We start from the raw sequence: 67,058 nt of genomic DNA, 5'->3' as shown, positions 1-67,058 counted from the left end.
TTTCAAGACAGTGTTTCTCTGTGTAGCTTTGGTGACTGTCCTGGAACTCAGTTTGTAGACCAAGCTGTCTTCAAACTCATAGAAATCTGCCTGCCTCTGCCTCCGGACTGCTGGGATTAAAGGCGTGCACCATCACTGCCCGGCTGGAAATCAGTTTCTGTCTGTAATTTGTTTACTCAGTTGTTGAGTGTTTGGACTGTCTTCAGTTTGGAGCTGTTGTAAATATATAGGAGAAAGTCTTTGTGTGGACATACACACTTATCTTTTGAAGGTCTGATCATACAATAGGTGTACAGCTGTAAGGATTCTCTTTGTGTTCTGGGGAAGTTTTATCTTGGGTGGGTTTGTTTCTTTGATTTGAGGCGTTTGTTTTGGAGACGGTTTCACTATAACCCATGGTGACCTGGAATTTACCATATAGAACAAGCAGGACTGAAGTGACGCCCCTGCCTCTGCCTCTGGTGCTGGGGTTGCAGGTCTGGGCCACCAGGCCGCGTTTATGTGGTGCTTGAGATCACACCGGGACCTTCATCCTGTCCAGTACTCAACCAATCTTTTCCCAGCCCATCCCCCACACCTCGACCCTTGCTTTGTAGGCCAGCTGTTGGATCTGCAGGAACTTTGCCTCTAGCTCCTGAACACTAGGATTATAGGTGTGCACTTTCTTCCATTCTCTTTTCCTTCTCTGACACAGGGTCCTCTTACGTTGCCTAGGCTACGTAGGCTAGGAGTTGCCTACGAACTCCTGGGCTGTTGGTCCCCACACACACACCAGCTTCCTCCTAGCTGGCGCTGTAGGCCTGTAGCATGCCTATGCATGTGTTTAAGAAACAGCTATAGAATAAAGTGAACTGAAAGTTTAAGGTTGGCTCAGTGTGGTGATGTACACCTTGGCAGGCGGATCTCTGTGAGTTCGAGGCCAGCCTGGTCTACAAAGCGAGTTCCAGGACAGCCAGGGCTGTTACACAGAAACCTTATCTCAAAACAAACAACCAAACAAAACAACAACAACAAAAGTTTAAGGCTGGCTATAGAGTGAGTTCCAGGCTAGCCTAGGTTCCATGGAAAGGCCACCTCCCATCCCCCCTTTTTTTTCTTTTTTGTGTTTGTTTTTCAAGACAGGGTTTATTTGTATAGCTCTGGCTGTCCTGGAACTTGCTCCCAAGTTCTGGGACTAAAGGCATGTGCCGCCACCACCACCATCCCTCCTTTTCTTTTCTTTTCTTTTCTTTTCTTTTCTTTTCTTTTCTTTTCTTTTTTCTTTTCTTTTCTTTTCTTTTGTTGGAGACAGAATCACATTATTTAGCTCTGGGTGGATTCAAATTTACAATCCACCTGCCCCATCCCCCACCCCCAGTGCTAGGATTACATGGGTGCACGTGGTGGTTTGAATAGGTATGCCTCTCACAGACTCAAGTGTTTGAATGCTTAGTCCATAGGGAGTGGCTTTGTTGGAGTAGGTGTGGCCTTATTAGGAAAGGTGTGTTACAGTGAAGGCATGCTTAGAGGTCTTATATGCTTAAACTATGCCCAGTGTAGAATACAGTTCATTTCATGTTGCCTGTGGATCGAGATGTAGAACTCTCAACTACTTCTCCAGCACCACGTCTGCCTGCATGTTGCCTTGCTTCCCACCGTGACGATAATGGACTAAACCTCTGAAACTGTAAGCCAGGCCAGCCCCAATTAAATGTTTATGTTTTCCTTTATAAGAGTTGCCATGGTCTCCTGTGAGTTGAGGCCAGCCTGGCCTACAAAGCAAATTCCAGGACACCCAGGGCTGTTAGATAGAGAAGCCCTGCCTCAAACAAACAAACAAACAAACAAACAAACAAACAAAACAAAATCGTGCCTTGGTCATGGTGTCTTTTCACAGCAATGGACAGTGCATCAGTATTTCATGAAATTTTCCTGGGGAGACTAGACTCAATCCAGACAGGACAACCAACAACAATTGTTACTTTTGGTTACAGACCAAAGTAACAATTTGCCCAAAGTCTATTTTGGTGAACCAGTGAGTTTACTGGGCTTCCTTGAAGAACTCACTGTACCACTGAGTCTCCCCCCACTGTGGAGACCACTCCCTCTGATAGCTGTGAAGATGGAGCTCTCCTGGAGTTACCCTTCCATACTACATCCTCTGGCTTCTACGTGAAGCTCCAGCAGAATCACTTATAGGTGGGAGGGAGATGCAGGAAGGGGGGCTAAAATCTCAGGGGAGGCTCTAATGACCCTCCCCACCCCAGCTATGAAGAAATGTCAACAGGCCATTGAGGGACCCTTGGAAGTAGTCACAGCTGCTCTGATGAAGACATTAAGGGCTGTCAGGCTTGGCGAACTGTCTTTTAAGACAACCACCATGCCTCTTTTTAGGATCTCATGATGTAGCCTTGGCTAGCTCTGAACTCACTATGTAGATCAGGCAGTCCTGGAATGCTTGCCTCTGCCTTATGAGTGCTTCATGAAAGGTGTGGGCTACTATGCCCGGCCTTTGTCTGTTCTTTCTTTCTTTCCTCCTCCTCCTGTTTTTGTTTTGCTGTTGGTGCTGGTAGTAATGCTAGAGATTGTACCCAAGGGCTCATGCGTGCGACACAAGTGCTGAGCCTCTGAGCTAATCATTAGTTCTCTTCTTACTTTTTGAAAGCTCTAACTTCCTGTGTAGTACAGGCTGGCCTTGAACTTGTTATTCTCCTGCCTCAGCTCCCTAAGTAGCTAGGATTACAGGTCTGTGTTACAAGATCTCGGTCATGTCCAGCTTTGAGCATCTTTTGTGCTTTTGCTAACTGAATACATTTGGATTTGTAGATGATCAAGATTTGTGACTTGAAAGGAGTCAAGAATGGCTTTGAAGTCTTGCCAGTCTCTATGGATGCCTCTGCCTACCTCTCCTTTTGGTCTTTTCCTTCATCCTTCCCACCTTTCCTTTTCTTTTTCTTTTGATATGGTCTCTCCTTATCTAGTCCATGCTAGTCTTGAATTCTCTATCCTCCTGCCTTAGTCTTCCAGAGTAATGGAATTTCAGACATGCACCAGTATTCTTCAAGGAGAATTTTCTTTTTTCTTTTGGTTTTAGGGACAGGGTCTCCTTGTATCTCAGTCTGGCCTGGAACTTCCTGTGTAGTGTAGGCTGGTCTTGAACTTGGGATTCTTTTGCCTTGGCCTTCCAAGTACAAGGATTATAGACTTGTGACATGCCTTGCATAGATTTTCTAATCTTTCTCTTCCCTAGTGTTCTTTGCCATAACCTACATTGTCCCTCTTGGAAATCCCTAAATAACCCAGCTCTGAAGAGCCTAATGAGAACCAACTGGGTGAATGCACACAGCTTCAATCTACCAGCCCAATACCTATGTGATCAGTCAATTTACCGAATGGCTTTTGGTCTCAGTTTTCTTATCTTTCAAATGTGGGTTGCGGATGTAGCTTGTTTATAGGTAGAGTCATTGCTTGGCAGGCTGAAGACCCAGAGTTTGAAGCCCAGCACAAAGCAAAGCAAAAGCAAAACAAAAGTTGCTCAGGAGGTGGAAGCCGTGACTCCGGCCAGAAAGGCAGGCGATCCTATACATTGTTTGCCGTCAGTCAGTGTTTTTGTGTCCTGCCAGTTGCTGGGCCAAGCATGTCTAACAAGAAGACTTGATCTTTGTCTTCCTGACACAGGAATAACCTTGAGTTTGGAGCCCAGGGTGGGGCAGATAACTGAATGGCTGAATGACTAGAGCCTTTCCATCCCTGGAGGTCCCATCCAAGAAAGCCTCCCAGCACTGTTCAGAATGTGTGTTATCTGCCTTGAGCCTAGAGACCACTCCCAGGTGTGATGGTACCCTGGATGCTGGGAGTCCTCTCTCCAGGGGCTTGTGTTGGTGTGTTGATAACTAGAGGACATACTTGTGGAGCTCACCAGATTCCTTGTGACACTAGAGTGATTTTGCTGCTCAAATTCACAATCCTGACCTCCAGGCTCTTTAGCTCTGATGTACTGGTTAACTGTAACTGGTGCCCCAATTTCAGGTCCCAGGTGGACTCTGCATCTGCTCTCTGCCTCTTGCCTTGGGCATATATCTTATGCAAGTTTCCGGATCCAGTTTTTGCCCAAAAGGAGATTGGTAATCTACATGAGAGTGTGTGCAGCCTGCAAAGGAGCTTCTTGGACCTTACAAGACAGGTGTGATAGCAGCTGGAGTCAGAATAATAATCAGTGCTAACAGAAGGGGTCCAGGTGTTGAGAGAAAAGCATGTGGGAAGCCCCGGGTCTAACCTCAGCAACAAAATCAACCTAACAGTAATATAATACTAATTATGTGCCTTATACATATTCATGTATTTGATCCTATAACTGCCATACAGGGTAGGTATCTTTGTAGTGCATGGTTTAAAGGCTCATACCCAGCACCCCAAAAGAGACTGTAGGAGAAAATAGTTCACACTCTTTTGGCTTGCTTCGACCTGGCTGTTCTGCACAGCCTGAGGACTAGGGAATAACTTTGCAAGGCAAACCTTTAGTAAAAGAAATTTATATTAGTAAGGGAAATCTCCATTGGCCAGCGTTCCAGGACCCCGGCTGCTGCAATAGCTTTTTTTCAACTGGGAGACTTTTATCTGCATGACAAGAGCATCTCTATTTGCCATACAGTTCCTTTCCTTAGCCCCAATAACTTGTGTCACCACCACCCCGACAGAAGCCCTAGGACCCCATTCCTTTCTGTAGTTCAGGAAGCTTCAGTCATCTGAGCCTTCATATGACATCATTATTTTCTGGGACTCCCATGGATATGTAATTAATCAAATAGGAGTTTTTTTCCTTGTTATTTCCTATCCATTTAATTTGTAAACAAGCCAAAGACACTAGGGGGAAGCCACTTTTCCCTTTCCTTACTATAAACTCTAGAATTAGAGTTTGGTGAAGTCTGTGCCTCCCTCAGTTTCTCCATCTACTAACAGGTAAGACTAAGATATAGCTTTTTGGATTGCTAGGAAGATGAAATTTATGAAAATTTGTGTGTGGAATGGGTGACTAATACCAAGTAAAAAAAATATCTAAGATTTTGATAAACTTTTTGTAGATGAGGAAACTGAGGTACAAGAGGAGTTTGATCATTTGTTTGAGATGATGCACCTAGGGAGAGGAAGGGTGGGAATCAAGCCCTGGAAATGTGGCTTTGAACACACTAGCAAGAAAGAACAGATGTCCAATGTGATTTCCTTTGTGATGTGATTGGTGGGGAAAGCCTGGAACTAAGCCAGGTGGAAACTTGCAGCTCTTAAGTCTTCGTTCAGCTGTTGTAAATGAAGTTTGCAAAACTGGACTGTGTCCAGGTGGCCAGTAGTTTTTAGAAGAAGGATCTGAGGCCTGAGGTGGGCCTAAATAAAAGGTGTTTGGCTGGGGCTCTCCCAGGCTCCTGTCCTTCCAGGAAGTCCCAGTAAAGTGACACTCAGTAGTTGGTAATAAATGACAACCTAAAGTGGAAAAACCTTGACAACAGAGTTTAAGTCAACAAAAATTGAACTTAAGTCAACAAACACTGGCCTGGGGGTTCCTACACCTCCTAGGAAAGGCTGCTGGAATTCCAGGATGCTCACAGTTCAGTTAGGGAAATGCAATGTCAGCAAGCACATGGGAAGAGACCCCAGTGGTGGGAGGTGTTGGGAAATTACTAGTCCAGATAATGGCCCAAGCAAAACCTGGGACACTAAATATCCCCCGCTGGGACTGGCATGGTGATCTGGAAGACCTTTACACACTTGAATATGGAGTAGAAGAATTAACCCCGGAGAGAAGAGAGTTTAAGTTTGGTGAGAGAAATGTTAGCATTTTTAGCTGGCTCTCTCAGAGCAGCTGAAGAAGCAAGAAGACTTGCCAAGGAAAAGGGGCAAACCCAGAAAAAAAGGAGCGTGGGGGCTGGAGGGACAGTGGCTTGGACTGGAGCAGTGACAATTTGGGCGGGAAGTTTCTCCCATCTGACTCTTCCTCATTTGGTTCTTTGCTATGTGTGTTGCTCGGGGTCTAGCTAAGATCCGCACAAGGTTGGAACCCTCGCCTCATTGAGTCGCAAGGTGTGTCTTTCTGGAAGTCCTCACATCTGCCCAGCCAGGCCCGCAGGCTCTGTTCCTGCTCCAGCAGACTACTCCCTTCCCCTCCTTGGTCTCCGCCCCTCCTGTAGGCTCCTCCTTGGGCTCTGGCGCCCGGGCTCCGCCCCTCGTCTCTTGTCCACCCCGCCCCTTCCGTACGCTCCGCCCTCGCGCTCGCGCGCCAGGTCCGGGCGGCGCCGACGCACTTGGCGGGAGATAGGAAAGTGGTTCTGTGCGCTCCCGAGGCAGCTGCAGTTCCTGAGAGCGCGCGACGAGACCTGCAGACACACAGACGCCTCAGAGCGCCGCCTGGGGCCGGGAGCGGCCGGAGCAGCCCGAATCCTGACCCCGGCCCGGCTCCCGCTCCAGGCTCGGCCGGCGGGCGTGAGGGCGCGGCGCGGCCCGGGCCGGGGGGATGTCTCGGCGGACGCGCTGGTGAGTTCTGGGGTTCTCGCCCCTCTCCTTCAGTCTGCAAACAGGAGGTGGGGGCTCCCCGCGGGAAATGCACCCCGCGCGGCAGCCCTGTGCCAGGGCGCCGCCCGATGCAGGGGAGCGCGCCACGGTAAGGGGCTCTAGGGACCCCTCGCCCGGATTCCCGGGCCTTCTGGGCCCAGGAGCACGAAAGCGCGGGTTCCCTCCCCGAGACCCGGTCCCGGCCCTGGGTGAGGTCCATCATCTCCCGCCTAATTGCAGGGTGGGGAAGGAAGGCTGGTGCGCGCGGTGTCAGCTGGAGGCTCACTACTGGGCCGGGGGAATGTCTCTCCAAGTCGCAGCGAGTGGGAGGCAGAAGTCTCCGAGACACTTGTCGTCCAAGAGTGGCTCGAATTCGCTGGAGTCCCTTTCTTGTTTGCATTCCGGGAAGCACAAAGCCCCTGGGCCCTCTGCCGGGTGTGAGACCGGGGATTCATTGTCTGTCTCTTGGGGATTCGGCGGCCGGTTCGGTTTGGTTTCAGAAACCCTCTTCCTGTCCCACGCTAGTTTTGGGTAGCTGGGGCTCAGTAGAGACTGCTGATGTGTAACGAGACTGCTCTGCCAGCGGTCGCTGGGCCAAAGGCAGGAGCCGCGTTTCCCTCTTACTAAATTTCCCCAGAGGATAAGTGGCTGGGTCAAGCCTGGACCTTTCGTACACCTGTGTATCTGGGGCCCAATTGCGGGGCTTTCCAGCCTCTCTAAGGAGTGGGATAATGGGGTCCTGCCGTGTTCCCTCTGGGTCTCTGCAGTTCAGAACACTCATGTCCTCAGATGGCCGAACTGGGCTTAGGATGAGGATACAAACCGAGATGCCCAGCTTGCTCACTTTCACAGAGTTCCTCATTGCTGGAAAGTATTCGGTCCATGAGCGCTGGTCAGGGTGGGTTCCCATGCCCCCGTTTCTAAGGCAGTTCAGTGGCCAGGAAGAGCCTCTGGACATGTTAACTCCAGGAGTCCCGGGGCTCATTTGGAGGGACCCTTGTGAAGCATGGGCTCAGTGCCCCTGTATCCTCACAAGCCTCAATCCTTTTTCTGCCACGTTATAACTCTCTTGTACCCCAGTGCCCCACTTCCCTCTTGGCCTCTGACTCACCTTTCCCTGGAGCACAGCCCAGAACGTACATGGGCAAGAGAAAGGGTATGTGTACAAAAATGTGATTTTTTTTTTTTTAAACCACACACTGGCCTCTGCTTTTCAAGCTGTGATTACTAGGGAGGTAAGGGAGTAAAGGTGTGGAGCCTGACGCCGCATAACCCTGGTTGGCCTCAATGTTCACATCTGTTAAATGGAGACCTTGAGAATGTGAGAGGGGGCATCGTGTGAATGCCATCATCTGCCATCTGTTTAATAGTATTCCCATTACACAGCATGAGAGCTTCTCTACATAGATGCCTTTTGTTCGGGGACATTGACTGAGCTTCTAATAGAATCTGGGCCTCGCGCTGGGTACTGGAGAAGCAAACTAAGTTATTAATGCTTAGTAGATTTTGCCTCCTGCTTTACAGTGGTTAAGTGGTGCATGCATTGGGTCAGAAGTGACAGAACAAATCTGCAGCGTTCCAGATCCAGTGACATGTATTGTTAGGTTTGGAAACTTCTTCTCATTGTAATTGAATTTTAAAATGGGTTAGTAGGCAGCTTCTCTTTGCAGTATTCATTCATTCACAAATCCACTGGTGCCCTGGGCAAATATTTCTTAAGGTTTTTCTATGCCAAATTCCAGGTTGTGAAGGTGGAGCTGACCTTTGTGGGTAATGTCAAGACCAGAGGTTGGAGCTGAGGTCAGGGCCCTGGTTTTCCAAAGTGCTTTGGGTGTGTAGGAGTTACTGGGAAGCTCTGCTGCCTTTGGGGGAAGAAAGGGAAGGGTGTGTAGACACCATCAGAACCCATGTGGGCACAGAGCATGGCTCGTTTTGTTTGCAAATCTTTTTGCTTTTCCCAGCGACAGATGACAGACGTAGGACTATATTTGCTAGAAGCGACTCAATGCAGGTCCTGCGAATAACTGTTTTCCTTCCTTCCTTAATTAAGTACGTGTAGTTATATATATGCACTTGGGTGTAGGTGCCCACAGAGGCCAGAGCCAGGATCCTCCTAGAGCTGGGAGGTGGTGGTAAAGGGTTCTGGAAACTGAACCTGGGTCCTCATCAAGAGCATTATGTTTCTAACCAATGAACCAGCTCTGCAGTCCCTCCCTGACTAGCATTCTTGGAGGTTCATAGTGTGATCTCTCTTTCAAAGCATTAAACTAGATAGTAGGAGTTTGGTAGCAGTTAAATAAAATATTCCGTGTTACTGGCCCGTGGTGGAGCAAACCTTTAATCCCAGCAGGGAAGCAGAGGCAGGCCAGTCAAGTTCCAGGATAGCCAGAGCTACACTGAGAAACCCCTTCTTGAAAAACAACAACAACAACAAAAACTTCTTTGTTAGTTTCTTTAAAGCCTTCAGACTTCAAATGATTATATTCTGAGTTTTTTCTGTTCATCACATGTAGGCGCGAATTGGAAAGGGACAGGCAAGAATGAAGTAAGGCTGGGTATGGCAGAATATGCCTTTAATCCCAGATAAAGGGGATGGAAAAAGTTAGTGATGACATGTTTTAGATGTTTCCCCTAAGTAATTAGGTCTTTTAAATTTTTGCATGCTTGATGATCATGAAAATATCCAGTGTTAGCAACTGGAGAGATGCCTCAGTGGTTAAGAACACTTACTGCACTTGCAGAGGATCCAGGTTCAGTTCCCAGCACCCACCTGGTGGCTCACAATCATCTGGACCTCTAATTCTAGGGGATCAGGCACCCTCTTCTAACTCTGCATGCACCGGGTATAGATAGATGTGGTGCATAGACATACATGAAGGCAAAGCACTCATAAACAAAATAATCTAAACAAAACAAAAAAGCAAGTGCAGGTGTAAGTTTATTATTGAAAAGAAAAAAGTGGGAATGGGGTTTTGAATATCGTTTGTGTTTTGAGACAGGCCTCTAGCTCTCCTGGCAGCAATCCTGTCTCAGCCTCCAGAGTGTTGGGGTTAGAGGCGTATACAATCACTGGCCAGCTAAATACCATAATCATATCCCCCCCCCCCCCCCCCCCCCCCCCCCCCCGCGCGCGCCCCCAGCTGAGGACCGAATCCAGGGCCCTGCACTTGCTAGGCAAGAGCTCTACCACTGAACTAAATCCCCAACCCCCCACCCCCTCTCTTTCTTGACAGCCCTGGCTGTCCTGGAACTTGCTCTGTAGACCAGCCTGGCCTCGAACTCATAAAGATATGCCTGCCTCTCTGCCTCTCAAGTGCTGAGATTAAAGGCGTGCACCACCATTGCCCAGTTAAATATCACAATCTTTCTTTCTTTCTTTTTTTTTTTTTCATTTTTTTTTTTTTTTCGAGACAGGGTTTCTCTGTGTAGTTTTGGTGTAACTGTCCTGGATCTCACTCTGTAGACCAGGCTAGCCTTGATCACAGAGATCCACCTGGCTCTGCCTCCCGAGTGCTGGGATTACCAGTATGGGCCACCACAGCTAGCCTGTACCTACTTTTGGAAAGTAGAAGAGAAAGGCCTGCCTCCCCAAACCTCCCTATAGTTGACCTGACCCTGGCCATGCACTACCACCCCCAGGTAAAGGTATGTAAACATGCTGTCCATGACCTTTAGCTTGCTTCCACAGTGAGGAGCTGGATGAGTTACACTACCAGGACACGGACTCAGACCTCCTGGAGCCGAGAGACAACAAATGCAAGGTCAAATGGACCCATGAGGAGGTGAGCCACAGCTACTCCATGGAGCTGGGGAGAGGGTTAATGGCGGCTGGTGGCGTCTAATGACCCCGTCTGTGGACAGTGAGGAAGTTGATGGACCTTCTACTTCTCCCCTTTGTCTCCTCAGAGCATTCCAAAATCTGTGGATTGGGGCGTGGTCCTCAGGCCTCAGGACCTCCGTCTCTCCTAAGTGCTTATTGCCCTTTATCTTGGTCTGATAAATCTGCAGTTGCATCCTCATTCCAGAGAGTAGGTAGTTTATAAAGACAGCTTTAATCACCTCTCCATTCTGCTGTGCAGCTAAGGAAGTCCTTTTTCCTCGTGGGGACTCTGTTTCCAGGCAGGGTAGGGTTATGGAAGAGACAGTGCCATACTGTCTTTTATGACAGACTTAAGATACCAACCGATTGATCCATGTATTGCTAATCCATTCTGACAGCAGAGATTGGATGACTTCACCACCTCCAGTCCTCCCAAGACTGTCTCGTCATACTGCATGGTGGGGACATTTGACCCTGAGAACCTTGGGCTGCTAGGAAGCTAAATCTCTAGTTTTGTAAAAAAATGTTTGTCATTTAAAATTTTAAAACAAAATAATTTTATTATTTTGTGTGTGGGGGCATTTTGCCTGCACGTGTGTAGGTGCAGAGGCCAGAAGAGGGTGCCAGGTCCACTGGAACCAGAGTGACAGACAGTTGTGAGCAGCCATGTGGGTGCTGAGAATTGAACCCAGGTCCATGAAAGAGCAGCCAGTACTCTTAACCGCTGAGCCATCTCTCTAACCCCTTTTAATTAATCTTATGTATTGTTCTTGTGTGAGAGAGGGCTGATGTGTGCTACACCTTTTCTTTTCCTTTGTTCTATTGCGTGTGTGCGTGCGTGTGTGCGTGTGTGTGTGTGTGTGTGTGTGTGTGTGTACAACATTTGGAGGTCGGTTCTCTCCCATCTGCGTCCTAGGGAACGAAGTCGGATCGTCAGACTTAGCAAGTGCCTTTCCCCACTGAGCAGTCTCTCTGGCGCTTTTTCGTTGTCTTTTGAGAGAGGGTTTTTCACGAATGCCGGGCAGGCCTCCCAGCTTGTTGAACAGCTGAGGATGAGCTTGAATTTCTTACTTTTCCTGATGTAGGTGCCGGAGATAGAGCGCAGTGCACACTGACAGAGCACGGCAGCAGCTCAGCTGCCTTCCCAGCCCTGAGTGGGAGAGTGAATGGTTTTTTGTTTGTGGGATTTTGTTGTTTTTGATTTGATTTGAGGTGGGTTTCTTGTATCCCAGGCTGCTCTGGAATGCTAGCTACCTGTATACTTTATGATGGCCTTGAACTCCTCCTGATATTCTTTGCTTTTGTCTCAAGTACAGAGGTTAAACTAGACGTCCCCCGCCCCCCACCCCCATCTGGCTTCTGTTTTCTGAAAATTTCCCACACCGATACTTTGTAACAAGCACACTGGACCTTGATCATCCGCTGCCCAAGTGCATAAGTGCCTCTTGGTGATTGAACCCCTGAATCACTGACTCAATCCTGGGGGCCCTCACTGTCAGCCTCTCCAGCAGGACCCCTCTCCCCTCCCCCCTCCTCAGTCAAGCTCTCTCATTTTTTTTTTAAAACCTGTCTGCCCACCTGCCTGAAGAGTCAGTCACCACAGCTCCCAGCATCTCCTCCACCACAGAGTGGTGATAAGTGTGCCTGCCTGAGGCATTGATTACCCTCTCCTCCCTGTCAGGCACATCTGCTGCTGCCTGCCACTGGGACTGATAATTGACACATAGTAGGCACTCAGTTCCTGAGTGAATATGTGAATATGGCTGTATCCCGGCATCTATAAAAAAACTTCACACACACACACACACACACACACACACACACACACACACACACACACACACGAGAGCTAAATCCTGTGTCTTTCTTATGCTGGCAGGATGAGCAGCTGAGGGCCCTGGTGAGGCAGTTCGGACAGCAGGACTGGAAGTTCCTGGCCAGCCACTTTCCTGTGAGTACCGGCCCTCCCCCAGGCAAGGGCTCCGGTGGCCTGCTGTGAGCTGTTTAGAAAGCTGAAGTGAAGCCTGGGAGGCTGGGCCGCAGTGGTGGTGCATATACCTTTAATCCTGGCATGCGGCATGCGGCATGCGGTGGGTGAGGGGCAAAGGGCAGAGGCAGGAGGATCTCTGAGTTCAAGAGGCCAGCCTGGTCTACAAGGCGAGTTCCAGGACAGCCAGGGCTACACAGAGAAATCCTGTCTCAAAAAACAAAAAACAAAAAAACCAACAACAACAAAAAAACCAGCCTGGCGGTGGTGGCGCATGCCTTTAATCTACCAGCACTCGGGAGGCAGAGTCAGGCAGATCTCTGTGAGTTCGAGGCCAGCCTGGTCTACAAAATGAGTTCCAGGAAAGGGGCAAAACTACACAGAGAAACCCTGTCTCGGAAAACCAAAAAAAAAAAAAAAAAAAAACCACCCAAAAACACAAACCAGAAGGCACCCAGTGAGAAGATTCCACACAGCTGCTTTAGCGTGCCCTCTGTCCTAGGCCCAAAGGCTGTTTGTGTTTTTTCCAGCAAGTCAGGAGCAGCTGGACACTTAGCTCTGGGCCATGAGTTGAAACTGAGGGAGGCGTATTTGAGGAGACTTCAAGCTGAGGCTCCTGCCCAGGTGGCTGTGCCCTCCACCAACATTCCGAGTCCTCTGGGGTGAGAGCCTGCTTTTACACACCCTCCCAGGACTGCAGCCATCTAGACAGGCTGCCGCTTAACTGATGGGGTTCCATAGGCATCTCAGGCCGGGGCATCATACTTCTCTCTGCCTCCACCCTTTCTTCCTTGTAACCTGAACTCTTTAAAGAATAAAAATGGTGTCCAAGAAGAAAACAGGAATCACTAAGTCCCAAGAAGCTTTTATAGACTTTGAGATAGTATACCCTACATACATACTAGGTACAGAGGGTGGGAGGCTCCTTTCTACAGGGCCTGGGTTTATCCTTTGAAGCAAAAATAATACACCCATGTTCTGGTAGGTCAGCCTCTGGCGTGTGGTGGGTGAATGGCACAGGACACAGCTACCTGACACAGGCTTGCACATTGGTCCCTGAGCTCAGGGCTCCACCAGAGTTCAGTTGTATGGTCCCAGAGTTATTTCTCTTCCTGTCCCAGAACCGCACAGACCAGCAATGCCAGTACCGGTGGCTGAGGGTTTTGAATCCAGACCTCGTTAAGGGACCATGGACCAAAGAGGAAGATCAGAAGGTAAGTGCTGGTTAAAGGGCCGCGTATACCATGGGCTTCCACCACCGCCAGGCACCGGGAGGTGTCAGAACACTCCTGTAGCACTCCACTTAGTCCTGAGTATCTTTGGTGTGTGTGTGTGTGTGTGTGTGTGTGTGTGTGTGTGTGTGTGTGTGTGTGTTCTGAGAAAGACCAGCTTTATAGCCCTGGTTAGTCTCATGTTGGTTGTGTAGTCTAAGCTGGTCTTGATTCAGACCTCAGTCATCCTTTTGAGTCCTGGGCATGTAGTCACCCCACGAGTTACCCAGCTTTTAGCTGGTGACCTTACCTGTCACATATAACATGGAAAGGTAATGAGATGTCTGGTGCACATAAGGGGCTGGCTCAGCCAGTGGCAGCTGCCACTGATGCGGTGATAATTTGGTAGATGCTGTGATAATGGTTATACCACACAGCCACAAAACTCAGAGGCTTTGCTTTTTTGGTGCTTCAGATGAAACCTATTACAATGCTGGGCAAGCTCTCCACCGCTGAACTTACCCCCCCTCTAAACCCTTCTTTGGGATTTTTTTTTTTTTTTTTCTGTATTTGAGACAGGATCTCAGGTAGCCTGGGCTGACCTCAAACTTGCTATGTAGCCAAGGCTGGCCTTGAACTCCTAATCCTCCTGTCTCTATCTCCCATGTGTTAGGATTACAGGTGTTTGCCACATTTGGCATTTTAATGCTTTATTTCTGTAGCATCAGTAGTCCTGTGAGGTGGGTTATGTCCATGTTAAAGCTGGGTAAAACCAAGGCACAGAAAGAATTTGACATTCTCCAAACTATGATCACCCCGGGCTGCTTTTCTGGAGCTCCTTTATAGAGCTTTGGTTCATCTCCCTGGTGTTAGCCCATAAGATACCATTCCACCTTGGGAGACACAGCACCCAAGAAAAGCGGGGGATAAAAAAGTACCTGGACTACCAAGTGAGTTCCAGGAAAGGCACAAAGCTACGCAGAGAAACCCTGTCTCGAAAAACCAAAAAAAAAAAAAAAAAAAAAAGTACTGTCTTGTAGATGCATATGCCCATCCAAATGGGATATGATTACTAAAAACATTTAAATCACGGCAAACTGGGTGTGGTGGCACATGTCTCTAATCGCAGTCCTGGGAAGGTGGGAGCTGAAGGATCAGGTGTTCAAAGCCAACTTGGTCTACATAGTGAGACCCTGTCTCAATTTTTTTTTTAACTACACAGAAATGAAATAAAATATTACTACACAAAAATCCCCTTTTCTATGAGTATCTACTCTTCCCTGGTTGTGGCTATGTGCACAGGAGAATATGTGTGTATCAAGAATTGAGGAGGGAGCTGGGCAGGTAGTGGTCCACACCTTTAATCCCAGCACTCAGGAGGCAGAGGCATGCGAATCTCTTGAGTTCGAGGCCAATCTGATACATAGATTGAGTTCTAGGACAACCAGAGCTACACAGAGGAACCTGTCTCAGAAAAAAAACAACAACAACAAAGAACTGAGGAGGGCCTAGCTTGAGTTGCTGTGACTGTTATGGTTTGTGTCCTGAACAAAAGAGTCTTTCTCCGAGGGGTTGAAGGCTGAAGTCTAGTTCTTGGTGCCGTGAGATTTCCACAGAAGTATCAAGAAGACTTGACCTAACTCTCTAGTGTGATTGGGGCTGACCTCATAGGCTTGTACCTCTCTAAAGTCCTGCAAAGTGAGGCCCATCTGGATATGGCGATGCTTAAGTGGAGGTGATCGAGGGGCTGGTTCTTCACTGATGTTTTCTTCAAGGTCATTGAGCTGGTCAAGAAGTATGGCACAAAACAGTGGACTCTGATTGCCAAGCACCTGAAGGGCCGGCTGGGGAAGCAGTGCCGTGAGCGCTGGCACAATCACCTCAACCCTGAGGTGAAGAAGTCCTGCTGGACCGAGGAGGAAGACCGCATCATCTGTGAGGCCCATAAAGTGCTGGGCAACCGCTGGGCTGAGATAGCCAAGATGCTGCCCGGGAGGTAGGTAGGGTGCAGGCAGGGTACCGTGCCTGGTGAGTGAGGCCCATGCTTGGGATGGAGTGTCCCAGAGTACCATGAGCAGTCCCATGTTTTTTAACATTCAAATAGCCTTGCCTTCAGTCTCCAGGTCGCCCAGAGACATGCATCAGAAGGGACAGAAGTAGATCTAAAAAGACTGGAAAGTCAGGTTGTGTCCTGTTAGAGGGAATATGACGGAAACACCAGTTTCTGTCCCCATTTCCCAGTTCCTACTAAATCAGACTCATCTTTTTTTGTTTAGAGACAGGGACTTGATGTATATCCCATGCTGGTGTTGAACCCAGGCTGACTTGAAACTTGTTGAACCCAGGCTGACTTGAAACCTTGGCCTCATGACTGCTGAGGATGTGGGTGTGCACCACCACGCCTAGCCAGTATCCATATATATGTTGTTCGAGTTGCAATAAAAAACCCAGAACCAGATATTAGGGGGAAAGCTGAAAGATCAGAGAAGCAGAGCAAGCCACCTCACCAACTCCTCAACCTGAAAGAGCTCCTCCAGCCAGGAGCTTCTTGCTGAAAGGGACGCTTCTGTCAAAAAGCCTTAGTTCCTGTCTCCTCATGCCTTTTATACCTTTCTCCACCCACCATATCACTTCCTTCTTAGTGCTGGGATTAAAGGCGTGTGACTCCCGAGTGCTAGGATTAAAGGTGTGTGCCACCACTGCCTGGCTTCTATGTCTAATCTAGTGGCTTGTTCTGTTTTGTAATCTCCAGGCAAATTTTATTAGGGTACACAATATATCACCACATCCATATTTATGAATGATTCGTTGTTGTTTTTAAGAATATTATACTTGTGGGTTCTTTTTTGTTTTTATGTGTATGAGTGTTTTGCCCGCTTGTTTGTCTGCACCATGTGCATGCCTAGTGCCTGAGGAGGCCAGAAGGCATTGGTTGCCCTAGGACTAGAGTTAGAGTTGTGAGCTACCCTGTGTATGTTGGGAATCAAATCAAGGCCCTCTGGAAGAGTAGTTGGTGCTGTGAGCTGCTGGGACTCTGGCCCTCTCTCCCTCCTGATGCCCCATCCATTTATCCTATTGCTCTGCTTTCTTTCTGTTGCTGTGATAAAACACTGACCCAAAGCAAGGTGGGGGGGGGGAGGGCAGTGGTGGTGGCATTTATTTGTCTTTTACTTCCAGGTCACAGTTGAGGGAAGTAAAGCAAGAACTTGAAGCCCAGACCAGGGAGGAACGTTGCCTACTGGCTTGTTTTAGCTCACTTGCAGGCACTTGTCCCCACCCCTCTTCCTGAGACAGGGTCCTTACATAGCTATCCCGGAACTCTCTGTAGACCAGGCTGGCCTTAATCTCACAGAGATTCCCCGGCCTCTGCCTCCCAGATGCTGGGATTAAAGGCCTGTGCCACCACTGCCCTGCAGACTGCCAAGTTGTTAATTAAAAATAACGAGGTGCAGACAACTTGATGTGGTGGCGCGCGCCTTTAATACCAGTTTGGAGACAGGCAGGTGGATCTCTTAGTCCAAGGCCAGCCTGGTCTAAAAAGTGAGTTCCAGGACAACCAGGGCTATAAAGAGAGACCCTGTCTCAGGCAAAAAAAAAAAACAAACTAACTAGGATACTTATATCCCAGGACCCCAATGTTTAGTTAGGACAACAGAGCTAATGTTACTACCTGGAACATAGCGCTCAAGTACTAGTACTATCCATGAGTGTATCTCCTTATCTGGCTACCGTTCTTCCTAAGTGGTCCCCTTCACAGGTGTTTTTGTTTGTCTGTACTTTTAATCTCAAAGACAGTTTTGTTAGCATTTAGAAGAAACGTGGTACAGGTGGGTGGAAGTCCCATCAGCCACCAGGAGATGGAGAGAAAGTCATGCCTCTTCTTTTGTTTGTTTGTTTTTGGTTTCTTTTGTTTGTTTTTGAGACAGGGTCTCTCTGTGTAATGGCTCTGGCTGTCTTGGAACTCATTTTGTAGACCAGGCTGGCTTCCAACTCAGAGATCTGTCTGCCGATGTCTCCTGAGTGCTGAGACTAAAGGTATGTGTCACCCTGCCAGCCGTAAGTCATGCCTTATTAAGAAAGGTAAAAACAGCCGGGCGATGGTGATGCCTTTTAATCCCAGCACTCTGGGAGGCAGAAGCAGGAAGATCTCTGAGTTCCAGGCCAGCCTGGTCTACAGAGTGAGTTCCAGTACAGCCAGGGGTACACAGAAAAGCCTTGTCTGGGAAAACAAAAAGAAAAAAACAAAACCAACCAAACAAACAAATGTAAACAAATAGAAAAAACCAAAAGAAAGGTCGAAGCAGGACTGGGGCGATGGAGTACTTGCTGCTCTTGTGGAGGACCTGATTTCAGTTCCAGCATTCACGTGGTGGCTAACCACCCTCTGGAACTCATTTCCAGAGGATATAACGCCCTCTTCTGGCCTCTGCATGTGTATAGTCCACAGACTGCAGGTAGGAACACCCATTCCTTTGTGTTCATGACTGCTACCCTGTTGTTAGAGTGGATGTCTTTCATCCCTCATCCTGTTAGATTTCTCATGTGTTGTTTACTTTCTTGTTTTAGTGGAACACATCCTTCATTAGCATCCTGAGCTCAGTCCTTGATTTTGTCTCACATTTAATAGATGATTTAAGTAGATGTAGAGTTTGAAAATAATTTTTGTTCAGAATATTGAGAACATCCCGTGATTTCTTAATCTTTCTCCTGTTTTCTCTTTGATTTCACTTCCTGAGAAGTTTCTTGGTTTTTAACCTTCCAGTCCTTTGGAAATTATTTTAAGAAGTTTTGTTTTCTAAATTCTTACTCCTTTTCTGGACCAGGTTCTTAATATATGCTTGCAACCATTTATTTCACTCTTGATACTGTGTTTAAAAGATCAAAAGACAAAAGTACTCCTTTCCTGCTTTGTGTGTTTGCCTGATGCAGTGGTTCTCAACCTCTGGGTTGAGATCCCCTTTTATGGTCAAACATCCCTTTCACAGGGATCACCTGAGACCATTGGAAAACACACAGATACTTTATGATTCATAGCAGTAGCTAAACCACAGTTAGGAAGTAGCAACAAAAATAATTTCATGGTTGGAGTTCACCACAACATGAACCGTACTAAAGGGTCGCAGTGCTAGGGAGGTTGAGAACCACTGGCCTAGTATTTCTTGCTCTTTGTTTCGCCCAACCATTTTGATTTAATACAGGAGGTTTGCTTTGAAGGATTGCCGATCTGTGGTTGGCCCTTCGCACTTAGGAAGCAGTCAGTGAACATGGTTAGGAAATGCACTGCAAACTGCTGGTGCTTATGTGCTGATGGTCTTTACTGCCCAGTTTTGTTGTCCGCTGGCCCTCTGGGAGGACACTCCCAAGAACGGATGCTTTTCTCTGGAGTTACTTATTTCCCCAGAGGTAGATGATTCCTGTAAGGAGCTATTGCCTGGGGTGCCGTGGCAGGTAGAAGGGCATTGGGAATCTCACCTCCAGGGTGCAGATTTCCATGGAGCCCCAGAGTCTGACGTTTGCTGTGTCTGTCCATTGTGGCCACTGTTGTTTGGTTAGGTCTGCAGTCAAATGCTCTAGTGCTGAGCTATACCCCCAGCACATAAGCTGGGTTATTTTTAAAGAGGAAACATCTTTCTTCCTGCCTGGAGGTCAGGGTCAGGAGCTGGAGGTCAGACAGCCACTCTGCTTAACCTGTGCTTGTCTTGTCTGAGCTCAATCTGGTTGCTCCAATCCTGGGGCTCCTGGAGTTCTGGTAGGAGCCGTGTTAGGAGCCTTGGGGTGAGTTGATTCTAACTAGACTCTTCAGTCAGGTCAGTTTGGTTTGGACTCCAGTCTCTAGCTGTTGCTCCCCTGACGTCTTTCCATTTCTGCGAACTCCTAAATCGGATTTGCTGCCCCTTGCTTCCCTGTTTTCCTGTCCTTACTTCGCTTTTGTTTTCTTGTGTTTTGTTTTGAGTCCATCCTTTGTCATGGCAGTGGGACCCTGGGAGGAAGAACAAAGAGAGGAGGCCAGGTGATAAAGTGTCTCTGGAGTCTGAACCGCCTAGTTTCATAACTTTAGTCCCCGGGTGTTATCTTTGGGGGCCTGCCTTGTTTCTTGGCTGGGGACTCAGAGCCCCTTCCCTGTGTGGCATGGTTGGCCTTGCACATGCCAGTCGCCTCAGCCTCCATCTGCAGTCACTTTAGTTGCTTGGTCCTGAGCCACTCTTTTCCTTTCCCACAGCTGCTGGGCTCTGACACACACACACACACACACTCACTGCTCTGACCCCCCCCCCACACACACACACTCACACACACTGCTCTGACAGCCTGGCGTGCATTGCTGCCTTGCCCTGTTGTGAGGCCCACCCGCTTGCTGTCAGCTTCACGGCTCTTTCTTCAGAGAAGCTTTCCAGGTCAGTCCAGCTTGCACTCAGTCCAGCTTGCACTGCGTATTCCATGGAGATCTGCTAAGCCATGGAGGGCTACATTGTGAGGCTTCATTGTAGAGCTGAACGGTGTTCACCGTGCATTCCACCAAACCTTCACTCACAGATGTGGGTGGGGATAAGCTGCGGCAGGGCGGGAGAAGAAGCCTTCAAGCTGCTGTGTGTCAGAGGCCCCTGGGTTTCCCCACAGGACGGACAATGCTGTGAAGAATCACTGGAACTCTACCATCAAGAGGAAAGTAGACACAGGAGGCTTCCCAAGCGAGTCCAGAGACTGCAAGCCTGTCTACCTGCTTTTGGAGCTTGAGGACAAGGACCGCCACCAGAGTGCCCAGCCCGTGGAAGGCCAGGTGAGTGGTCACCTGCGGCTCAGTCTCTGGGCTCCATTCCAGGGTGGTTTGTTTGCTGTTTTCCCTGGTTATCTGACTCTGTCTCCTCAGTACCTTCCCCAGAGCCACTCACTCATTTCTGCCCTGGGGTCCAAGTGTGACCATCATGTTTCTAGGGCTTTCTTTGTGACAAGCTAGCCCTAGTTGGCCTGCAGGACAGGAAAGCAGTCGGATAACATTTTGAGAAGTGGGTTGGGGAGGAGTTCTCCGTCTCCTAGCCCTTTCAGCAACTTTTCTCTTAAAGGTCTTTCCAGTCTACAAACTGAAAGTGTGCTTGCTATGTGGTGGTGGTACATGCATGTCTTTAATTCCAGCACTCAGGAGGCAGAGGCAGGTGGATCTGATCAAGGCCAGCCTGGGCTACAGAGTGAGTTCCAGGACAGCCAGGGCTGTTACACAGAGAAACCTGTCCTCCCAAAAAACCAAACCAAACCATTTGTGTGTGTGTGTGTGTGTGTGTGTGTGTGTGTGTGTGTGTGTGTGTGTGTCCGTGTCCGTGTCCGTGTCCGTGTGTGTCCTAGAGCCCATGTGGAGATCAGAGGACAACTTATTCATGGTGTCTTTTTTATTTTCTTCCTCTCTTTCTTTTCTTGATTATTGTTCTCTTCCTCTGCTGAAGTCACCTTTTGATGAGCATTTACATGAGACACATATCTTCACACTTCACCCATTTGGAAATACCACATACTTCTTCCCCAGATGTCTTTCTTACCAGTTTTCCAGTCAGCTCTTTCCAAGTCTCTAGCCATCCAGCCAATCCATTGCATGGATGAATCAATTAAGTCGCATATCTTGTCATTTCTCCCTCTAAACAAAATGTATAACCATGTGTACTGCTTGAAGTTCTGGGAAGAATTCCTTTCGCCAGTGTCTTCAGGGTTATCCCAGAAAGGGCTTGTAATGCTGCAGCTGTCTACTTCTGGGTGGTGTCTGCATAATGTGCAGACCCATCAGTAAACCAGACTAGTTTTCTCTTTTTCAGTCAACCAATCATATAGCCCCATGAGGCTATAGGTTCATGCTTAGCAGTAAACAGTATTGGAATGGGAGTAGAAACCATAGGCATTTGGGCAACTTCTGCATGTAAACTTGCTTGTACCTTCAGGACCTGCTTGGGCCTGAATATATATGAACTTTGATTTGACAATAAATTGCTGCTGTGAGCCTCCTACTTTATGGTGTGGTGAGTCAGATAACACCCAACTTGTGATGAGCAGCACAGGTCACATGGTAACTTGGTGGCCCATTGTTAAATGTTCAGTTTCCACCAAGGCCCAACAGCAGGCCAAGAGCTATAATTGTCTGCAGATGGTGGAGCCTTACTCCCAAACCCCAAAGGCCTTTTCTGTGATTCACCTGTAGGGGCTGCAAACAGCATCCCTGTCTGCCATCGACACCTCAAGTACCATCGGGTCTGCTGGATCCTGTGGTCCAAGTGGGAGAGCAGCCTGCACAGCAGCCTGGACCTGTTGTAGAGCCTGCTCCTGTTCCAGGCTCCAGTCAAAGCTAGCAGCTTTCAGAGTAATACACCCAAATGGGGAATGTGCTGTTCCTAGACTCCAAAGAGGCCCCACTAGGCTTGTTTCTTTGGTGATGGGAGGGGCCAGGTGCAATAACTTACTCTTCATAAGGTGGTACTGATTTCTGTATGCCCCTAGATGTCTAAGAATTTCACTGAGTTAGAAGGCTCTTGAATTTTGGTTGGATTTATTTTCCATTTGATGTGTATGTGTTACCAAGTCCAAAGTGGTTGCTTCCTCCTGCTCACTTGGTCCAATCAGCATCACATCATCATTATAGTGCACCTGTGATATTTTTGTGGAAGAGACAGATGATCAAGATCCCTTTTGAGTTACGACATGGGGCTGGGGAGTTAATACATTGTTGAGGTAAAACTGTAAAGGTGTACTGCTGGCCTTGCCAACTGAAAGCAAATCAGCGGTCCTTATGGACAGGTGCAGAGAAGCCATTTGGGCCATCAGGAGCTGCATACCATGTACCCCAGGGAGATGTGTTAATCTGCTTGAGTGAGGACACCACATTGCAATTGGAGTCACTACCTGATTGAGTTTTCCATAGTCAGCTATCATTCTCCATGATCCATCTGTCTTCTGCACTGGCCAGACAGAGTTAAAGGGAGATAGGGTGGGAACGTGCTTCCCCCTCACCCCCACCCCATCTTTCAAAGTTCTTCATGGTGGCACTGATTTCTGCAGTTCCTCCAGGGATACGAGGCTGTTTTGATTCACTGTGTTCCCTGCAAAGGCAACTCTAAAAGGTTTCCATTTAGCCTTTCTAACCAGCATAGCCCTCGCTTCACAGGTCAGGAACCCAGTGTGAGAATTCCGCCACCTTGTAAGTAACTTCTGAGTATCCCAGCTTTACTTTCTAGAACTGGGAAAATAACTACAGGATGAGTTTGGGGACCTTTTGGACCTACTGTGAGTTGGACTTCATCCAAAACTCCACCTGTCCTCCCTAAGCTCCTACTTTACCTGGAGGGCCACAGTGTGTCTTGGAATCTCCTAGCGTCAATTCAGAACTGATTGTTTCCTTTCTTCCATTGTATAGTTACATAGATCCTCTGGAGAAAGATTGGAGATAGGCTAACAGTAAAACTCTTAGGTATTTTATCAAGGTCCTTCCCCAGGGGGACCCAGCAAGTTCCTTCATTTAAGGGGTCTGGGTCTGCAAACTGGCTCAGGTCTGGAAATTGGTTCATGGGCTAAGATTCTCTTTTTGCCACAATCCAATGTAGCTTTTCTTACATTTGTTTGATAATTTTTCTGCTTATGCAAATCAAACAACAAAAATACAGTAGGCTTCTTAACTACTTCATGCCTAGAAACATCATAACTGAGTAGCCAGTACCAAAGGTCCATAAGAGTCATAAAAACCCCTGTGCCTGGGCTGACCATTATGAGTCAGGCTTTGTCTATGCTGCCTGTTATAATAACTACAATCACCTTGCCCTTGGCAATTGAGTGCTATTATGTGGCCCAATTAAACCCATTGCATTTAATTCATCCAACTGAGCAGGAGCATCTCCAACTCTTAGGTGTCTGACACAGGAAAAAGGTGACAACGAAGCCCTTCAAATGTGCTGGTGCCCTCTCACCATTTTGCATCTTACAGCATTAGTGAAGGGCATGTCTTCTGGCCCTTCACATGGAGGAGGATTAGGTTTTATACTTTGTACCTGCTTGAGTATTGCAATTTCTCTGAGCCTAAAAAATCCTTTTGTCAACAGGAAGCTAGGGATGTCAGACGATTCCAACTCATTTTCAGTAGGCCATCTTTTGACAAATGCTTCAGCCAACCATTCAAACAAAATTTTGTGCCCTCCCGCTTTTATTGTGAGCTCCCATATTAAACCTAGAATCTTCATTCAGTGGGCCCATTTCAATAAACTCAGCCTGATCCAGTTTTATGTTCTTTTCACTATTATTCCACCTCTTTAAAATCCGTTCCCACACATACTCCCCAGACTTGTCCTTGAATGAAACTCTGCTTAACAAACTCATTAAGCTCTTAAGTGATATAGCATACCTTCTTGTGAACTACACTTTCTATCTCCTCTCTAGGAGCCTGCTTAGCCTGAAGTATGGATATAAGTCTAATTGGTGGGCTCTGAGGGACATCAGTGTTGTCTTTTAGGGAATCCATCTCCTTTAGGGAATGTCACTGCTGGCTTAGCAGAGAATGAAGGATTAATTTCCTCAGTCAAAGGTGGGAAGGACGATATATTTCAGGGTGTGAGTACATCTTCTGCTAAGGGTGGAGAGACTGCTTCCTCAGGTGAGATAAGCCCTTGAAAATCTGAGGGTTTGCAGGGACGGTAGTGGTGCACACCTTTAATCCCAGCACTCGGGAGGCAGAGGCAAGCGGATCTCTGTGAGTTCGAGGCCAGCCTGGGCTACCGAGTTCCAGGAAAGGCGCAAAACCCTGTCTCGAACCCCCCCCCCCCCCCCAAAAAAAAAAAGGAAAGAAAATCTGAGGGTTCAAAGTTCCCAGCCTCACTAGGGTCCTCCCACGTATCCCCTTTCCAAGTTATAGGATCCCATTCTTTACCATTTAATGACCTTACTTTAACTGGGGACACCTTCCAAGGCTGGGCCTCGAATTAAAGGGTCAAAGGTTAGGATGGTTGAGAGCCACTGGTTTAGACTGTTCATGTGCATCTGGAGTCAGTCAGTTTACCACTTAGTTCAATGTCGTCCTTTATCAGACTCTGAGATGTTAGAAGTGTAATTTTGTCATAGAACAGAGCACATTCTTTTCCTTTGTCAATTTATCTAGAGATGTTAGGAGCAACCTACCAGCACCATCATTTTCCTTATTTATAAAATCTCCAAATCCATTGTCTCTCACTATTGGTGAATCAGAATAATCAAAGTTTTTGTCTTCTTAAGTTTATAAAATAGTTCATATTATGGACTTTCAATACATTCTGCACTTCTAGGAGAGATGTCAGTGACTGGAAAGGCTTTAATAGCTGTAGGTGGGGGTTGGGGATTTAACTCAGTGGTAGAGCGCTTGCAAGGCCCTGGGTTCAGTCCTCAGCTCCAGGGGGAAAAATAACTGTAGGCAAATTAGAAAGCCTGTTCAGATACTTAAAACATTCATCTTTATACTTCTATTGTTCGAGAACCATTTCTGGTACCAAAAGCTGTATTAGGTAGGGTTCTCTAGAGGAACAAAACTTAGAGAATCTGTCTGTCTATCTATGAATATAGAAAGGGGATTTATTAGAATGGCATACAGGCTGTGGTCCAGCTAGTCCACCAGTGGCTGTCTATCAACAGAAGGCCCAAGAATCCAGTAGTTCTTCAGTTTACAAGGCTGGATATCCCAACTGGTCTTGAGAATCCTGAAGAAGTAGACTAATGCCAGTGAAGGATTGGACTTGCCAGGGAGGGTGAGAGGGAGAGCAGACAGGCAAAGAGCAAAAGTTTCCTCCTTTCCGTCCTTATATATATATAGGCCATCACTGAAGGGTGGGCCAGACTAACGTGGTTCGACCCACTTGAAATGATTTAATTAAGAAAATCCCTCACTGGTGTACCCACCTGCTTGGGTTTTAGTTAATTCTAGATGTAGTCAAGTTGACAACCAAATAGCCATTAAACTGTGTCTCCAATAATTTGTTTTTTTATACTCAATCTTAGCTAAAAGCTCAAGAAACTGGTTTATTTTCTCGTGCTGTGAGCTGAGCTGGTTACTGATGTGTATGTCTGTTTTGTACCCCTCCTACTGCTTGGAGGGAACTTGCTGGTTCCAGCTCTACGCCACCCTGCTGGAGAGTTAGAGCACATTTTTGCCTCTATTCTTGGGATTCCAACTTCCAGGAATCTGATCCCCTGATGGCAGCTGCAGCTATGTAGGGGGATATGATAGGAAATTGAAATTGTAGAGAAGGATGGAAGACAGTGGGCATCTCTAGTCCTGACTCCCTGAAGGTCCCCTCACCAAAGAAGTCTGCTGCTGGCAGTTTCCTGCATATCTAAGCAGTATGCTTTCCACCTGAGATTTCCGAGGAAAAGAAAAACCGCCCACCAGGGTAGCTGAGAGCATGAGGGGGATTGGTGCCGCTGAAGACCCGCTCGCTCTGCTGGAAGTCAGTTCATTGGCGTCCCTTTCTTCCTGTACACTGGAGTGTTGTCTGAAGGGCTGGCCATGCCGGCGGGTCTGAGCCCCACAGGGTCCAGAGCACAGGAGACCAGCTCAACCTTCGTCTGTCTCACCTCTTCCTCTCCGGGTGAATTGTTTGTCTGCATTTTTTTTAATGCTTTTTTTTTTGTTTTATGTGCATTAGTGTTTTGCCTGTATATATGTCAGTATGAGGGTGTTGGATCCTGCAGTTACAGACAGTTGTGAGTTGCCATGTGGGTGCTGAGAATTGAACCCAGGTCCTCTGGAAGAGCAGTCAGTGCTCTTAACCTCTGAGCCACCTCTCCAGCCCTGTTTTCAGTTTTTTGTTGCATTTGTTTTTCGTGTGTGTGTGTGTGTGTGTGTGTGTGTGTGTGTGTGTGTGTGTCTGTGTCTGTGTGTGTCTGTGTGTGTCTGTGTGTGTGTGTGTTGGGGAAGGGGTGTACATACACTGTGCAGGTAGAGGTGAGAGGACAGCTTGCAGATCTCTCCTGCCATGTGGGTCCCAACGAACAAACAGCAGGCTTGGGAGCAAGTGCCCTTATCCACTGAGCCATCATGCCAGCCCAGCTTTTGCTTTTTGAGCAGGTCTCATGTAGCCTAGTCTGACCTCAAATTTGTGGGAATCCTGGGCTGGGCTCATTTCCTAGGTCCTGCTTTTAGAATTATTCCTGTGAAGAATTTTCCTCAATTTCTATTTTTCTGTCACAGTGTTGGGAAAAGCATTCAGTAGAGTTGTACAAGTTTACATTACTATTCCTGATAGTGCTAGGAGTTCTATATATACTTGGGGTTAGTTCCAATCCCATCCCATTCCCAAAGGGCCTTGCCTATGCTAGGTAAGCACCCTCCCACACCCGCAGCTCCAAGCCTTCGCTCATTTTTCCCATTTGCCTCATTTACATTAACTTGCTGTATTATTCTGTGTGTCCATTTGGGATTTACTTCATCTAGGCCTGGGTGCCTGGGTGCCTGGGCCCACAACTTTAGTCTCAGCACCCTGAAAGCAGAGACTGATCTATTTAGAGACTTAAAAGCCACCTGGGACTACATAGAAATCCTGCCTCAAAAAAGAAAAAGGAAAGAAAGAGAAACTGAGAGTTAACTACATTTTTATCCCCTGGAGGCTCTGTGCTTCTGCTTGTATATCCTAAGATAAGGGTATTCACTTATGCTCATGGTATGTCTGTTTCTAATTCAGGGACTTCCACGTTGATTCTGAACCTTGTGGTGGTGGAAACGATTTGTTATTGTTGGCTTGCTTTAAAAAAATCATTTTTTAGGGGCTAGAGAGATGGCTCAGAGGATAAGGGCACTGACTGCTCTTCCAGAAGTCCTGAGTTCAATTCCCAGCACCCACATGGTGACTCACAACCATCTGTAATGAGATCTGGTGCCCTCTTCTGGCTGGCAGTCATACGTGCTGTATACATAATAAATAAATAAATCTTTAAAAAAAAGTTTATAGAAAAAAACAAAACATTTTTTAAAAAGCGTGTGTGTGTGTGTGTGTGTGTGTGTGTGTGTGTATAGCCGGGCATAGTTGCCCATGTGTTTAATGCCAGCACTCAGGAAGCAGAGGCAGGCAGATCTCTATGAGGGCTGTTAGAGAAACCTTGTCTCGAAAAAAACAAAAAAGAAAAAAAAACCAAAAAACCAAAAAACATGAGTGCATAATGGTTTGTTTTGTTTGCTTGCTTTAAACATTTTAAAACATTTTTGTTGCTTTAAAAGCCGTGTGTGTGCATGCATCATGATGTGTGTGGAGGTCAGGATAGCATCTGTTTTCTCTGCCGTATGGCATGGGTCTTACGGATCAACTCAGGTTGTCCCCCAGCTGCAGGCATCCTTATCTGCTGAGCCATCTCTGTAGAACTCACTATGTGAACTATTCACTATCACTATCTTGCCTTGGCCTCCAAGTTCTGGGATAACAAGTGCTACCATGGCCGGCATTGAGTCAGGAACTCTGTCTCGTCTGTAGTCCATGTTCCACTCTTCCCATGACAGTCCGGAATCAGTTATTTATCTGTAAGTCTCATCAGCACGTGTCATACTGATATTTTCCAAATGTACAGTATAGTTGGAATGTCTCTCAGTTTCTCTTCATCCTAGTTTCCTTTATATTTGATTTGTATTATGTGTTTTTAGATAGAAACTTACAGCATAGTCTGTTTCAACAAAAATATACGGTGTGCCTTGGATCTGACAGGGAAGTCTTGTGACCGGCTGGCCCCTGGCGCCCTCTACTGTGAAGGAAGAGGAGAGCAGTGAGGAGGAGGCTGCAGCAGCTGCTGCTGCTTGTGCTAAAGAGCAGGAACAGGAGCCTGTGCCCCCCGATCTGGGAGAAGTGCACACCCCAGAGCCCCTGGAATCCCTCAAGCGTGAATATCAGGAGGACTCCTCGCCAGAAACCAGCCTGCCCTACAAATGGGTGGTAGAGGCGGCAAACCTCCTCATCCCTGCTGTAGGGTCCAGCCTCTCTGAAGCCCTGGACTTGATAGAGTCGGTATGTTGGTTCCAGCACTTCTCTTGTGAACTTGCCTCTCCACCCCCCCACCCCCCAGCATTTATTGACCGATGAGGTTGCACAGCTCTGAGCAGGCTAGAGACACCAGTGAGGTCATTGCAATCCTTGCCCTACAGCATGGAATGGGGTGAAAAGGATTCTCAGAGGGCAGTGAATTGGCATCATCTGGTTAGGTCTCACTGGAGAAGGGCACTGGAAGCGTGGGGAATTCTGGTTGCCTCTGGAGCAGCACGCGGGTTTGGCTGCCCAGCCCAAGGCCATGCTGTGATTAGGTGTTGGAGGTTGTGTTCCTTATGTGGCTTTTCCTGGGGAGACAAACAAGTAACTGTTTACCCAGATGTGGTATCAAGGGCAGATCAAAGAACGATTCCACACAGCTCTAGCATGCTGAACTAATGAGTTCCTGGAGAAACTTAGAGGATTGTGGGTATCCTGTAATCCCACAAGACTGCCGCATCACTAGAAAGCTGACCCAGCATGAGTGACAGACTCGGGCAGTGTCCCTGGAGCTCCCAGCCCAGTGTGCATGCAGCTCTCCTGGCAGAGTCTCTTACCAGCAGTTATTTACAGCTTTAACACTGCAGGGAGGGGCCTCGTGGCTCTTGTAACTTTCCTCTAGGAGGGAATGTGTCATTTCTGAGAAAATAGCTAAACACTGACCTTGTCTGAGAGCCTGTGGGTGGGGCCTCCCCTCTGATGTGATAGCCAGTTTTAGGCTGTGTCAGCTAGGAGTTAAATCCTGACATGTGACTCAGACTCTTTTATGGTTTCCTCCTGCTGGAGTGGTGAAGATCAGGGAAAGGATCTACCAAACCTACTCTCCATCTCCGCCAGCATCCTTCCCAGGCATTCCTGCAGGATATGCTTTCTAGTTCCAAGATGCTGATGGGCCGCTGATCTCTGAGGTCAGGGTGTGGGTCTGAGGTCAGCCTAGCTGCAAGCCAGTGTCTCCTCTCAGGAATGAGCTGCCTCTGGATCTACACAGGCCACACCTTCAGGATCAAAGTGGAACCTTCTGTTTGCAGAAGGCTTTGGGTAAAGAGAGGATGTGTAGTAATTCTCTGTGTTCTTTGGAGCTTAGTGTGGGTTCCTTGATGTAAAAGCAGGGAAGGGAGCCAGTGGGATGGCTCAGCAGATAGAGGCACTTGCCACCAAGTCTGACCATCTGACTTCAGTCCTCAGCACCCACATAGCAGAAGGAGCGAACTAACTCCTTCAGGTTGTCCTTGACACTCACGTATAAATAAATGCAATGAATTACTGAAAAAGCCAAGTCATGCTTCTTATAGGTTGCTATGGGGATTGTAAAGCTGTTGATGGGCAGGCATCCCGTTCAAACTTTAGTATATGTAGAACACTGAGGAAGTGAAATGTAAGTGGTAAAGCCTGATCCCAGGGATAAGGGACTAAATTTGATACTGGTGTGTTTTCCTGTAACGAATGAAGTCCTGCTGTATTCTAACCTCCCTTTCTGGCAGGACCCTGATGCTTGGTGTGACCTGAGTAAATTTGATCTTCCTGAAGAAGCATCCACCGAGGGCAGCGTCAACAGCAGCCCGGTGCAGCCCCAGACATCACAGCAGCAGCAGCAACAGGCACTCATCTCCCGACAGACCGCCACACCAGGGCCCAGCATGACTGAGTATCGGCTCGATGGTCACACTATTTCAGACCTGAGCCGGGGCAGCCGCGGGGAACTGATCCCCATCTCCCCCAGCACTGAGGTTGGGGGCTCAGGCATTGGCACACCACCCTCAGTACTCAAGCGACAAAAGAAACGGCGTGTGGCCCTGTCGCCTGTCACAGAAAACAGTGCCAGCCTGTCCTTCCTGGACTCCTGTAACAGTCTTACCCCCAAGAGCACACCCGTCAAAACCCTTCCCTTCTCTCCTTCCCAGGTGTGTGGGTCCCTCTGGCTACCTTGGCTTCCACGTATAAACACCTAGTGCCGCAGGGTCTGGCACAGGCCCACACTAAATAATCAGTATTCACTGAGTATCTGCCTGTGCTTGGTGCTAGGGACCCAGTCTAGGTGAGCAGAACCAGACCTGGTCCTGCCCTAAGGAAGCATGCGCTCTGGGTGTACACAGATGGGTGATAAAATGGAAAAGAGCCGTGATGCTGGGAGTGGGGCTGGGTAAGGACAAGTCACTTGTCCTGTTGCTGTGTCCCATCAAAACACTTGATGAAAGCAGCTGAAGAAAGGACAGCTTTATTTTGGCGACGGTTCCAAGGTGTAGTCCATCATAGCAAGGACATCATGCAGCCAGTCACACTGCAGCCAGTCAGGAGGCGGGATGATGTCCTGTTCGGCTCCCTTTTTCCTTGTTATTCAGTCCAAGACCCCAGGCTATGGATTGGCACTGCCCACATTAGGGTAGGTCATCCCCATCTCATTTAACCTAATCTAGAAAAATCCCTTGCCGACACGCCCAGAGGTTTGTTCCCATGGTGATTGTAAACACCATCAAGTTGATAACTAGGAATCCAGGGGGCTCCCAGGGGTAGAGGGATTCCTTGCATTGAGAAAGCTGCAGGGCCTCGCTAGATGGTAGAGGAAAGACAGAAGGACTGAGTCATTCTTGTTGAAAGAAGTCTTTGTTGGTGTCCTACAGGTCAGGACAAGACCTCAACTTATAGAACAGGCGTGGAGAGGGGTGTCTGAGGATCTGTTCCTCTGTCCGTCAAAGGCCTCATCTTGTCACGTGTTCTATCTCTTCTTCCCTGGCAGTTTCTGAACTTCTGGAACAAACAGGATACCCTGGAGCTGGAGCCCTCACTGACATCCACCCCGGTGTGCAGCCAAAAGGTGGTGGTCACCACACCCTTACACAGGGATAAGACGCCCCTGCACCAGAAGTATCCATCGTGAGTTCCTGCTGGCCACCTGCCCACCCTGGACAAAGGGGAGGTGCTCTGATCCTGGGGCGTGGCCACCGCACCGATTTTCCTTGTCTGAAGAGCCTGGTTCTTTACCTTCTTTTTCCTCACTTTTATTTTTTAACTTGATAGTCCTGGATCTCAGAAACAGTGTTCAAATTGCCACCAAAAAAACAAAAAAACAAACAAAAAAAAAAACTAATATTTCCCCTCTTTTGATGAGCATCAAGTATGGATCAGATGTGTTTGGAAGTGCACCTTGGGCTCTGTCTGACTCAGGAGCCTAGAGCAGTGAGTGCAGTTGTGTCTGGCCTCAGCCTGCTGGAGGAAGGGCTTTTACAGTGTGCCCACTTCCTCTTGTGGCACAGTGGAATTCCAGGTAGATGCTCCTCTCTCTGTTGAAGGAGCTAGTTAAGGAATTTTGCACAAGGTAATGAGATGACTTTTCAGAAGCAATTTATTAAAACCCACTGGTTAGAAGTCACTCAATCTGGTAACGATAGTGTTGTGAGTAGTTCTTACATTCAGACGAGAATCCTGGACTTCACATCTGAGCCCTTTAGCAGGGATGCTGAACCATGGTAGACCTGGCCTTTTCCTTCTGCCTAGTCGAATGTGATTAGAGGCCTGTGTTGTCGATCTTACTGCTATGTAATCTTGTATTTGTGTGTATTAGATTTTGTTCTGTGGTGCAGCTAAGTTATTTAGAAGTGAGTCTTTTGCCAGGCGCTGGTGGCGCACGCCTTGAATCCCAGCACTTGGGAGGCAGAGGCAGCCGGATCTCTGAGTTTGAGGCCAGCCTGGGCTACAGAATGAGTTCCAGGACAGGCTCCAAAGCTACACAGAGAAACCCTGTCTTGAAAAAAAAAAGAAAAAAAGAAAAAAAGAAAAAAGTGAGTCTTCTAAGGATTTATTAAGGACAGAACAGGGTGGGCATGGTGGTGCATGCCTTTAATCCCAGTACTCAGGAGGCAGAGGCAGGTAGAACTCTGTGAGTTCAAGGCCAGCCTGGTGTACATTGCAAGTTCCAGGCCTACCAAGGCTACATAGTGAGACCCCATCTCAATAAAAAAAGAAGGGATCGAACTCATCCAATGTGGCTGACGAGACTGAGTGACATTCCCAGGCCTGTATGTCACTCTCTGCAGCTCATGTGACCGCTAGGCTCCACCTGGATGTCCTCTCCCTATTTTGTGGTTAGGAGATAGATAATTAACTGGAATAGCCATAGGCTCCTTTTTTCTCGGATCACTTTCCGCAGTTGCCCAGTGTCACAAATCTCCAGCACCACTGTTCATCTGTTTCCTGTTGGTGAGGGCATATCTGGTTCTTGCTGTTCATTTTGACCAGAGGTGGAAAATTTGCCTTATTTTTAAGTGCGGATTATTATCACAAATTCTTTTGATACTCTTCTCTTCCAAAGATTCTTTGTGATGCTTTCTAAGGCACACCAGGCAAGAATTATTTAGATTAAATTCCAAATCGGTGGGGATTTGTTGCTAGAAGGGGTTTTATTTCATGCATCCTGTGTTTGGGGGTGTGTTATTGTTTGAGCAGGCTCTCATGTGTCCTACACTGGCCTCAGACATAGCGTGTAGCTGAGAGTGACTCTGACTTACTGTCTTCTGCTTCTGCCTCCCAAGTGCTGGTGTCACAGGTATGTGTCACCATGCCCAGAACGTGTTCCCTCGTGTCATAGAGGTTGTGGCTTAGTAGAAGGGAAGTGCCAAAGCTAGAAGGTGGCAGCATGCCTTTGTGTAAAGAGCAGCGTGGCCCCTGAGTTGTGTGCAGATAGGGTGAGAACATGGAGGAACTGCAGATAACGTCCTTTCCGCATTTCTGCCCCACCACGGTGATTTGAGAGGGCTTGTGGAGATGGTGGCCGCTCCGTCTTGTACCTATGCCGCCTGCTTTCTGTAGAGAAGGCACACGGGTTTGTGGCCTTTCCGGGCCTGCCTCGTTCTGGGAAGTCCCCAAACTGTACTTCTATGGGGCAGCACTCTCTAGCATTATCATGGTCTCCTCCCCCCTTTCCTGTCCTTTATCTGAGGATAGCCCTTCCTCTAGGACCCTGACTTAGACTTGTGCGGGAAGGTAAGCAGGTCATTGGACCAGTGAAAGAGTGTGTGGGGGTTGGGGGTCACTGGTCACGACCAGGAAAGCGGGAGTCTGCGCTGTCCTGCTGAGCCTCCTCTGCCTGTGGCAGGTTTGTCACCCCAGATCAGAAGTACTCCATGGACAACACTCCCCACACGCCAACCCCGTTCAAGAACGCCCTGGAGAAGTACGGACCACTGAAGCCCCTGGTATGTGGCGTGGCTGCTGTGAGTCTCTGGGGTGGACTCACCTAAGACCTTTCTCTCTGGTCTCTGTAGTCTAATAAGGTACAATTTCTCCTTGTCCCTCATCTGCATTTCCTGAGTACCTTCAGTGTGTCAGGCAGGCAGACACTGGCTGGTGGCAGAGTTAGTGGTATCTTGGTGAAACAGTGTGTAGGACAGGGGATGTGAACATTAAAACGCATGCCACCTAAATAACTAAAGAGCTTACTGTAACGAAAAGGGCCGAGCCGTGCATAGTGACACACACCTGTGATACCTGTACTTGGCAGCTGGAGGAGGCAGGCAGATCAAAAGTTCAAGGTTATGCTCAGCTGCCTAAAAGTTTGAGGCTAGCCAGAGCAACGTGAGACTATATTTAAAAGTTGGGGGTGGGGAGGTGGAAGCCAGGTGTGGTGGTCCATGCCTATAATCCAGCACTCAGGATGTCGAGGCAAGGAGATGATGAGCCAGTCTGCACTCATGGGGAGCAGGGAAGGAAGGGCTCAGCAAAGGCAAAGGTTATCTTGTTGACTCTAGGGTAAGTGGGGTTTCCAGGGACTGGTACGTGTGGCAGTCACGAGTACTAGTTACTACTGCTGCCCCTCATTAGAGCAGAGATGCTGTCTGTTGAACTGGTCGCCTATCAGGCTTGTTCTTGGCAGGTGTGGTTTGTGTTCAGGGGCTTTTTGTATGGCATTTGAAGTGTCACTGAGGAGTTCACTCTCTCCTAGTCTTTGCTACCCGAGGTTAGAGAGGTCGCTTGGAGCTTCTGAGCCTGAGCCATGGAAACACACCCTAATGTCCCAGTTAGTGTAGAACAAGGACAGAAGGAGCCTGGGCGTTTAGTGTATGTGGGTTCTTGGTTTGGAGATAGCTTTTGTCTGTGATGTTCAGTGTCTTGGGTTTCTGTTGCTGTGGTAAAACACTGACCAAAGCAGCTTAAGGGAGATAGGGTTTATTTCGGCTTACACTTGGAAGTCCATCACGGAGGGGAGTCTGGGCAGGAACCTGGAGGCAGGAACTGATGCAGAGACCATGGGGGATGCTCTGTACTTGTCTTGCTCCTCATGGCCTGCTCAGTTGCTTTCTTACATACTCCAGGACTACCTTCCCAAGCGGGGCACAGCCCACAGTGGGCCCTCCCACATCAATTATTAATCAAGACAATTCCCTCACAGATTTGCCTACACCCCATTCTGTTTGGAAACATTTTCTCAGTTCAGGTTTCCTCCTCTCAGATGACTCTAGTTTGTGTCAAGTTAATGGGAAACTAACCAACACACTATCAAGTCTATCCTTGAACTTGCCCAGACTGATTCCTCCTGCCTTGGCACCACAGTGCTGTGGTTATAGACAGGTGCTGTCTGAAATTCCTGGGTTCAAGTGATGCTTCTGCCTTGACCCATGAGTAGCTGGGACTTTGGGGAAGGCCAGGCTCAAGCATCTGGATTATAATAACTGCTGTGGCCTGAGTCAGGCAGGCTCTGGTATGAGCCCAAGTTTTTACTCCATAGACATGAAAACAGGACTATGTGGGATGTAAGGCTGCGCCTCCAGATGTGTAGGCCTTCGGGGTCAGGGTCTTCATTTGTCTAAGGCAGGACCACTAATGGTTATGAACAATGCTTGTGAAGTCAGTGTCCTGGTCTAGGCTCCCTTTGCTTGCCTAGCTAGTACTGTCTACCTCTCTCAGACCTACACGGCCTGAGTGGGCCTCGTGAGGATCACCCTTACCTCCATCCACAGCCCCAGACCCCTCACCTGGAAGAAGACTTGAAGGAAGTGCTACGTTCGGAGGCTGGCATTGAGCTCATCATTGAGGACGATGTGAGGCCTGAGAAGCAGAAAAGAAAGCCTGGGGTGAGTGGCCTGAGGACCCTTACTCTGCCTGGACAGTTGGCATATGAAGTCAGCCCTGAGGTCAGGGAGGACCCGGGAAGTAAGTGCCTTACGTGAATGCACCTTTCAGAGGGTCCTGGCTTCTTACCTGTGGCCTCCTGTGCTATGAATGATGCTCTCACTCATCCAGCATTGTGAATAGACCCTTCTGAAGTGGGCTTGGGCTGGGGGTGGTGGTGGGCGCAGTAGTGGTCGGGTGAGACTTACAGAGCTCAGTGGATCTGGAGACAGGCATGCCCACACACCTCGTGGCCGTCTGAGTTCATGTGGGAGGAAGGGAGTGGAGGGGACAGATTCCAAGTGTTCCTTTCCGATGGTAGTGAGCTAGGAAGAGGGTGGGTACCTTGGTCATGAAAGCAGTGTGTGGGGTTTCCGTCAGGTGAGGTGGGATTCACAGAGCCCCCTGGTGAGATACCAGACTCAGGGTCTGCTTCCTTCCCATTGCACTGTCCAGCTCCTCTAGCCACGGGTGGCACTTCAGATCTTGCTTTTGGGCTTTTTCCTAGACTGCTCTCCCTAGGGAGAGATGACAGGCAAAGCCAGGCAGTGAGGCTGGGAAGGACCCACAGTGTCTGGCAGGGTAAGGACTGCCTGGGTCAGAGTCCAATGTAGCCAAGGTCTCCTGGTCTTCCCATATCACAAGAGCAAGACCTGCTAGCTATGCCTTGAAGATTCCACTCTTGAAAGTCCTGATTCAGTGACCGTGGTCATTGAGGCGTTGGCCATGGCAAACCTGATTGCTCATGCTAACCATCCTTTTCTTTCCCAACCCTCAGCTGCGACGAAGCCCTATCAAGAAAGTCCGAAAGTCTCTGGCTCTTGACATTGTGGATGAAGATGGGAAGCTGATGTCTACACTGCCCAAAGCTCTGTCCTTGGTAAGGGGCTGACATGACTTACCTGCCCTACAGGGCTTCAGGAACCTTCCTCTGCAGCTGTCTAGTTATGGAGAGGACCCTTTAGATGGGGTGGGTTTCTGGTTCTCTGGTTGGGCCTGGTGTTAGAAGATTGGCAGGAGATGGCAGATCTGGGCACCCAGGCTGAATTTCACTAAGAGTTCCGATGTGTCTTTCCTAGGCTTTATTTGACAGGAGTTATATTGCTAGAACACTGTGGGCCCCCAGTACCACCCTTCCCACCAAGTGTCAACCACATGTGCCCCAAGCACAGCCGAGGGGTTGAGGCACATCAGCCCTGAGCAGCTACTGTCTGGCCTACAGGCCAGCCTTGCTCTTCTGGGCATAGAAGTCACCCCTCTGAGAGCCCAGGTGCTGTGCTACTGGTCCCTTGGAGTTGATGGGATGTGGCCTGGCTTGACCTGGTGTATAAACTGATAGCATGGCAGTTCCATTGTATGGTAATGGGAAGGGTTTTTTTTATTGTAGATGGGTAGAGAGAGAATAGCCAGAGACATTTGGAAGAGTCCAGAGCAGAGAAAGTATAGGCTGAACATAGACAGTAGACTAGACATGATGACCAGGGCTGTCTGCGAGAGAGGGGAGGGTAGAAGGGGATAGAGAATAGAGAAAACAGTGAGAATAAGAGGGTTAGAAGGAGAATGTGTAGCTGCCAGGAGGGAACTGGGATTTGGGGCAAGGGAGGAGATGAGAAGGGCTAAGATGCCAGCTAGCATGGGCTGCGAATGAGTAACAGGTACTTGTGATGCTGAGGGAGCCTGGAGCCTGGCATAAATAAGCTTTGATAGACTGATAAGCACCACAGGTGGCCACAGGTCCCTTCTGCCAGAGGAAAGGGAAATGGCTCCTTTTGGTAGAGGGGAACCGGCTTCACAAGCTCCTGAGCAATACTGGCTTTTATCTAACTGCCAGGAATCCTCTTATAGTCTAGGTTGAGCCCATTTCTCTGTGTTTGGACTGCCTTTTGGAGTTACCTTTGGACCTGGCACCAGTAGAGGCAGTGAGGAGGGCCGGGAGCATGATGAAGGGTGTGATTGCTAGACAGATCTTACAGGTAGTGCTGTTGTCCTTCTAGAAAAGCCGTTTCCAGAGAGCACTGCCAGGTGAGGGGCTTGCTCCCTTCAGTCAGACCTTCGGTCGCCTCTCTTTGAGGCACATATTTGTCTTGTTTTAAGCAGTGCTGGGGGTTGAGGTCAGGGCCTCACCCACTCGGGGTGAGTTGAGGACTGTGGAGTGAGCTCTGCTGTGGAGTGAGCTCTGCTGTGGAGTGAGCTCTGCTGTGGAGATGAGCACTGTGGAGTGAGCTCTGCTGTGGAGATGAGCACTGTGGAGTGAGCTCTGCTGTGGAGTGAGCTCTGCTGTGGAGATGAGCACTGTGGAGTGAGCTCTGCTGTGGAGATGAGCACTGTGGAGTGAGCTCTGCTGTGGAGGAGATGAGCACTGTGGAGTGAGCTCTGCTGTGGAGGAGATGAGCCCTGCTGTGGAGATGGGTGTGGGAAATAATTAGCCTGTGGTCTTGGCTTCCTAGGCCCTGGGCCCCAAGGGGAACATTGAGACGGCAAGCCGGTGAGCAGAGCAGGGTGCTTATGGGTCCAGGGCACATTCATTCCACTTGATGCTTTTGAGTGTGTCTGCACCAGGAAGCCTGGAGCACCATGTGGGGCCTCACGTGACAGGAGCTGGCATTGCTGGGCTCTAAAGTGATCGGTTCACAGATACTCCTTTAATCTTTTAAGATTAAAGGGATCGTGTGTGAACTCCATATCTGAAGGGGAACTGAGGCTTAGAGAGAACACCCTGCTCTAGCTCTCAGCAGCGCGGCGGGTGGGTACGGGTGGCTGCCAGGATACCAGGTTGTGTTTCCCTTTTGTTTTGTTTTCTCCTGGCAAAGATCTTGTGGCAAAGTGGTGACTAACTGGGTTTTGATTTCAGCCAACAAGTGTCCCGTCCAGTTCCTCTAGCTTCACTCTGCCAGGTATCAAAGAGGACAACAGCCTGCTCAACCAGGGCTTCCTGCAGGCCAAACCTGAGAAGGTGGTGGCCACCCAGAAGGCCCGGAGCCACATTCCAGCCCCTGCCCCTGTGAGTGCTTCCTGTGGCTGTTTGCCTGATTAACTTAACTTTTGTGATCTTGGCCCAAATGCTACTTCCTATGGGAAGTCGTTCCTGATCTCCCCTGCCTAGATTTCCCCAGCCCCATTTCCTTCCTGAGGCCTGGACTTAACCTGTCACAGGGTCATTACCTGTGTTTGGTTTGCTTAGTGCTCTGTTATTGACAGCAGCTGGCCTGGGCCCTTGCATCCCAGCCTCCTCATCTGTCCAGCTGTGGCTTCTCATGAGGCCAATGGGTGCTGTGCATTTCCCCTGCCTCAGCCTCCTGCTTCACTGTTGAGCCCACAGGTGGGGCATGACTTCCCTGAGACCACCAAAGAAAATGGAGGGAGCAAAGGCTGGCTTCCACATCCAGAGGGAGGGTCCTAGAAATGTCCCCACCCTTACTAGCCAGGACCACCAGGGTTTCTTACTGAGCTTACCCTCTCACCTCCTACCAGATGACCAGCGCCTGGAAGATGGTGGCCTGTGGAGGCACCAAAGACCAGCTCTTCATGCAAGAGAAAGCCCGGCAGCTCCTGGGCCGCTTAAAGCCCAGCCGATCATCTCGGACCCTCATTCTGTCCTGAAGGGGCTGAGAGGGCACAAGCCTGTTTTCATGTTTACAGGGGCTAGGGTCGGGGTGAGGTATGCATTGAAATCACATTCAGGTGGTCAGCTTCAGGAAGTCGTCTGCTGTCAGCCCCTCAGACTACTCAGTGGCAGCAGAAGGAACACACTATATCCTGTCCCCAGGTCTAGCTTCGTGAAGTTCCTGGTGCTAACAGAACAAAGTCCCACTCCTAGGCCTGTCTGTCCTGTCCCCGATGCCACAAGGAGCCCTGTTAGCTTCTCCCAAGCTCTCAGCAGGCCTGGCCTCATCTCACCCCTGCTTAGGATAGAGGGTGTGGCTAGGAGTGTTCCTTTTCTCATCCCCCGTTGGTACATTCTCTCCACAATAAAATGCCGTTCTCCCTATGCAGCGTGACTCTGCCTTCTAGGCCTTGCTCGAAGTGCCTCAGTGGCTTCAGTTGATAAAGGCATGTGGACCTTTGTCCTCAGAGTTACCAGCTTTGCCCAGTGGGTGTCTCCGCAAAGCTCCCAAGAACTCATGGTGTGGGTGGATGGAAACTGGTTTGGAGAGGTTGTTGGAATGGTGCATTCAGCTTTAATGTCTTAATGCCTCACGACTGTACGGTACTTGGCTGGGGCCATGGGTGGCTCTGGGCCTCCAAGGAGATGCTGCTGCTTTAAGCTGAGCCAGCCGTTAGGTGAGACCATTACTAAAGAGAGGGCTGGCAGAACCTCCCAACTCTGGCCAGTGTTCAGAAGGCTGCTTAGCCCTAGGGCCATATATCTGAGGTTGTGGCCTTAATTGCTCAGGCTGTTGCCTCCTTGGTTAGGTTCAGTGGGTAGAGCATGGCCCGTAACTGGTGATCAGTCATGAGCTTGAAGAGGGAGATGCTAAGCCTAATGTCTAGATCAGGAAGTGTTGAGTAGCTTGCATGAGTGTCCTTGGGTTGGAGGTTGGAGGTTTGATGAACCCGTGGGAGGTTAAGAGTCACACCCTCTCCAGCAGGGCAAGAAATAACATCTGAAGACATGACCGAGCCAGCACACCACAGTTCAGACACTTCCCTGCTCTTATGCAAGGGATCTTGGGGACAGGCCCTGCTTTTCCCACTCTACCTCCTAGTCTATGCCTGAGCCCCATGCTCAGGTAGGTTCTCACTGAGCTGCACCTGCCTCACCCCTGGGCTTGTTTTAACAGTTACTGCCCCTCTATGTGATTCTTATCACCCCTCCATTTGAACCTGGAAGCCTGGGTTTGCACTGCCAAGGGATTACTGCTTGTAAGTGTGTATATACTGGGACTTCCAGGGCACGTGGAGGACAGAGAGAGACGAAGACCCGGGAGGAACAAGGAGGGTTTTGACCAGAGAGTACATGTGGACGAGATGGAAGATGAGGAAGAGTCAGATGGGGAAGTACTAGCTGGGTAAGAACAAGATGAAAAGGACCTAGATGAGACAGAATTAAGGCGAGAGAATTAAGATAGAACATAGAGGGAACAATTAAGATAGAACTTAGAGGGAACAGTAGATAAATATAGAAAGACAAAAAAGGAGCTAGGCACGAGAACAGAACTGAAGCTGTGTATAAAGGATGTTATGCCAGAGGAATTAAAGCAAGTGGACTACAGAGCTCGGTGTGCTGAGATTCTATTTCCCGAAAATAGTCCTCGCCGTTAGTTCTCTCTCCTGAGCCCCTGGGATGTATAATATTAAGCCTGGCCCCTCTAATATTATACAAGAGTGGAGTGTGCCCAAGAAAAAAGCTTTCCTCCCAAACTGGATGTGGCATGACCCCTGTGACCCCGGCAGAAACAGGAAGTTCACTTCACAGTTCAAGGCCAACTGGACTATATGGTTACTTCTAGGCCAGCTACACAATAAGACCATGTCTTCAGAAGTAAAGATTTCTTCCTTAAAAACTTACATTTAACAAAACCCTAATTATGACTTCTGGCTGCTGTTATATATTTTTAAATATTTAAGCCAGGTAGCACATTCACATGTATGCGCAGGCGAAGAAACTGAGATGTCATCCTGCTCCTTGGTTACCTCCTTGTCTTCCATTCAGGCAGCCGTTATTCGAGTCTAGGGAGGAAGCTCTTTTATCAGGTGATAGCCACTTAGACCTCTGGGGACAGATTCCCATTGTATCTTGTGTGTGCCATGTAAACACAGGCACGCATATCATGTTTCCTCTCTGGCCCTGTAAAACTGGCATTCTATAATGTAGACTTTTCTAGGCTTTTTATCAGTTAAACTCAGGGTTTGGCAATCTACATCCCACTGGCCAAATCTAGCCTGCCTCTTGTTTGTGTAGACAGTTTTATTGGAACATGGGGTCACTGACTTAGGTGTTATCTCTGCCTGTTTAAGAACCAAGTAGCTGCCAGAGAGACTGCAGGGTGAGCTGAACCTAACTATAAACTTTTCCGAACACGCTGTGACCCGCTTCCAACCTCTGTACAGTTTCTAAGCTGGCTCATCACAGTGCCTTCTCTCATTGGTAAAGCCGCGACATCACTCCCCCAGGTAGGCCCTCCTTATGAGTAAGTCAGTGCTGCTATAAATCACACCTCGCTGAATAACTGCTCGACCTCATTTGCCACATGTGGCTGTCTGTACAGGGTGAAGTCTTGGGTGTAGAATTACTTGATTAAAGCCTGTGTGTGATGATCATTTTCATCGCCACTGTCAAAGTGTTCCCCATGGGAGTTCCCACCTATGTTATAAACCCCACCTCCCTCACCTCAGACCTCCTAAGCTGTTTGAAACAATCAAGAGCAGGACCGGTTACTTTGCAGGCTTTTATTCTGAGATTCGTGTCTATCCACGCATTTGAGAGCCCTCTTCTCGCTGCTAGAGGTTTGCCCTCCTGGTCCGGGTCTGAGGATCTTCTGGGGGTTGGTCTCCTCTCTGTGACTCTTGAGTGTCACTTTCACAAACAAGTTTTTGGGGAACAAAACTCTTAAGGACGAACATTGGGTGACCGTTGGCGCCGTCAACATTCCATATGTCCGGGTTGGAAAGCCAAGGGACCTGTAGCGGGTCCTCGTTCTGCGGCTGTGGGAGACTCACGTGCAGAGGGCTCAGAGTGTCCTCTTCCTCCATGGAGCTTCTGTTGACACAGGTAGCTTCGTGTTCAGCCAGCTTCCTGATGGGGACCACGTGGCAGGCGTTGTATTTACAACTAGCCATCTTTTTGGCTTTCTTGGGATTCTTCTTCCTGCATGATGCCAGGTGGTACTGGAGTCGGCTGAGTGGAATTCGGTGGTGAGGGTTATAAGGACAGATTTCTATGGATTCTGGCTCCATGGGGACTTGACTGGAAGCCAGGTGTCCTGCTGCCAAAGGCTAGATGACACACCTCTCAAGGAAAAGCCGTTTTGTAGGAAAGATGGTGCTGTCTTCTGCGAGGCTTTGGCTCTTGGGACTCTAGAGTGAAAGTCTTACTCTTCAAGTTCCGTCAGCAACAGCTACGCAGAGAAAACCAGCAGAGAGCCACAAGAGAAGTTAACTCAAGCAGATACAAGAGCCCAAAACAGTAGCTTCCAGGGAGGTGAAGTTAGCAGGTTACAACCCTTCGACTCGAAGGGCTGAGACCCTGTGTTGTCAAGGGACAGAATGGGTGGTCACAGTGGGCAGCTTATGACATCAGCAAGAGACTGGTCATTGCTTGGGGGAGTGGCTTTAGGGAAAGCGGCTATTCAAATTTGTTTATGACATCAGCATTGCCATGTGCATCTTCTGACTCTTAGTATAATTAAAGCCAGGATACATTGGTTTAAATCAGCTAACTTTGTGCTGTCTTTCAAAAATGTTTGTTACATGTATTTATTTGTTTAGAGTGGCGTGTGGTGACACTGTTGTGGAGGTCAGAGAAGAACTTGCAGGAAGGATTTGGTTTTCTTCCTCCACCGGGGTTCTGGGATCAAATTCAGGCTGTCCGACTTAGCAGCAAGCATCTTGACCCAATGAGCCCCTTTGCCAGTCCTTCCTGCCTCCTTTTCTTCCTTTGTCCCGCCACTCTCTTCCTCCCCGCTCCCGAGATCAGGTTTCATGTAGCTCAGGTTGGCCTGGATCTTGATATGTAGCTGAGGATGGCCTCCACCTTGTGTGCTGGGATTATAGATGGGTGCTACTGTATCCAGTTTACGTGGTGCTGGGGACCAGACCCAGGGCCTCATGCATTTGTGGCAAGCAGTCTGTGAACTGAGCTGCATCCTCAGTCTTGATTTTCTGCTCTTCTTTGGTTCATTTTTTCTTTTTCTTCCCCAAATTTGAAATCCTTTTTGCCTCAGCCTCCCAAGTGCTACAATTTCCGGTGTGTGCAGCACACCTGGCGTCATCCCTTATTTTAAGTATACAGTGTTGAAGAAATATTTCCACCTTCCTCAATTTGTACACTTTCTCATTGTTTAATTACAAGTTGAAGTATCCATGAATGATTTACTGATTTTTGTTTGTTTGTTTGTTTGTTTTTCAAGACAGGGTTTCTCTGTGTAGTTTTGGTGCCTGTCCTGGAACTTGCTCTGTAGACCGGGCTGGCCTTGAACTCACAGAGATCTGCCTGGCTCTACCTCCCGAGTGCTGGGATTAAAGGTGTGCGTCATAACCGCCTGGCCCAATTTACTGATTTTTTTTAAAAAAAAAAAAATAAGATTTTTATTTTGTGTGTGTTTTTCCTGCCTGTGTGTAAGTGCAACTGCATGTGTGCCTGGTGCTGGTGGAGACATGAAGGTGTTAGAGGTGAGCTCCTGATGTGGGTGCTGGGACTGAACCCAGGTTCTTTGGAAGAGCAGCAAGTGCTCTTAACTGGAGTTATAGACAGTTGCAGGTCACCATGTCGGGGCCTGGGTCATCTGCAAGAGCACCAAGTGCTCTTAGAACCACTGAAACATCTCTCTAATCCTTGATTTATCCAACTTTGAAGTTAATATTTTACCTTTACTGGAGCAGGTAACGTTTTTCTTTGGCCTTTCTCTCCCTCCCTCCCTCCCTCCCTCCCTCCCTCCCTCCCTCCCTCCCTCCCTCCCTCCCTCCCTCCCTCCCTCCCTCCCTCCCTCTCTCCCTCTCTCCCTCCTTCCCTCCTTTTCTTCCTTTTAGTGCTGGAGACTGAAACCAAGGTTTTAACACTTGCTAGGCAAGCCCTACCCCTGAGGAAAATCCTCAGCCTCTTCTCCGTATTTGAAACCTGGTTTTATTATTATCATTTTTTTTATGAAGCAGAGTTAGGGTTTTATAAAGATGTTTTGGAGGGCTAGAGAGAGTAGTCAGTGGTTAAGAGCACTTGCTGTTCTTATAGCCCACCCGGAGGATGCTGGTTCAGGTCCCAGCATACCCTTGAAAGCTAGCAAGCATCTGTAATTCCAATTCTGGGGGATCTGATGCCCTCTTCTGGCCTCGTCGGACTCCTGCATACATGTGTGCTTCTCAAAGAGTCAGAGAAACGGACACCACGGACTGGAATATGCTTCCGAAGGGAGAGTTGCCTAACCCTGATTCCGCCGCCGCTTCCTTGGGCTTTGCCGCTGTTTGCCATTCCCGTCTTTGAGCTTTTGGTCCCTTCTCCTCCAGGCCTCTCCTGCTTCTCAAATCTGTGCCTCTCTGATATTCTGGCTCACCTTGCGGTTTATACCCGCCTGGGGAATCACTGTCCCGGTTCAAGTTCATCTTCCTGACCTCCTTTTGACAGACGGTTCTCTCTGTTTGCCCAACAACACCCTTGTTTCACCTTCCCCACCCCCCCTTAAAATGAGTGTCTGTGTGAGTGTGTGCCGAATGCGTGTGGGAAGAAGGTGTTAGAGGTGAGCTCCTGATGTGGGTGCTGGGACTGAACCCAGGTTCTTTGGAAGAGCAGCAAGTGCTCTTAACTGCTGAACCAATTCTCTAGCCCCACCTTTATTATTTTTTAAGAAAGACTCATTTGATTTTTCCTATGTGTGTGTGTGTTTTGCTTTGCTTGCATTATGTAAGTGCACCAAGTATGTACCTGGCTCTCTCAGAGGTCAGAGAGGGCGCTGGATCTCTCAGGACTGCCCGGAGTTACAGACAGTCGTGATCCTCCATGTGGGTTCTGGGAATTGAACCTGGGTCCTCTCTAAGAGCAACAAATGCTCTGAACGACTGAGCTAACTTTCCAGCAACTTCCTCCCCCTTATTCTTGAATAGTGTTTTCACTGACTGTAGCGTGTTCCTCTTCACTTGAGCTGAGTCCAGTTGTTTTTATCATGCTACTCACGGAGCTGAGAGTCCAGATCAGATACTCATGCCTCCGTGCGTGTGTGTGTGTGTGTGTGTGTGTGTGTGTGTGTGTGTGTGTGTGTACGTGTACGTACGTGTGTACGTGTACTCATGTACGTGCATGCACAAACGTGGAGGCTAGATGATTATCTCAGGTATCATCTTTAGAAACATTGCCCAACAACACCCTTGTTTCACCTCCCCCCCCCTTAAAATGACCCTTTGAAAAAGGGTCTTTCGCTGCCCCGGATCTCACCAGTTAGGCTAGAGTGGCTGGTCAGCAGGTCTCCACCTCCCAGCTCTGGGATTATACGCAGGCACCACCATGTCCTGTGGCATTTTCACGTGGGTTCTGGGGACTGAGCCCTCGTGCTTGTGAGAGCAGAACTTTACTGATGAGCTGTCTCCAAGCCCTTTCTTAACTTCTTTGGAAGGTAACCTAATTCCTTTTCTATGTCTGTCTTTCAAAACTTTCATTGTTGGTTTTCCAGTCTAATATTTATTGAAATGAGTTATTTCTCTTTCTTTTATTTATTTTTGTATATGTGCTACTGAGACTTGAACCCATGTCCATGCATGGGCTAGGCAAACACTCTGCCGTGGATTTATGTCCTCAATTTTTTTTTTTTTACTGTTGAATATGAGACACAGTTTTACTAAATTATCTAGCTGGCCTTGAACTCACTCTGTATCCTAGGCTGGCCTTCAACTTGCTCCAGTGTAACTAGGGTTAGCAGGCCTGGCTTGGTGAGGATTTCTCCCTTTTATTCTTTCTCTATTGTTGGAATACATGAATGGTCCATGACTGAAGCCGTGCGAGGAGATTTCTGAGGCCTTGTGAGAAAACTCCAGGTAAACAAGAGTCTTGTAACCTCTGTCCCTCCATAACATGGGCTGTTCTTGGAATGTGCTTTCGTGCCCTGCCGGGTGTAAAACGCAGGTGGGTTACTTTAGATTACCCATCATTTTACCCATTCCTCAGAACGATGTTTCCAAGAATGAGTTGACTATACACAGCTTGAACTAATGTGACCTTGCCCTTGTGACTGTATACAGCCTGAATTCATGTGACCTTTGCTCATATGACCTTGCTTAACTCTCAAGAATACTCTCAGAGTATAAATTGTCTGATTCTCTGAATAAAGTTGGCTATTGCATGAAACTTTGGTCTGCCTCATTTTTAAGCTTTGCTCCCCCAGGTTCACGATGCCAACTAGAGCGGTAACACTTTATTTATTTATTTATTTATTTATTTATTTATTTATTTATTTATTCGGCCCCTTGAATCTGTGTGTGACTGTCTCGTGTTGGTTTCAGAAAACATCCTGCCACTCCTCCAATGCTGCTTCTGCCTCCTTCTCTCTCCTTCCCGAGGACCCTGGTGACTACCCTAATTGTCATCATAGAATCTTCATCCAGTAACAAGATCACGAAGGGGAAACCCACAGAGACAGCTGCCCCGAGCTCATGGGAGCTCATGGACTCTAGACCAACAGCTAGGGAGCCTGCCTGGGACTGACCTAGGCCCTCTTCATGGGTGACAGTTGTGTAGCTTGGTCTGTTTGTGGGGCCCCTAGTAATGGGACAGGTGCATGAGCTGGCTTTTTGGAGCCTAGTCCCTATGGTGGGATGCCTTGCTCAGCCTTGATGCAGGGGGGGAAGGAGTTGAGTCCTGTCTCAACTTGATAGGCCATGCTTTTGTTGACTCCCATGGGAGGGCTGCCCCCTTTCTGAGGAGTGGATGGAGGGGAGGGTAGAAAAGAGGTGGAGGAGGGAACAGGAGGAGAGGAGGGAGGGGAAACTGGTTGGTATGCAAAATAAATTTAAAAAACTTAATAATTTAAAAAAATCAGATGTTTGAATACTTGGTTCTCAGTTGGTTCTCAGTTGGTGGCAGTGTTTGGGTAGGTTTAGAAGGTGTGGCCGTGCTTCTGGTCATGGCGGTTTTGTTTTTTTTAATGTATTTTTTACGTATACAATGCTCCATCTGCATATATGCCTGCATGTCAGAAGAAGACATCAGATCCCATTATAGATGATTGTAAACCACCGTGTGGGTGCTGGGAATTGAACTCAGGATCCCTGGAAGAGCAGCCAGTGCTCTTAACTGCCGAGCCATCTCTCCAGCCTTGGTTATGGTGTTTTATCACTGCAACACAAAAGTAAGTTAATGCACATCTGTCTCCTCCACCCCAGCACTTATATTGTAGGAGCCAACACCCAGCTCTTTCTTTCTGTGGGTGCTGGTGCCCGAACTCAGGTCCCCAGGCTTGTGCAGCAAATACTTTACCCACTGAGCTGTCTCCCCAGCCCTACCCATTGCTTCATAATTTGGATGTTTAGAGTTTATGCTTCTAGGGTTCTGGTTGTTTTTCAGATCTGCCACACTGCCTTGAATAGTTTCTTGCTCTATGCAGACAGATATGTTGAGGTTTGCCATTTCAGTTTTTAAAGCTTGATAAGCTGAGTTGATTGAAAACTGTGTTTGAAGCCTGCATGGACCTGTTTTTGCAACTTCATTTTGGTTCGAGGGAGAGAGGGTCCTATTATGTAGCTCAGGCTAGCCTTGAACTGGCAATTCTCTTGCCTCAGCCTCCTAAGCACTGGGATTATAGATGTGTGCTACCACTCCGAGCTAACTAGCTTTATTTGGGAGCTTAGCGTTCATTGTTCTAAAGTGAGATAGATGTGTTCCTCTGAAGAAGCTTGCTGTGTAGAGTAGAGCCAGGGACCACCTGCACCCAAGTCACAGCCTCCTTAGCTGAGTACCCTTTTGTGCCTTGTAGGTACTGGCGTAGGGAGGGGCTGGCCTACAAACATGGTCTCGGCCATCCCTTCCTTTGTCTTGTTGCTCTGCTGCTACCCTGGGAAGCCTTTCAAAGTCTCCTTGGATGGAAAGAAGGGTTCAGATGCACCCCTACATCCATGAAGCTGGAGCTCTTGGTACCCCAGATGAACATGGGAAACATTCCTCACACTGGGGGATCCTTGTTACTGTTCCTCTTGCCTCACACAGGACTGAACCAAAATCCAAATATACATAATTGTAAGTGGGTTTTTTGTGTATTGAGTTGTTTGGTTTTTTTTTTGAGGCAGTGCTTCAGGTATCTCAGACTGCACAATGTAACTAAGAATGGTCTTGAAGTTCTAATTCTCCTGCCTTCTGTTCCCAAGTGCTGGGAGGAGGAGGATGATGATGATGATGATGATGATGATGATGATGATGATGTTATTGTGTGTGTGACCATGCCCAACTTATGCAGTACTGGGGATGGAGCCCAGGGTCTCATGCATGCTAGGCAAGTGCTCGACCACTAAGCTACTTCCTACTCCCTGTAAGGGGTTTTGATCCTCTGACATTCTGCTCACCTCTCAGCTTTTAGGCTGGCACCTAAAAAGGAGCCTTGAGGCTGGAGACACGGCTCAGTGGTTAAGACACTTACTACTCCTGCAGAGAATGCAAGTTTGGTTCCCAGTACTCATACCAGACAACTCACAACTGCCTGTAATTCCAGTTTCAGGAGATCCGATGCCTTCCTCTGGCCTCAACAAAGGCAACATCCTCACATAAGCCTTGAACTTCTTACAGGGCGTGGGTGTGAGTAGAAAGACCATATTTTTGAGTGGTCATATTCCAAATCATAAGTACAAAAGTAAATTACAGTCACTCTATGTTAATGCATACATACAACACAATTCTACATAATAACTATGGGATCTTTACTTTATAGGCTTGATCTTATTTTAGACCAAATCTCTGCTTGTCATTTTTTTCCAAAAGAGGAGCAGGGCATGACTATCTTCTAGGATCTGTATTTCCAGGTCAGGAGTCAACAAAGTATGACCTGTGGCCAGGGTCCAGATCTGCTCTTGTAAATAAAGTATGAAATCTTGAAACCTCATCATTCCTACTTGTTTACATATTGTCTACTGATTGCTGTGACTTTGAGTAGTTTTAACAGTCTAGATGTTTGCCAGCTGGCCCATTATGGAGCTGAATTTTGTAATCACTATGTGACTTCTTTCCCAATACCTTATCAATATCAGAAAGCAGACTAATTGCTCAGGTTTATTTTATTTTATTTTTGAGTTTTTGATTTTTTGAGAAAGGGTTTCTCTGTGTAGCCTTGGCTGTCCTGGAACTTACTTTGTAGACCAGGCTGGTCTGGAACACACAGCCTCCTGAATGCTGGGATTAAAAGCATGTGCCACCACGACCCAGCAATTGATCAGGTTTAAATCTACCTGGACACTTTTGACTTGGGCAGGGAGCATGTGTGCATGTGTGTACATGATATATTCATAGTACCTTGAATTTTCTATTCTGTCAGTGATTTTTTTCAGTAAATTTAGTAGTTTTCTTTATGTTGGACTTTGTGATGATTAATATCATCAACCTGACAGGATCTAGAATCGTATAGGAGCCTACCTACATATGGGCTGCGCTGTCCCATGGGCTGGCATCACAGAGTGAATAAAAAGGAGAAGCAATCTGTGCAATAGCGCTTATCTCTGCTTCCTGACAGCAGATATAATGTGACCAGTGACATCCACCTGACATGTGTCCTTTCCCATGATGGACTGTGACCCAAAATGAATTGCCTTCCTTGTGTTGCTTTACCGGGCACTTTTCTTACAGCATGAGACAAGTAACCTATATTTAAATTTCATATCCTTCTTTATGGGCCATTTTAAGTGACCTTTACCCATCTTTCCACACCTTGGTCCTGGCGCTCGGCTCCTCCAGGGTCTTGACATCACTGGCTCTGGCTCCACTGTTAGAGCTGACGTGCGGTTGAGCATGGTGACCTGTCTTGGCCTCTTATGGGTGGAGGGCACAGCAACATGACTTCTACTGGCCTCGTAGAAAGACATGGGAGTGGAAACCCAGGCTTCGACACAGGCATCCAGAGAAGGTAGCTTTCACAGCTGTACCCCTTCCTTGTCCTTGTGGGTACCACCAGGACAGGCAGGGCCAGGCTGTAGTAAGTTCAGGGGCTTACAGTAGTAGGTAAAGCACCGTGCCATGCAGTGGAAAAGCACTGTGCCCTGCTGTGGAAGGTACATGGGATAGGGCTTCAAGGGGGATCTGCTTGTGGCTATCAAGAGGGCCTTAGCTAGTGGAGCCTCTGGAGCAGTTCATGCTTCCATCTAAAAAGAGAAGGGGCAAGTGGTGAACCATGCACTCGCGCATGCGTGCGCATTGTGTTTTATATGTGTGTGATGTGTGCATGTGTGTGTGAGCAGGTGCAGAGGCTCAAGGAAGCATTGGGAGTTTGCCCTGCAATGCTCTGCCATATTCCTTCAAGACAGATCTCTCACTGAACCCAGAGCTAGGCTGGTACCCAGCCTGCCCCAGAGATCCTCCCATCTCTGTCCCCCACAGTGCTGGAGTTACGGTTTTGTGTATGGTCACACTTGGCTTTCTACATGGGTGCTGGGGATTCAAACTCAGGTCCTCATGCTTGAGCAACAAGTGTTCTTACTCACTGAGCCATCTTCCTAGTCCCTTGCCCTGGCTTTTTAAGTTGCCACCAGGGAATGATAAATACCACTCCCACTGACCTTTCATTGTTCAAAGTATGCTAACTTCAAGGGTCTAGGAGATAGGACACTTGCAGGTACCAAGCCCAGAAGAAGAACAGAACTTTGTCCACAGTCCCGAGGACTTTCCCAGTCTCGTTGCCCCAGTACATATTTTTTCTCTAAACACAGAACATACTCTCACCTCTGCTAGGGAGAAAACCCAGGTCCTGGCTCAGAGTGCGGCGCTTTTTTTGTTTGTTTGTTTGTTTGTTTTTGGTTTTTCGAGACAGGGTTTTTCTTTGTAGCTTTGCGCCTTTCAAACTCACAGAGATCCACCTGGCTCTGCCTCCCAGTGCTGGGATTAAAGGCATGGGCCACCACCGCCTGGCATGTGGGGCTTTTTGAGGTTGGGCAGGACCGTGCCTCAGGTAGAGTTCTAGCATTCCCTGTGGCAAGGAAGTAGGGAAACTCTGCAGAAAGTTCTGGTCTGCTCTGCTCAGAATGTCTCTTTGGTAAAGTGTGACGTGCTACCATTTTTGTGACAGATGCCCTGTCCATGGAGCCTACGGCCCAGTTCAGGGAGGAGCCATGGCACTAGCCCTTCAGGGAACCAGCAGCTGCATTGGCTCTTGCTCCACACAACCCAGAAGGTGCCTTTTCATGATGGGGACCCAGGCTGCAGTTTTCAGACCCCTGAAAGGCCACATGTGGAGACAACAATGGCAGCATTTCATCTACCCTGGAAACCACATCACAGGATGCAGGCTCTGAGGGTGTTTAATGGCCAAACACACATTAGCACAGCAGGCAGATGTTAAGTCCATTAGTGACAAAGGGAGATCAGAGTGCTTGTGCTTCTGAAAGATGTCTTGAGTGGTCCTCCAGCCTGCAGCCTGCTCCCAGCCTCTTCTCTGAGCCTGGGACCTGAGAGGTCGCTCACCATGGTAACCTGGGCAGAGAGAAGGATGTACACACACCTGTCTGGATAGTGCTTCTCAGGCCTGTCCACATAGATAGGATCCATAATGCAAATGAGATCTGCTCTGCTCTCTGACCTGCATCTCCTTCCAAGAGATGCCACGGACAGTTGGTAACTTAGGCGCAGAGAGGGGAAGGCTGCAGCCTGTGCAGAAACAGCTTTCCAGAACTGAAAACCTGTGCATCAGGAAGGGGTCGGTGAAGGCACACCATTTATACAGACACGAAGAACTTGTCATCCTGTGTGGGTGCTTTACGGTTGCCCATACCTATGTGGGTGCTTTACGGTTGCCCATACTCCTACCCATAACACCCTGACAGCCTGTCCTACCCTCAACCCCCTACCCCCACTCTGTAAGTAACATTAGTAAACTCTTGGTTCCCCCTGGCGAACTGAACTTTGGTTTGTCATTGCAACCTTAGGAGGAATCGGGTAGATGTTGCCTAGGCCCCCACCCGGGGTGAAGATTCTGTACACATCCCTTTTTCTAACTATCGGCTCAGTCACATAGCACACTTCCTATAACTTTTCAGCTCTCACAGTTCTGAGACAAGCAGGCACCAGCTGTCAGTCAGGGGAGAGTGCCTCCTGCTCACCCGTGGGTCTGATGACCGCTAAGTACACCTCATATTGACAGTGGACTATAATGATTTATTTCTCACACTCCCAATTTATTTGGTTTTTGATTATGTGTATGTGTGGGTGTCTGTGCCTGTGTGAGTACGGATGCCCCTGGAGGTGCAGAAGAGAGCCCGGGGTCCTTTGGAGTTCTATGCAGTCGTGATCCACCAGACACCGGTACAGGGAACCACTGGGTCCTCTGCAAGAGCAGCATGCACTCTTGACTCCCACTGTGTGCCGTCTCCGCACCCCCCTATTCATCAAAACCCCACTCTATGCCTGGTACTAAACCACCTTCGCTTTCTCGTGCTGTATGTGTGTTGTAGTCTCCCTCTCTCCTCCCCCTCCTCCTCCCCCTCCTCCTCCCCCTCTCCCCTTCTCTCTGAACTGCTGCTTTGAATGGGTTCCCACTAACCTGGGGCCCTCACAACTGTTTACAAGGAGCTACATGTGAGGCTGGTCCACTCGGATTCTTGTGTGTTCTACCCATGGATTTCACCTTTGTTTTGCTCTCGGGTTTATCTCATTGCTTGTTTTCTCTCTGGGCTTAGATACTTCATTTGTTTCCATTCTTCCTTGTCTAATGACAAACCACATAGAACAAGGGGAACGAATGTTTTGGTTACATTCCCCAACTTCCTCTCCTGGAGTTTCAGCGTCTATTATGTTCTGAATAGCCTATAATTGCCACTTGTTTCCTTTATTTGATGTGAGTGATTAGGAAATAAATTTCCAAGTGATTGTTCGTTTTGTTTACCTTTTTGGTTGACATTTCTGCCTCTATTGCGTTTTAGATAATGTGGCCACGCAGGCAATGCCTTCTGGGTGATCCTGAGGTGCTTTTGTGACCCAGAGCCTTATCAGTGTTCATCACTTTGAACCCAGGAAGCCAGTGTTCATTTTTGTTTGCAACATGGGAATATCTATGTTTAAATCTTCAGAGTTGCTTTCAATTATTTGTTTGTTTAGTGTGTGAAGTCTCTCTTCTCCCTTTCCACCGAGATTGAAGTCAGGTTGTTAGGCCTGGTGCCGGGAACGATGAGCCGTCTCACCGGCTTGTTCGTAAATGTTCATAGTGTTGACTGCGTTTTTAGTTTCGTACCCCACCTCTGCCCCTTCTCCGTTTCTCCCTCCTCCATTATGGCAAATGCAATCGGTCCTTTCCCATGTACAACCTGAGTGGGAACTCAGGTTGCTATTTTTTGTTATTGTTTCTGCGGTGATGGAGCTCAAACTGAGGCCACTGTGCTCGCTGGGGGAGCGCCCTACAGCTGAACCGCACACCCTCCAGGTTCTCTTTTACAGCAAATTCTTTTCATAAATACGTTTAATCAAGGTGGCACAGAAATGAGAGGAGCGAGAAGATGGTGGTACTCGGAGATCTGAAATGTGGAAAACGCTGATTATGCTCTGTTCATGAAGAAAAAGTCATCCAGCGTCCAAGACTAAAGCAAGGTGGTCTGGGCACCCTCGCAGACGCGGACATCACTAGCCGGTAGGCGGTGCTTGCGGCTGGCCTCAATTTGGGAAGTCGCTGCTGCTATGCAGCGATGCACCACGAGAGGGCAGCACCGCCCTGGCCTCCGTTGTCAGGTGTCCTCTGTTGTTGGGCTGGAGATCAGACAGATAGGGAGGGATTCATTCAGTGGGAGAGATGTTTAAGGATCCTCAGACTGAGGTCTAGGACACACCTCCCCTCAAGATTACCTGGGCATTGGGCAGTTTGTAGAATGGTTTTGGGGGTGGGGGTGGGGGCAGGGGCTGAATTCAGTGTTTTGGAAGGTGTGAGTGGGCAGCTTGAGGATTTGGATAGCAAAGTCTTGACAGCTTGGAAAATGGTGCTCCATGGGGGAGGGGAGGAGAAGGGAGCTGAATCCCCAGGGCCCGAGTCGGTCAGTGGTCCCTGTGTGTATGTGGCAAACAGTTAAGTGTGATGGACAGCTGGAGGTTCGTCTTATATTGTGGCCACTTTGTTTTTGGCTAAGTACCAGAGGTTTTTGTTTTAAAGCATTTTCTTATCCTTCCATCTCATATAAAGCAATTCCTTCTTATGTATGTGGGAGGGGATATGTAGGCGTCTATATATACATACATACATATATATATATACATATACATACACACAGACACAGACACACACACACACACACACACACACACACACGTGTGGGGAGGGGGCATGTGAGTGAGGAGGCCAGAGACTGAGGTCAGATGTCTTCTATCCCTTTCCACCTTATCTTTTGAGACAGGGTCTAACTGAACCTAGGCTCACCAGTTTGGCTAGGCTGGATGGCCAATGAGCTATAGGGGTCCTCCTGTCTCTGTCCCTGAAACATCAGAGACAGACATTCATCACCACGCTTGGCTTTTTATGTGGGTGGTCATGTTTGCCTGGCGAGCACTTTATTGACTGAGTCATCTCCAGAACCCCACTAACCCCTCTGTATCCTTTCCAGCTGTGGCAGACAAGATGCAGCATCCCTGCCCTTCTCAAGCCCACATTTTTGTGTGTCTAGGAGCCGTAGAATAGCAAAGATTCATTTAATATGAAATTACAATTTACAGCAGCTGCCTTGAAGGGTGCTACTTGCTACAGGAGCTGTGTGACTCAAAGTCCTCCCCCAGGGAGTTATGCTTGGACTGAGAGCCACTAGGCAGGCACTCAGGGTGTTTTAGGCATGAAAATCTCATGTGCAAAGGCCCTGAGATAGGAGTGAGCTTACTCTGTGCAGGAAAGTGCAAGTAGTAAGCGTGGCTGGAGCAGGAGAACGTGGACAGTGGCTGGAGCAGGAGAACGTGGACAGTGGCTGGAGCAGGAGAATGTGGACAGTGGCTGGAGCAGGAGAACGTGGACAGTGGCTGGAGCAGGAGAAAGTGGACAGTGGCTGGAGCAGGAGAAAGTGGACAGTGGCTGGAGCAGGAGAACGTGGACAGTGGCTGGAGCAGGAGAATGTGGACAGTGGCTGGAGCAGGGGAAAGTGGACAGTGGCTGGAGCTGGAGAACGTGGACAGTGGCTGGAGCAGGAGAACGTGGACAGTGGCTGGAGCAGGAGAAAGTGGACAGTGGCTGGAGCAGGAGAACGTGGACAGTGGCTGGAGCAGGAGAACGTGGACAGTGGCTGGAGCAGGAGAAAGTGGACAGTGGCTGGAGCAGGAGAACGTGGACAGTGGCTGGAGCAGGAGAATGTGGACAGTGGCTGGAGCAGGGGAAAGTGGACAGTGGCTGGAGCTGGAGAACGTGCACAGTGGCTGGAGCAGGAGAACATGGACAGTGGCTGGAGCTGGAAAAAGTGGACAGTGGCTGGAGCTGGATGGCAGGTGGGGGCTGGGGCCCTTCAGGATAGCAAACTGGGGCAAAATGTCTGTATTGTAAAGAGGACTTGGAGTCATGGTGCACTGGAAGCATCATGGTGATCAGCCCACAGAGTGGGAGAGTGAATGGGATGTGGCAGAGTTGAGGGGGGTGCATCTAGGTAACAGCACAGCTGTTTAAAGAACGAACCTGGGTATCCACTGGGCAGATGCAGGACCAGCTGAAAGGCATCCTCTAAGCAGGGTGAAAGCCATGGTTTGGTGGCCATCTCTCGCTGGAAACAGAGTGCAACTGGAGAACATATTGTTCTCTTTAACTAGGCCATGATGACTAATTATTAGACTCACTTCAAAAGGTTACCCTGCGCAGACATGCGATTAGATGGAGAAGAGAGTTGAACCCTAATTCATTCCGAAACCCCAGCAGATAGAACTTGTGTGTGGTTTCTGAGCGCAATGACTGTGAACATTCTCTTTAACTCAGCTGTGGCCACAGGCGTGACACAAAAACAGAGCTCTGCATCCGCTCCCTGGAGCATCTGGGGCAGCGCGTGGCAAAGCTGTGAGATCTCTGCCCAACTGTACAGGTGTGTGATTGGGAGCCCGTGCTGGGGAGGCAGGGTACCAGACCTGGACCTGGGGAGCTGTTGCTAGGTGTGGCTTTGTCCCATAGCAACCACATCCCATCTGGCCCAGGCCATCTGATCTCTCCAGTTTTGTTGCTCAGGGACATTCATGAAGGGTGGGGCATCTGGGTGGCACCTTCAGCTTTCTGGGCTTTCATTTTCTTTTGGTCACTTCAGTGTTCTCTCAGGGACTGCCTCATCCATGCACCATCCCTTCCTCGGAAATCTAGTGACTTTCACTCCTGTAGTCCAGACCCCACTGAGAACAAACTTCTTGTTTCCTTCCCCAGTGGTCTGATCTGGTGATGTGTGAGGCCACCGTGGTCCAATCTGGGGGATGTCAGCCCCCAGTGGTCCCAGATAGGCATGTGCAAGCACCCTAGATCTAACCCGGGGATGCAGCTGGTCTGATGCCCTATAGGCACAAGGCATCCTGGAGCCCCCCCCCCCAGCCCCTCAGCTTTGCTTCCTCTTCGTGGGACTGGCAAAGGAATGTTCATGAAGTTAGTGTCAGGGCCCAAGGTGGACTGGGGCTTTCTAAGGATAAAGCGCAGTGTTAGACACTTGGCCAACCGTGGCCACGTTTCTTCTTCCCCTGGTGGTGTGAAGTTGACAGTCATTCCCACCGGAGGAACAGAGAGGCTCAGGCACTTTCCCAAGGCCACACAGTAAGCAGGGTGGAGATGGCACCATCGCTCAAGCCTGCCTACTCCTGCCCCACTCCCCAGCCTTGCAAATGAACTCTACCTTCTCGGTTAATGTTCACAACAGCAGCGAGGCAGACAGCAGACACCAAGGTCTAGAGGCCTCTCCAGAAGCATTAGAAGGTCATTTATTTATGTGCATGTACCCGTGAACACACGTATGTCATGGCACACGTGGGCAGGCCAGAGGGCAATGTTCGAGAGTCTGTCCTCTCCTGCCGTGTCGATCCTAGGGATTGAACTTAGGTCGTTAGGCTTGGCGGCAGTTGCCTTTATTCACTGAGCCATTTTGCCGGCTTATCAAAGGCGTCTTCACAAAACAGAATGGAGACTTGGTACCCTCCCTTGGCCCTTCAGCCTCGTTTGGAAGGCAGGAGGTCTTCCTGCCTACATGGGTACATTAACTTTCCACACGCCTCTTCCTGTGGCCAGGCTCAGTGGTGAGATACATCCTGTCCTCACATGGAGTGGAGAGCTCCCCATACAGGGCTCTAGACACGTGCAGCATGTTGCTGTGGTAACGTTGGAAGCCCCTAATTGCTGGAGCACCGGCCTTAGACTTGAGCCAGGCTAGAGCCAGGCTAGAGCCAGGGGTACTGGAGTGTTGGAAGACATTGCTGGCTGGCCAGAGGAAAGAGGACCCCCACACTGGTGCCTACTTTGAGTTGCCTGAAGATGCTGCCTGCCGGCCATCTGACGCTGCAGAGCTAAGCGTTGGCACCTGGACAGGACAGCAGGAGGGGCAGTTACCACATCAGAGGTTACATTTTCTGGCTACTGATTATCCCCAAGATGAGAGCAGGCTGAAATTGAACATGAACCACTGTTCATCACCATTGGTGATGCACTTAAGACCATTATTGCATCATTTCACTGAACGTGAAAGGCTCAGCGTAAGTAAAAGATTCTTGCTCCCAAGCAGATCCCTCTAGGAGTGTGAAGATCCCCAGACAAGCAAATACAATTTTGCAGATTATTTTCTAAACCTGACCATTTTCCACCACTTTCTCGCCACAGGAGAGTATAGTCCCAGCTCAGGATGGAAGCCCCCAAGGGGTTTTCAGTGTGTGTGTGTGTGTGTGTGTGTGTGTGTGTGTGTGTGTGATTGAGTGCAGGCTGAATGCCCTAGAGATGAGGTTACAGGTGGTTGTGAGATGCAGACCTGGGCACTAGGAACTGAGGTCAGGTCCTCTGCAAGTGATGCACTCTTACCCATGAGCTATCTCTCTATCCCTTTCACCTTATTGTTTAACTCAGGGTTTCTCTCTGGAGCTTTCTGATTTGGCTAGACTGACTGGCCAGTGAACATTAAGGAAACTCCCATCTCTACCTTCCCAGTGCTAGGGTCACAGTCACATGCTGCTGTGTCCACTTTTTCTCCCCCCCATCCTTCCCTCCTCCCCTTCTTAAAATGTGTGTTGGTGTTTTGTCTGCATGCATGGCTGTGCACACTGTGTGCGCAATGCCTGCAATGGCCAGAAGAGGGCAGCAGATCTCCTGGAACTGGATAATGGTGAGCCACTGACATGGGCTATGGGACTTGAACCATACTCTTCTTCTGGAAGAGTAGTCAGTGCTCTTAACTGCTGAGGCATCTCTCCAGTCCTGTGTCCAGCTTTGTCTGTGAGTGTTGGTGATCATTTTCTTCTTTCAAAACTCACAAAGGCTCTCTCCTCCAGCCCCAGCCCCATGGTGTGTGGACGTTCTTTTGGATTTTGTGCTGAGTCCTTTGGGCTCCTCCCACACCTGGACTTTGGCTGCCACTCATCAGTTTTTAGTACCTGGAGTTTTGCCTTTTCTGGAAAACCACGTCTTTCATAGAGAAGATTGCCCTTGTAAGTTTGACTTTTGCATTTGAGATGCATTCGCATTGCATGCCCTGGTTTCAGGCCTGGTGGTGGTGGAGCCCATATGTAGTATAGATGTGCTGTGGTTAGCGGGTACAGTCCCCGGGTAAAGGTTATTGCCCAGTCTGAGGCGAGAATAAGCTGCTATAACAGTTGCCTTCAGAGTCTTGTGTGGGCATGAGTTTTCTTTCCTCCTGAGTGGGTATTCAGGGGTGGGGCTGCAAGCTGGTGGGGTGGATGGTCAAATTTTCTAAGAAGCTGCCAAGCCGCTTTCCTAGCAGCTGTGACACCTGAATCCCCAGCAATGCACAGATGAGTCCTCCAGATGCTCCGAGTCCTTGTCAGCACCTGCCATTGTATTGGAGAGTGCAGTGGCATGGGCTGTGGTCTCAGCGACTCAGGAGGCTGAGGCAGGAAGCACTCTCACACATTAAAGAGCAGCTTGCGCCTTATAGCAAGACCTTGTCCTCGAAAAAAAATCATTCTAATAGGCATGTGAGTATTCAGCATGGCTTTTATTTGAGTTTCTTTGAGAATCATATATATATATATATTTGATTTTTTCGAGACAGGGTTTCTCTGTGTAGCTTTGCACCTTTCCTGAATCTCGCTCTGTAGACAAGGCTGGCCTCGAACTCACAGAGATCCACCTGCCTCTGTCTCTCGAGTGCTGGGACTAAAGGCTTGCGCCACCACTGCCTGGCGAGAATCATATTTTTTAAACATTTATTTAATTTGTTTTTATTTTGTGTGGCTGTGTGTGGACACATGTCGTGGTATGTGTGTAGCGGTCAGAAGACAGCTTTTGAGATTCAGTTCTCTCCTTCCATTGTGTGGGTTCCAGGGATCAAACTCAGGTCATCAGGCTTGGCAGCATCTGCTGAGCCGTCTTTTTTATTTTTAAAGATTTATTGTATTTTTATTTTATGTGCATTGGTGTTTTGCCTACATGTATGTCTGTGTGAGGGTGCCAGATCCCCTGGAACAGGAGTTACAGACAGTTGTGAGCTGCCATGTGGGTGCTGGGAATTGAACCCAGGACCTCTGGAAGAGCAGCCAGTGCTCTTAACCACTGAGCCATCTCTCCAGCCCTTGCTGAGCAACCTTACCAGCCCAGAGAAACATAGGAGTTTTAATTTTAGATTTTTGAGACAGGTTTGGCTATGTAGCCTAGGCTAGCCTCACAAGTCTGCCTCAGCCTCCTTCCTTTTTTTCCTTGTTGCTGTGATAAAATACTCTGACAGTTCAGGGAGAAAGGTTAATTCTGGCTCACACTTTAAAGTTCAAGTCCGTCATGGCAATCACACCCACACCAGGAAGCAGAGAACGAAGCAAAGCATGCATGTCTCTCAGCTCCTATCCTCGTTTCCACAGTCCAGGGTCTGAGCCAGGGAAAGGTGCTGCCCACAGTGGGCTAGTCTCCCCACCCAAATAAACACAAACAAAACAGTTCTGCACAGGCATTCCCTAGCCCCTTCTCCTGGGTGGTTCTTATCAAGCTGACAGCTAACACCAGCCATTACAGTGGTACGCCCAATTCCTGCTACCGCAGCGTCTTAGCTCTTATCCGCGTCGGAGCTTCCTCTCATTGTGGGCCTGTCTTTCTGTCTCAGCAGCTGTGATTTCTCTAAACAGGATTCCACTTCCAGTAGTTCCATTCCACGCTTACATTCACAGGTAATGTTCTTGTCTGTTTTCTTTCGTGGAGGCTGGGCTCATGCAAACTATGTAAGGAGAATGATCTAGAATTCTGATCTTGCTGCTTACACCACCCACTCAGCCCCCGAGTGTTGGGATTACACTGTGCCTAGTTTTATTTGCTGCTAGGGCTCAAACCCAAGGCTTTGTTCATGCCAAGGAAGCAACTCCAGCAACCGCGTGACGTTTCTAGCACACGTTTGTGGTTAGTATGCAACGTTGTCTCCATCTCGACAACTGTTTCTGGCTATGCCATCCGTCCAGCCTCAACCCTCACCCCAGCCTCGACCCTCACCCCAGCGTGTGTGCCTTTTGAACACTTTCTTAGAGTGTCTGAGACAGGTGTGATGATAGTTTAAGGGTTCCATTCTGTGTTCTGGACATTTTCCCTTCAGCTCAGGGTCAAGGTAGGACGAAGACCATGGTGGGGGGGGGCAGGGGGGGCAGGAACTACTGGGATCGTGTCTGTTGCTTTTCCCTTTGCTGTGATAAAATACTCCAGCAAAAGCAATCCAAGGGAGAGAGTGTTTATCTGAGCTCACAGTTCAAGGGTGCAGTCCATCACGGTGAGAAGTCGAAGCAACGGGAGCCTGAAGTGTTCACATTCAGGAAGCAGCCAGCATGCATGCTTGTGCTCAGCTAGCTTTCTCTTCGAGCCCAGGGGATGGCACACACTTTCCTCCTGCCTCAGTTAACCTAATCCAGCTGTGCCTGGAAGCTTGCTGTCCAAGTGATTGTAGCTCCCGTGGCATGGATAGCCGCACCGATCACCACAGACCCTTCATGGTCTCTGGAGGGATTGCAGTTTCTTCCTTCTCACCTCTGAGATCTGGTAAACGTGTTACATCAGGGTTCTGTTTCCCTGGTCGGAGGAAAGGGTCTCTCTAGAGTGTGGGTCATTAGGACCCTTTGCCCCAGCCTTCTCAGGCATGCACCCAACAAGAAAAGCCCTGCCTTACACCCCCAAACCAATTAATATAGGTGCTAGGTGTTGCTCATGGGGCGGCTGATGGCTGAGCCAGGCTGGTGTGATGGAGGAACAGGATAAGGACCAAAGAGCCTGGAGCTTGCCTGGTGTCCTTAGTATTGCATGAGGGGAGGCAGGAGGGGCCAGAGTAGGCAGCCTAGCCTGCAGATGGGAATGCTGGCAGTGGACAAGTGCCCCCGTGGCCAGTAACTCCCAACTCTCATCAGGATGGCTTCAAAATCCGTGTGTAGCTGAGGATGACCTTGAACTCCTCGGTTTTCCTGCATGCTCCACCACTCTGTTGTACTAAATTCTGGTTTTGGAGATCCAGCCCAGAGTCTGGTGCATGCTAGGCAAGCACTCTACCAACTGAACTACATCAGTAGTGCCCTCACATCCCCAGCTGCCTTGGGGGTGTGTGCCAGGATCCAAACAAAGCTTGTGGTTGAGGATCTGGAAGGGTCTGGCCAGTGGGTTAATAGTCTGCCTCCATAAAAGGTCATGTTGCCAGGGACCATCTCTGGATGTTTCAAGAGAGAGAGAGAGAGATGGCGAGGCATATGATTGACTAATATGATGTACATTTATTGCATCCATGCTGCCTGTCAAGGCTTGAGAGATGCTCTCTTTTGTCTAATTAGCCATTGTGGCTATGTCTCCATGGTGACTTTTATGTCAGTCCTCACAATAGACACGTGTGCATCCATTAGAGGGACATAGTCCCCAAATGTAAGCAGTGGGCCCAGGCTGAAGTGGCTTTTTACAGCACAGGCACTGAGCTGCATTGGAAAGTACCAGAAAACAGCAGAAGGATGGTTGTTCTGAGCCATAATCAGGGGTGTGAAACCTGGGAAGATGGGGTGCTCACCGCCCGATGGTAGGAACTTCAGTGGGAAAGAGTCATTCATTATTTTCTGAACAGATATCAAATATATTTTTAGTAAAGGAGCTGGGAAAGTGTTAAAAACTGGTTTGGAAGAAAAGCCAGGCAGCAGACCTTGAGTGTAGATATCTGAGAGGGGAAAACAGGGTGCAGGGTTGCACCCCTAAATCACAACACTCAGGAGATGATGAAAAATTCAAAGCCAGCCTTGTTTATAGGCAAGTCCCAGGCTAGCCCAGCCTACAAGAAGCCCTTAAAAAATACAGAAGTTGGTTAACAGAGTGAAGAATCAGCTTCTTCTAAGAGAACAGTGGAGAGCTGACAAGATTTGGCCTTTGATTTTGTCTTTCTTCAGTGTTGGGGAATGAATTCAGGAGGACATCGTGCTTGACAGATATCAGTTCTACCTCTGAGCTGTAAGTTGTACCCGAGGTTTTTTTCTTTCATTAAAAAACAAAACAAGAATGTGGAGAGCAAGGCATGTCTAGTTCATTCAGTGAGTGTTCTGATGGAGAGCTGGCTGCCCACGACTGAGGACTTGATGGGACTGGACCACCAGACCCGCGCCTCTTGGGGGACTGTGCATGGTGGGGGGCAGGGACTTCTGGGGTCTGTCTCACTCTTGCCCAGTGTTTTCAGGATCTGCAGGAGGCCCAGCTTGTGGTCAGTACAGCACCTGCCGTGGGACTTGGGAGGTGAAGGGGGATTTCCCAGGAGGGTGGAGACCGACACCAAAGCTGGGCCACCGGCCGCCAGCTCTGCTGTGGGCAGAGAGTCCAGCCCCTTGTGAGCGACACTTGAGCAGTCCTTTCTGCTGAAGGACAAGCGGCCAGGGCCTTTTGTGTTGCTCCTGCCCGCTTTGTCTGCTGGGCTCCCAGGCCCAGCTGGCTGGCCAGACTCAGACCCTCAACGCGAGCTGGAGAAATCCTCCAAACCCAAGTTCACAGCCTGGGCTCAGGAAGCAAGCCACAGCGGGGACGCTATTTTGAAACACACGAACTGACTACCCCTCACTTGTAGCCATTTTCTCTTGTTTTGCATGTGAGGGGGAATTAAAATTAAAAGACGATCTGGCGTGGCTGCTGGCAGGAAGGCACAGCTGAGAGCCTGATGATGAGATTGGGATTGTAAGATAGTTAAGAGGCAAACACAGCCTGCTGGGAGCATTCACTATTGGATCTCGGGGCTCTCTATCCCTCTTCGGCCTAGTTCAGTGATTGGCTGTCTAGTGAGCCTATCTGGGAGAGGTTCCTAACAATGGCAGGAGTTTGGGGACCCTAAGGTTCTGGGTTCAATTCCCACTCAATGTCTGTAGCGCCCCTGGCAAATCACTTAGAGCAATAACTGCATTTTAGGGCACTAGCAGGGCCCTAGGAGTTTTCAGCTCACATGATAATTTCTCATGGAAAACCAGCTGCTCTGGGGCTGGGGAGATGCCTCAGTCGGTGCTTGCTGAGCAAATGTGAACACCTAAGTTTGACCCCAGCACCCACACGAGAAAGCCAAGGGCAGCAGTGAACAGCTGCAATCCTAGTGTGAGCAAACAGAGACAGGGGAAGCTTGGGGGGGGTCCTGGCCTTTTTTTTTTTTTTTAAGATTTATTCATCTTTTTATTTTATGTGTATGGGTGTTTTACCTACTTGTATGTATATGCACAAATATGCATGCAGTACCAGTAGAGGCCAGAAGAGGGCATGGGAACTGGAGCTACAGACAGTTGTCCACGGCCACGTGTATGCTGGGAGCAGAACCTGGGTCCTCTGCAAGAAAATGCAGTGCTCTTAACCACTGAGCCATCTCAGCAGTCCCCTTCTGCATTTTAAATAACCATATCATACTTAATAAGAAGCTGAAGATGTTAATTAGGATTTTACAGTTCTGGGAAGCCCTGTCCCCAGACCATGACCAACCTTCGCATCATTTAAGTTCTTTGCACCGTGGGATCCTTGTCTATCTATAATGAATGACAGCGTCAGTCCCTTCTTGCAGAATGTTTGCAGCGCCCTCACCATCCACTCAGCGAGGACTGGGGGAACACCGAGTGAGAGTTGAATGAGGTAGGGCATCTCTTAGAGGCAACTGCGAGACTCAGGCCACCCTCTCCTTCATAAGACAAAATCCCAGGCCTGTCTCCATCCCCGCATGGTTCTGTTTGCTCGCCGGGCTGACTTAAATCTGGCTCCGTCAGTCATTAGCTGCACTGGTTTTGAAAGCTTGCCTTGGACAGTGCCAGGCCGGGGAAGGCTGATGGATGCAAAACTGCCAAGGCCTATCTTTTCTAGAATTTCTGGGCGTAGCAAATTGTGAATTAGAGCGGACCGCTTTCCACAAGCTGCAGCATGGAGGGCCGAGGGATGGCAGGCCCCGCAAAGAAATGCTTTCTCCCTCCTGCTCTGAGAAGTGGGGATTCCAGGCCCTGAGCCCTGCAGGCAGGAAAGCGTTAAGAGAGAAATGTGCATTTCCACTGAACAAGAAAATCAACTTAGAAAAGAAATGTGTATTGGAAAATATCTATTTGCCTGCAAAATAATGTAAAAATAATGAGCTCCCATTCCCCTTTGATGTGCAGCGCACGCTTTTAAGGAAAGATTCTGCATTTCTGAGATACTGGGCCTGCGGTGTAATGAAGTGGTTGTTATGGCAACAACTTTCAAAAGCAAGTATTTTTCTGAGAGATGTGCTCCACACAGCCAGCGTGAGAGAGGAAAACATGAAAACAGAGACAGGGGGACGAGCTAAACAGAAGATATCAGCTGCAGAGAGCATCCGCTCTGCTTCAAATGTACCCACTCCTGGCCCCCACCACCCTGGCCTAGCTTGCAGACCCGTGGAGAAAGCCACCCCTGCACCCGCTGCCCTGAAAGCAGCCCTAGGGGGATGGGGGAGGGAGCCCATCACGGGGGCCACTAAGTGGTCCTGTCCCTCCCTGCTGGCCCCAACCTCAGCTTCTACCCCCTCCACCCACTCCCCAAGCTCACTCCCTGCCTCCTTTGCTGGAGAGCATTGGAGGCAGCTCCCAACCCCCATTCTCCCTGGAGCCCTGATTCCTCACGGGCATTCAGGCCTCCAGCTCCCTGGAGATCCTGAAGGTTCTGCTAAGCAGGCAGACATGGAGAGCTGGGGTCGGCTCGTAACCTATATGACAGACAACCCTGCCTGCCTCGCCAGTGCCCGGCCAATGGAAGCCATTGGCCCCAATTTGCAGAGGCTCCTGAGGTTAAGTGAGCAGCCCACATTTGTCAGCCAGCGGGAGCAAGCCCTGCTTCCCTGTTCCTGTTTATACCAAGTCTCCACCAGGGATTGTAAGGACTCATCCACAGACACCTGGACCACGATGTCACAAACATGTTCTTACTACCTTCTAGAGAGTCTGAGCTGAGCAGACCTGTCTGGGGCAGGGGACTGCCCGGAATGAAAGTGTCGGGACAGTGTCCACCTGGTTCTCTATGATCCCTCCTATGGAGCCCAGGACAGGGATGCACTTGGGAACCCTAGGTACATGAGAGGACCTTCAGGACACAGTCCTAGAAGGTCCTGATGGCTCCTGGACAGGTTGCTGGAGGTACTCAAGGCCACCTAGCTAGTCCTTTCCCAAGACTGGGAAACCTTCTGGGATCAGGCATATATGACAGCAGAGGAGAGAGGTCCTGGGGTGTGGAGCATAGATCATGTACACGCGTGTGTGATGCCTCATGGGAGGCAGTCAGGGGCCACAGAGTGAGGAGACAGGTGTGCCCACAGCTTTAGAGCACCTGCTCTCTCCCTGGGTACATATCTGTGTGTGTGTGTGTGTGGGTGTGGGTGTGGGTGTGTGTGTATTTCAGGAGGATGTATATGTGAGGGACTTTCTATGAGGGCATGTGTAACTGTGTGCACATGTGTGCATGTGCATTTCATGTGCATGTATGAGGGTGTGTGTCAAAGCATGTACACCTGGGTGCGGTGCGGTGTACACGTGGGGCCAAGTGAGCATGAGGGGGTGTGCAGCTGTGAGCTCCTGTGAATGTGTGCATGGGATCTGCCCAGGGAATGTGGGTTGTGATCCTGCGGCAGCATCTTCAATTCAGGCTACATGGGAAATCAGGCATGTGCTGGCCGGAGCAGGAGTCACAGAGACCACGCTGTCGCACTGGTTTATAAAACATAGAGAGCAGGGTTGGGGATTTAGCTCAGTGGTAGAGTGCTTGCCTAGCAAGCGCAAGGCCCTGGGTTCGGTCCTCAGCTCCGAATTAAAAAGGAAAAAAACAAAAAACAAACAAACAAACAAAAAAAACTAGAGAGCTAGATGCTGCCTTTGAAGCCTTCCTCTTACATTATAGCTAGAACAAACAAACATCAAGCAAATAAACAAACTAGAGTTAAGATGCTTCAGGGTAAAGTTGGAACTTGTCTTGAATTTAGGTCGGATGGATCCCCGTTGGCTCCCACTGGCTCCCACG

General features: G+C 48.8%; 2 protein-coding genes across 2 annotated transcripts; one reads left to right on the top strand and one right to left on the bottom strand.

Moving 5' to 3' along the window:
• Positions 1-6,347: 6,347 nt before the first annotated feature.
• On the top strand, positions 6,348-39,621 carry Mybl2 (MYB proto-oncogene like 2). Its single transcript, XM_076571208.1, has 14 exons — positions 6,348-6,501; positions 10,208-10,301; positions 12,219-12,290; positions 13,448-13,540; positions 15,313-15,533; positions 20,156-20,315; positions 28,216-28,512; positions 30,012-30,431; positions 31,265-31,401; positions 33,620-33,719; positions 35,481-35,594; positions 36,410-36,511; positions 38,483-38,632; positions 39,103-39,621. Exons 1-14 carry the CDS (start codon positions 6,482-6,484, stop codon positions 39,229-39,231), a joined length of 2,109 nt encoding a protein of 702 aa, XP_076427323.1. The 5' UTR covers positions 6,348-6,481; the 3' UTR covers positions 39,232-39,621.
• A 2,385-nt stretch (positions 39,622-42,006) lies between these two features.
• Gtsf1l (gametocyte specific factor 1 like) lies at positions 42,007-42,841 on the bottom strand. The gene has a single exon (XM_042270428.2). It carries the CDS (start codon positions 42,526-42,528, stop codon positions 42,073-42,075), a length of 456 nt encoding a protein of 151 aa, XP_042126362.1. The 5' UTR covers positions 42,529-42,841; the 3' UTR covers positions 42,007-42,072.
• Between the last annotated feature and the right edge of the window lie 24,217 nt (positions 42,842-67,058).

This window comes from Peromyscus maniculatus, chromosome 4 (assembly GCF_049852395.1).
Source record: "Peromyscus maniculatus bairdii isolate BWxNUB_F1_BW_parent chromosome 4, HU_Pman_BW_mat_3.1, whole genome shotgun sequence".
Classification (NCBI taxonomy): domain Eukaryota; kingdom Metazoa; phylum Chordata; class Mammalia; order Rodentia; family Cricetidae; genus Peromyscus; species Peromyscus maniculatus.
The sequence above is the reverse complement of the archived record's forward strand: the minus strand, read 5'-3'. Positions and strand labels throughout refer to the sequence as shown.

Excerpts from the sequence above, each read along its gene's own strand:
- Gtsf1l (XM_042270428.2), bottom strand. The coding sequence starts at position 42,528 with ATGGAGCCAGAATCCATAGAAATCTGTCCTTATAACCCTCACCACCGA.
- Mybl2 (XM_076571208.1), top strand. The coding sequence starts at position 6,482 with ATGTCTCGGCGGACGCGCTG. Across the intron at positions 36,512-38,482 it reads TGCCCAAAGCTCTGTCCTTG|CCAACAAGTGTCCCGTCCAG; the intron begins GTAAGGGGCTGA and ends TTTTGATTTCAG. Across the intron at positions 38,633-39,102 it reads ACATTCCAGCCCCTGCCCCT|ATGACCAGCGCCTGGAAGAT; the intron begins GTGAGTGCTTCC and ends ACCTCCTACCAG.